This window comes from Aulonocara stuartgranti, assembly GCF_965226115.1.
Source record: "Aulonocara stuartgranti genome assembly, chromosome: 13".
In the NCBI taxonomy this organism is placed as follows: Eukaryota; Metazoa; Chordata; class Actinopteri; order Cichliformes; family Cichlidae; genus Aulonocara; species Aulonocara stuartgranti.
The window spans coordinates 25,310,004-25,382,092 of NC_138949.1; the positions used below are offsets into that span (position 1 = coordinate 25,310,004).

At 38.5% G+C, this 72,089-nt stretch overlaps 3 protein-coding genes across 4 annotated transcripts; 1 reads left to right on the forward strand and 2 right to left on the reverse strand.

The window, feature by feature from the left end:
* Window positions 1-5,574: 5,574 nt before the first annotated feature.
* srbd1 (S1 RNA binding domain 1) lies at window positions 5,575-56,458 on the reverse strand. Its single transcript, XM_082557592.1, has 21 exons — window positions 56,372-56,458; window positions 55,952-56,016; window positions 54,511-54,913; window positions 54,005-54,244; window positions 53,295-53,461; window positions 52,478-52,595; window positions 52,200-52,338; window positions 51,910-52,006; window positions 51,626-51,815; window positions 43,971-44,074; window positions 42,945-43,052; window positions 42,625-42,782; window positions 41,251-41,341; window positions 40,942-41,049; window positions 27,260-27,351; window positions 24,931-25,013; window positions 15,442-15,548; window positions 13,362-13,529; window positions 12,392-12,541; window positions 8,097-8,281; window positions 5,575-6,587 (listed from the first exon to the last, which is right to left on the reverse strand). Exons 2-21 carry the CDS (start codon window positions 56,014-56,016, stop codon window positions 6,295-6,297), a joined length of 3,066 nt encoding a protein of 1,021 aa, XP_082413718.1. The 5' UTR covers window positions 56,372-56,458; the 3' UTR covers window positions 5,575-6,294.
* Window positions 56,459-63,207: 6,749 nt separating this feature from the next.
* Window positions 63,208-67,075, forward strand: cd74b (CD74 molecule, major histocompatibility complex, class II invariant chain b). The gene is made up of 8 exons (XM_082557593.1): window positions 63,208-63,338; window positions 63,472-63,575; window positions 64,560-64,729; window positions 65,025-65,089; window positions 65,281-65,311; window positions 65,543-65,734; window positions 66,173-66,223; window positions 66,466-67,075. Exons 2-7 carry the CDS (start codon window positions 63,490-63,492, stop codon window positions 66,214-66,216), a joined length of 588 nt encoding a protein of 195 aa, XP_082413719.1. The 5' UTR covers window positions 63,208-63,338; window positions 63,472-63,489; the 3' UTR covers window positions 66,217-66,223; window positions 66,466-67,075.
* Window positions 67,076-68,985: 1,910 nt separating this feature from the next.
* Window positions 68,986-70,888, reverse strand: LOC309720768 (SLC35A4 upstream microprotein-like). Of its 2 annotated transcripts, none has more exons than XM_082557930.1 (3): window positions 70,780-70,888; window positions 69,571-69,669; window positions 68,986-69,400 (listed from the first exon to the last, which is right to left on the reverse strand). In XM_082557930.1, the coding sequence occupies exons 1-3, from the start codon at window positions 70,792-70,794 to the stop codon at window positions 69,203-69,205; spliced, it is 312 nt and encodes a 103-aa protein (XP_082414056.1). In that variant the 5' UTR covers window positions 70,795-70,888; the 3' UTR covers window positions 68,986-69,202. The 2 variants fall into 2 exon arrangements, with proteins under 2 accessions (XP_082414056.1, XP_082414055.1); XM_082557929.1 differs by lacking the exon at window positions 70,780-70,888 and adding an exon at window positions 69,916-69,961.
* Window positions 70,889-72,089: the final 1,201 nt, after the last annotated feature.

A 72,089-nucleotide genomic window follows, 5' to 3' on the forward strand; every position in this document is an offset into this window, starting at 1 on the left:
TGTGTCAAGGAAATTGCTCCCATGTGTGTTAATGCTACTGACAGCACTATTAGGTCTCAGTATTAATGGCTTGCTGTAACACACAGCTAAACAAACAACTGCCAAATCTAGCAAACCCTGTGTGTGCCTTAAGGGGCTCACACAGGACAGGAGATGGTTCTTAATACAGTAGCAGCTGCGCTGTAGCAGAGCGTGGTCGGAAGTGATAATGATTACGACACAACCACATTGCTTTTGTTCTTTTTTGTTTTTTTCTTTCTTTGTTTAAGACAGTTTCAAGGATTAATTTTAGTGTTACAGATCGATTTCCATAAATTAAAGTCCCATAACACCTTTGTGAAATTTCACAAACTATTAAAAGCCCCAGTAGAAAATCTACATTATTTTTTTCCGTGACTAACTGTTGATTTTCCAGATTTTCCAGTGAAAGTTGCCCACAGCCCAGAACAGAATGAGACATCAGTAGCCATTAGTTTACCATTAATTTTCTTGGACATGAAAGTTCCTATTTAACCCCCCCCCCCCCCAAAAGGAAAAAAACCCAAAAATCTATGGTGTCATTAGATCTCATTATTTTGTTCTTAAAAGCTGTACTTTAGATGAGACTGCAGGCAATCCAATGTATAAAATCATATAATCACAGAGACTGGTGGATACAACAGTACATGATGCTAATTAAAATAATCAATGACTTATCCACCTCACTTCAGATAAAATAAAAACAAAAAGAAGGAGAATCATCATGAGCTGCCAGTAACACTACATGCTGCACCTTAAGTGTGAATGAATTCCCTCTAAGTTCCCACTTCCTTCCTCCCAGTGGTCTCAGACTGAGTTCCCAGTGGGATGAACATAAGATATGTCAGTGAGATATACTCATACACTCTCAGTATATGTGTTTGATGTGTTTGTGCGTCATATGTGGAGGAGGGATTGCCTAGACAGTCTGTCTGTATGTGTTTGTGTGAATGCACATGCTTTGACACCATAGGTCTCTATATGAGTGATGTCTTGCCTGTGTCCCACACTTGAGGTTTTGCCTTTAGTAAATCCCCAGAGATGGCAGCCTAACCCAAACATTCAGCTGTCAATCACTTTAAGCACTAACCATGGTCATGACCCGGGAACAGGAAGAGGCCTTGTTATCCCTTACTGTGCTACTCTGGAGGAAGCCATGTATATGGAGCTGTATCTGTGTTTGCCTAACTATTCACCAAAGTGTATGTTTGTGTGTGGTGAGAGTTCAGCATATACATCCATATACATCCATAAACACATAAACATATTAACTCAATTAGATTTATGCCTGAAATGCTAAAAATGTTAACTGGGACTTCTTTATGTGGAATGTGCCCATTTCTATCCAACAAGAAAAGAACTGTTTCAGTGTTGTTTAAACAGCTTCAGAAGCTGTTACACCTGTATTTTTATGTTAAAAAAAAGAAAGAATAAAAAGCAGTTCAAATCCCTAGTATTATATAACCATTTTAAACGTGTATGTTTGCCGGTGCCAGTTTATTAGATATGATTCATGCAACCAATCTAAAGCATTTGAACTGAGGTTTGAACTGGAGCCAGAAAAAAGCCTAGAGAATGGCTTTAAGGTCATTTCCAGCTGGATCTATGATAATAATAATAATAATAATAATAATAATAATAATAATAAGCGCCAAACCTGGTCGCATATTTAGCACCAGTGTTTCATTTTGTTATATATTTTTTTTCATCATCTTAGAAATCATCATCTGTTCCTCTGCTGATGTCTAGAGTTCGACTAGGTGGCGCTGACTGAATTTATTTTCTTTGGAAGAAAAATTAAATGGTTCCCTTTTATGTAAGTGTGAAGGACAAAGATTGGGTTGAAAAAAGAACCGCTGTGATATGATATTATCACTGACTGGGATTTTACGTTTTGTCAAGTTAACTAACACGAAGCAAGACAAACTTTGTTGAACTTCCTTTGTAGTGTACCCCTAAGTCAGCTGATGGCTTACGTTAACATCTCTGAAGTTTGCAACCTTCAGTTTTATTCCCTTCAGTGTTAAGCTTCTGTAAATTATTCTGTATTCATAAAACTTAAGAAACGTGTAATGTAAAATTCCCCTTCCCACCTGCCCCTCTTCTTATTCTCGCTATTATTTTTTTTTGCTATGCTCTAGTTGTCTACTTTAAAGGTGCTAATTATGTACTGTGGTCACGCAAAAACAAAAGAAAGGCAATCAAAATATAATTTACTATATTCCACATATATGTGGATAATGTCAAGTGAACACCTGGCACCTATGAAAATATTTATCTAGGCTGGAATCAGTGCTAACAGGACTTTTCTTTTGGCATGCAGTACCCCGTCTGCTGGTAACCTTCCGCTACGTTTTGACTCCAAGAAGATTTAATACTGATTAAAATAAACACACAGTCTTAAGTCATTACCCACTTTATTGAGATAAGTGGTAAGGGTGTTGGAGACTAGGAAATCTAAGTGACATAGCTGTTGTTTAAAGAGCGCAGGGTTGGGAAATGAATATCAGCATGAGACGTGACCCCAAGAAAAAAGAAGAGGGTAAAGGAGGAAGCATAAAAGTGCTTTAGAGATTATTCAGAAGTTAATTTCACTTACTGTTGGCTAATAATCAGGTGGTTACACATTCACTGCCACTTATCTTTCGACTTAGTGGATAAGCCAGCTTAAGCTCCGTTGGTGACATGAAATGCAAAAAGCCAAATCCACATCTCAGTGATGCCCACAGAGTGTGCACAGCTAATGCCGAGGCCTATGTTAATGTTTTATTTAATTTAAAGTGCCTCATACTTTCAGACATTTTCCTTCACTGTCAGTATTTGTATATCAGAGCCTCTAAGTGAATCTCAGCTTTTTGAACATCTTGGTGTGTGATTAACTATGTGAAACCTTGACAAAGAGAGTGTGAGAAAATGAACAGACAAAGAGACAAAAACACATGTACCGTGTGTTTGTCTTTGAGCCAGGGAATGAAATATAGGGCCTGAAGTGTGTGTGACTGAGTGTGTGTGTCCTGGCACGTGTGAGGTGGTGTGTGGGCGTCGAGAGGGAAAGCTCATAAAACCCATGATCACACTGATGAGGTCACAGGGAGTGAAACCGGAGAAAGCCTTTCATTTCCTGTCTCATTCCATCCCTCTCTCTCCTACTTCCATTCATCCATCTCTCCTCTGTCTATACTTTACTTCTGTTTTTCACAAGTAATGCCAAGAGCCAAAGTCTTTCTCACCCCCACGTCTATCTGGAATTTTTCACTGTGTCACCTAAGGTTGGAAAACAGGGATATAAGAGAGAGTTTTGCTTTTTAATCTGCCTGACGTTTGTGTTGAGCTTTAACAAATGAGACAGGAAAATGTAATTCCTGCTTTTCACAAACTCCTTTCACATGTGCTGTGGTTTTTCACACGATGTGTTCACTGTATGGGCTTCAATGGGTAAAAACGTCTGTCAGTTACAAAACTCTTGCACTCTTACCAACTCATTTGGTCTTTCTTAAAACTACAACCAGGAGTTAACAATAAAAAGTATATATAATCCTCCACATGCTCAACTGCCAGGTAATGTCATTTAAGAGGGTTTAATGATTTGACCTTCAGCGGATACAGACGTGTTTAATAAAGTCTACCAGCACCAAATGCCCCAGAAAGTTCTGTTTTATCTACTCCAGTATTTGCATAGTCCCACAAAAATGGAGAGGTGTTAAGCAAAGCTTGATACAATTGCAAGTAACACCAAACCTATGGCACTTTTTACAACTATTATTGGTTATTGGTTGCAAACAGTGATTAAATGTCTATCAGGTGGTCTGAGAAATCTGAGATCAGCAGAGAAAGACATATTTTCTACTCAGTGTTTGCTTAGCAGGATGTATTTACTAGCTGTGAGAACTATTCTCTCTACGCTTTCGATAAATAAAACAAAAGTTCATTTCATATCCACCTGTGCAACAAAATATGCTGAAATGGGCTGTTTCTCTTTGTTAATTTGACTTATGAAACCACAAATAGCCATCATGCTTTATGAGTGAAAGTGTGACACTTGTTCAGCAGCTTTCTTACAATCAATTTTCTTCACATTTCACCAAAACCTCAAGGTACACCTGAGCTCACTCCACAACGCAACAGTCGAGAACCAGTGCAGCAGTGGATAACAGAGAACTACACAACCGCTCCTGCAGATACTCTGCTTCTTATCGCAGATTCATTACTGGTCAGTGTTTGGCAAAAACTCCAAGGTGCGGGAGTAGCTGGCTGCCAGATTGACTGTCCCATCTGTGTGCTCACGTTTAGTACAGGGAGGAAAATTAACGGCAGGAAAGGCAGGAATGGTGCTGAGGGAAGCTGTGTTTACTTTCACAAATAGTTGCGTTCCCCAAGACAAAAACACAGCAACATTAAAACAAGCTACAAGATATGAGATCAAAACAAAGAAAAGCAAATAACTGACAAGAGGAGTTAACATCAAATGTAAAGAGGCACCTTGACTGGAACAAAAAATTCCTTAAAAGTAGAGCGAAGTACAGTAAAAGAGCCTAGTCTGTATTTGTGTGCAGTTTTCGTATATCATCACCAAGCAAACTGCCACTACTGATTAATCTTGATCTAACATCTCTTTGTATTTGTGCGTATAGAATATATTTTATTTGTTCCCCCAAGGGGAAATAGTGAAGCAGCAGTGCTAAGAGTGATTCGATATTCTGCATCCAGTGTAAGGTTTAGCACAGGGGACCTCAGGCTTTCTCAGAACCATATTTCCATGTATTTTTAAATTTTTTATTTATTCTAGTTTCATAAAAACAAACAAATTAGATAATGTGGATAGGGAGTCTGGGATTAATTTTGAAGCAGCTGATTAGTGTGTGTTTGGATAATTGTGTCTGGGACCAAGCCTAAAAAGCCTTCAGGCTTTACCGCAGTCTGGAATACAGAAACACTCCCACCTCCTCCTGCTATCGCTGCCTCTGCTTCAACAAACCCTCCTTCATTCTGTCTTTTCATGTTTTCCGGTGCACATGGAAGAAAAACTTGCTTCTTTTACTTGTTTTTTTCATCTCTTGATACATAAGGTCCTTGATTTCTTACACCTTCAGTTTCTCCATGCCTCATGCCAGCGTGCTTCACACTCATCCCCCACCTTTACTCGTGCGTCTCCTCATCTCCTCAAAAAAGTGAAGCATATCATATAACACAATTTGCTGAAATTGTTCTTTTTCATCAGGAACACAATATTTATTATTTAGATATAACATATACATATGTGTATATATATATATATATATATATATATATATATATATATATACACACATACGTATATATATCTATACATACGTGTATAGATATACAGACAGACAGACAGACAGACAGACAGACAGATAGATAGATAGATAGATATGTATAATATTTTAACTTCAAACCATCAACTGCAGATGAAACAGCACTAAGCAGAATTTCAGTCTGTTTGTTCAAATGGTTTTCTTTAAGGTATCCAAAAGTCAATAACAACTGCTAAAATCAGAAGACAAAGAACATAGTGAAGAACTGATTTTTCTTTTATTCAAGTAATAATCCAAGAAAATAATGAGAATACCAAGTATTACAAACAGTAGCAATAGTCGCTCAAGTATGTCGTATTCAGCATTACAAACAACTAAAGTGCAAATAATTGTAATATCATCTCACTAAGCTATCCAATCAGAGTCTTCATTTCAAGATCAGAAAACATATTTCTGCCTTTAGTTCAGCAAACAGGTGTAGTGCTCTGTCCCGAGCAAAGCACCCCCTCTAAATGACAAACAGACTGAGAACAAGTCCCAAATGAAGAGTCCTAACTGTTAAACATGACTTGAAATTTTTGCTTTTATTTCTAAACTTGTAACAGCTGTTCACTGAAATTGATCATTTTAAAACTAGCCAAGTTAGGCACTAGTCACACAGGATTCGAGAGTGGTCGGCAACCATCTGGTGAGCACTGGTCATGGGGGGTAAAATGTGTATTCCCTGACTGGTTGTTAAGTTGTTGCCTGAGGAAATCAATTCAATTCAAGTGTTGGTTGCAGTGGAGAGGCACAGCAAGTTTTACAACAACTCAAATAGTCACTGCCACCAGCCTTCAGGAATTACTTGTCAGTGGGTCACAAAACAGACATTTTACCCTAAGAATCAGAGACTGCCAGGGGGGTCACTGACCAAGGTCTGTGTATCTCAGGCCTTAGCAGTTTAAAACCTGTAATTTTCTGTCACACTTCTAGTGACAATCATAGGTATTAAGTGACTCTATTGCAAGACCCTGATCAGGTCCAGCCCAATCCGTCCCCTCTGAAGGTCAACATTCAGGACCCGGACCTCCACTCGCTCCCCAGGTCCTAGAGCCAGGCTGCGACGACGCTGGCTGACAGGCAGCTTGTCCAGGGTGATGTTGCTCTTGTGGATGAGGCCTGCACGGCCAACGCCAATATCTACAAAAGCCCCGAACAGAGCGGTGTTGTCCACACGGCCTGTCAGCACAGCACCCACCCACAGATCACTCATGGACACAACGCCCCGCTTAAAGTCCGCTTGTCCAAAATCTGGGAATGACAAAAAGATAGCTAGACGCAAGGTGTGGAGCGATATCAATGACAAAATAATACACAAGTGGCAGACAGTCGAAGTGTTTGGGAGTAAAAAGTGGGATAAGGGAATGCAGAAAAAAATTGTTGATGAGGCAGACATGAAAAACATAACATTTCGAGCAGTCACTCAATACTTGTATCTACATACGTTTATCAGCAGTGTATTAAACCCCACTTTCCACTTTGCCTGCTCATAAGACCTGTTTCCTGTCTGTAACACTAACACAAAGGACTGTGCTCCAGGAAATAGTCCCGTCCAATTATCCTCCCAACAGCACTGATTTCATGCAGTAGTCTTAGCCCATCTGTTTATTCAGCTGAGCACTGGCTATGAGGCCAAGCATAGTGTACTGCAACCGAATAAGGCTAACCTGAGAATGAACTTTGAAGCCGCGTTCCTCAATTTTAAGACAAGTTAGCCAGCAATAAGTGGGTAGACTTGACTTCTTTCCTCTTCACATAAAATAGTATTTAACTAGCCAGTCTGAAAATAATTACTCTTTTGTACTTACATCTTTTTTTCCCTGTTTTGGGGAAGACCGTCAAAGAAAAATATGTTGCACAAATATTAAAGTGCTCTGTGCCATTTTTAATCAGGATTTGAGAGTTGATGCTGACTTATATTTCCTCATTATCAATAAATAGGCTGCTTAATCAAAAACAGAAGAGCAAGAGATGTGTCCTATTTTTTTCCTTGAGAAAACAAATTTGAGCTACAGCAACAGTTTGTAACTATGGATGGGGTTTTAGTGGTATGTTTGTATGTGCCTGAACTGAAGTGTTTCAGATTAAGGAGAAAAACAGAGTTCTTTGTGCATTTTGTATGTGTGTCTCTGCAAAGAGACGCTGCCCAACAACACAGTCTGTTGGACCCATCACACCCTGTCAGAAACACACTGCTTGTATTGTGGGGCTACAGGGAGGAAGCCACAGCACTGTCAGATCCTATCAAGTTACACTGCCAAGACATGCCTATTATAGTAAAGGCAAGAAAAGTCAGTGTGTGTCATAACTAGCAAGATTCTCAAAGAGCTGGATGAATACAAGTTTGATTTTCTATCAGTCAGTGGGGACCTATAAAGGACATCATGAAGGAAAGATGAGAGGCCAAGGGAAGTTACTGTGACTGATAGGCTGCAGATATGTGCAGTCTACAACATTTTTATACGATTCAAAATACTGATAGTTTTGAGATATAAGGAAATAAAAAACATGCATGATCAAGGGTATACATATGTTTCATTGGCTTTCTTCTATTTAAATACCTTTTAAATAACAAAGTCAAAGTAACATTTATGTAAACATATTAATGTCAACATCTCATTTTCCTATTAAAACCAATTTTTTTTTTAAAATGTTTACATGCATTAACATGTTTTTCCTTCAGCATTTTCAACATTGTCCTTTGTATTGTTCTTCTGATTGAATTGATATCAGTATATCAGTGAGTGGCCGGAGTCTTACTTTGTCGTATGTCAAACCCGGGGGGCTGCGTCAGGCCGTCTATAATGAGTTTGAGGGTCTCGGGTGTGGTGTCCAGGGTGCGGGCCAGCTCCTCTACACTGCTTGTCTTAACTTTGTTCTCCACACAGTGTTTCAGGGTTGTACTCCCAATTTGGTCCACACTCCCACCCACAAGAGACAGAAATCTGGACAGGAGAGACGTGCAGAAATTTGAGCTTAGAAATAAAACCACAAACCTACTTGACTTCATAGAGCCTTACCAATAATAGATACTCATTTTTAGGGATTTAGAAATTCAAATATCATTATTATTTACTAGAGTTTAGTGTTCTACCGTTATACTGAAAAGGGAAAATGTTGGGATAATTTATCTATATTTCTAGCAATGTATTCCATAAACTAGCACAAAAAAAATTTGGAAAACGTTTCACCACAATCGCTCACATGATGCTCCATCTCCAGTTTGTATTGCTAATTGCAAAGTGTCGCTACCAGTAGGGGAGTAGTTTTTGCAGACACGGCATTGACTGTGCAAACTACAAACAACCACCAAAGAACTTGCAAGGAGGTTTTTGGTTCTGCACCAAGTAACTCTTTTCAACCAGTTTCACCTTGTGACTACCAGCGAAGTCCAGCAACCACTTGCCAACCAGTCAAGGGAATAAACACCCTTCCATTAGCAACAGAAATTTGCCAGGAGGGGTCACTGACCCATCTCTAGGCTTGCATGACTGGGGTCTAAGAGTAGATGACAAACAGTAAAGGTAAAAACAGAGAAAAAAAAAGATGCTGGAAAAATGGAGGGGAAAAAAAACATATTAAGCTTATACGGGAAAGTGAGCAGGCACTGGGGAAAAATAGGGAGAGCGGCAGAGGTGTGTGAGTAATACGCAAAAAGTTGTGAGTTGTCAAGGTGGAGTTTTCTGTGTTGGATGCAAAAACACATATTTAATTTACCCCTGGTAAATCAGGTAAATCCTCATTGGGCTGTAAACGCTCTGACACCTTGTTTAATGAAACTGCCTCCACTGTGCTAAGGCTGGACTTCGTGTCTGTCAGCCACACTTTTATCACTTGATTCCAGCACGATGTCCCACCACATAATGTCTAGACAGTCAAGTCGCACCATTTCAAATTCACTGAGCCGGAGATATAAATCCAAACTAATTAGTTGCTCTCTGTACTCTAAACAGAAACAGTAACAAATTGGCATTAGAGCCAAAGTAGCGAGCAGGGTTTATGGGAAAAAAAGTGACGTGTGTGTGTGTGTGTGTGTGTGTGTGTGTGTGTATTATACATACTGTAAATATTATTTACAACAGGCACTTGGCATATTTGGTGATAGATGTGACTGCATTTGTTTCTATGCATGTGTTCATGTGTGGACCAGCTGGGTAACATCCGTGATAGATGTCGCTCACTGGCAGGCTGACGCCAAACAGACTCAGCAGCTGTCCACGACATGATGGACAGAACAGGTGGAAACACACCAGAACACACACACCAACCTGATTCATACACTGTGTTGTTCAGAAATGTTCATTTGGCAATAGGAGGGACAGTACCGATGTAACATAAAACAGCTTGTGTACAAACTATGTTTGTGACAGCTGTGCGTCGAGAGGCCCCTGCCATCAAAGTCCCTGTCTAACGCCCAAAAGAGGGAAACAAGCGGACTCGATCTCTCAACACCAGTAAGCTTGATCGGTACAAAATAGTAGCTAAGTATGTGCCAGACATGACTTAGTGGTAAGGAAACAACACCTTCGGACCAAACTGGATATCTGTATAACAATAAGGTCTTCTCTCCTGTGCCTCTTTAATCTTCTTAACTTTCCAACCACATATCTTTTAACAGGAAAAGAAATAGTTCTGTCTTGATTGCTTAGACACATATCATCTAGACCCCCAGTTGGACTAAAGCCAGGAAAAGGCGGCTGACATATAATTTCTTACAGAAAGCAAGCAGGATCATTTGTAAAGCTTTTCTTTGCACAATGCAACCAAGTTTAATTATATCATTAAGTACAATTTCTGATATTTTAACTCTTTATATATATTATAGAGTCATTTAAGTCATGCAGTTAATATACGTTCATATAAGTTTTTTTTCCTGCTCCTTAATTCATATACACTGTGGTAGAAGTTCAAAATCCAAACTAAATGTATGAGCACACTGGTTGAGTAGCAGGAATACTAAAATCTTAAAACCTAAATAAAAGCAAATAGAAGAGCACAGGAGAGATATCTTAGAATAGATTAAGTGGGTGGAGGGCCCTACTTGTAGGTGTGTGTTTCACATTTTATTTTTCAGTGGTGTATGTTAGTATTTAAGGGGTACCGGGAGTCCACAGGCCTCCAACACCGTTGGGTTCATACTTATATAATTGCTACCAACACTGTGCATGTATTTTGGTATGTGTGTGTGTGAATGTAGCGTTGGGTGGGCTCTAATACAGATTTTGTCCAGGCATACAATCAAGGACCCACTCTGTCTTCAGTTATAGAAATATTAGGCCCTGACTGTTACTTATGAGAACAATATTCATCACACAGTGGAAGCTCGCTGTCTCAAACCAAATTACAATTAAATATTTCACATAATGCACTCACAGAATTAGGCTTCACTGATTTATTTTTTATTTTTTTAAAGGTGGAAAAATCATGTGTGTGCTCTTGTGTTTCTGGTTTTGTGCGCGTGTGTGTATATGGTTACAAAAAAGGGTGGATGTGTAGGCTGTGAGCAGTAATGGAGGATCCAGTTCCACTAATGCGATGAACATGATATTCCTTATACAGCATAAAGACACACACAAACACACACATACACTAACACACACAAGCATTCCTTTACAATTCTCCCTCTAAACCTTGTTTTCACCATTTGTAGGTGAGGAGGAGAGAAAATCTTTGGGGTATCTCAGTGATGCTCTCACAGCTAATAATCTAATCAATTCAAGTTGATTAGATTATTAGTGATTAGTAGCGATTATTAGAGTTCTGATTTTGAGTCAGTATACAAATTAGTGATTTTCCAAGTAACTCTTTGATTATGAATATAACTCACCAAGACTTTTACAGCTATAATCTAAAGGTTTACGTAAAAAGACATCCAAACTAGCCCAATGAGTGATACACTCGTCAAGTAGTATGGTCTATTTCCAGATCACTGTCATACCCTGTGATTTTAAGTTTAGTGGAAGGTTACTTATTTTCTGGTTTGTCAAAATAAAAGAGCAAGAACTGACATGGCTTTTCATGTACTGAAAATCTTTACAGAGACAGGTGATGTGCTGGAAACCACAACACACTTTGGGATACTTTCAGAACCCATACTGAATGGAGTACATTCCCAGACTTGGATTATAATACAGCCATAACACCGGATAATGCATTTGCCAACACAGGATTAAGAATTCTGAACAGCAAGAGAAATAGAAAAGCAGAGAACGATTAGATGTCCAGTGAGAAATTTCAATTGTGGAGTTAAATTCTATGGGAAAAATGCTAAAGATATCTTTAAACGGTTGGTAATTCTGGTTAAAAGAAGTTTTAATGTGAGGCACCATTGAGAAAGTGACAGGGAGGGGCAGTGAGAGAGCTGAAAGTATGGACGAGAAACGTGTCTGCCAAATAAATAAATAAAAATAAAAGAGAAAAACAAATAAATGTAACTAAACGCGTGCAGCTCAAAAAGGAGTGCAGAGGGTATTAACAGAAGAGTAATGTGTGCTCTTATATTTTAAGACCTCTGATCCCCAATACTTCTTTGATGAACTACTCTCTAGTGCAGTCTGTATTGAACACACAGACACTGAAGTAGGAAGTTTCATACACGCAACATCAATCTATCTGCACGTGTGTGCACAGAGATACATCTCCCCACATATATGTACAGACACCATCAACAAGAGGAGAGCAATGCTTAAAACCACTAGTGTCAGAACTTATGTAGACTAAACACAGTTGAGTGACTACAGCTGGATGAGAGAGGGCCCCCTCTCTCTCCCTCCGTTTTGTGTGTCCATCTGTTACACACACACAGATGCTCAATGTGCTTCTGATATCAGCATCCGCAGCGCTAACAATCATCTCTCACACAAGGACACACACACCACAGCCAACGCCTCCTCTCTTGTATCCCATGTCTGTGTAAATCAAATCAGAGCCCTCCACCACTATAACCAACCCCATGTGAGATGGTGTCAAAATCAACTCCATCATAGCCTGAACATGCTTTAGCCAGTGGGGTGGGCTGCTGTTCAAGCGTCCGTGTGTGTTTGTGTGCACTGTACCTTTGTGCTACATGGTAGGACTCCGGGTGTATACAGGTCTGATCGAGGGGGTTAAATGAGGTTGAGACGTTGACACCAGTTTTTCCCTTGCCTTTCTTAGCTGCAGGTTTCTCGGGCATTTCTGGTGCCTGGTTAGATGATGATCTGACACTGTTTTGGCAAGAAAGAAATGCATTTTAAATCACCCCAGTATTCCTGCTCTAAGACTATATATTGTTTTATATAAACATTAAAGGAAAAGAAAGTCTATCAAGCCATGGAAACATGCTGCATTTTGCTTTACTGAGCCCTGTGAATTTTGCTTCCATCCAAATATAACAGCGGTACAAGTGCTTCAGGCACATCCCTCTGGGAGGAGATCCTGCCGCAGACCTGCGGCAACCTGGAAACATTATATCTCTAAGTTGGCTTGAAAACGCACCGGTGGTTGGGAAGTGGGAGGTCTGAGTTGCTAGACTGCTTAGACTGCTGCCCCCATCATCTCGGAGGGAAAAATGTCAGAAATACTGAATGGATGGATATTTGAAATAATCCAAGTACACTGTCAGTATTTCCCAACACATTTGACACGATTATCTAGAGTAACTAAAACATTTTTTCTTTAGAATAATTTCTGCATCACATCACATCACACTCCTCATAAATCATAAATAACTTCTTCAACCCATCTCTGTTTTACATGATATACACGATACAAACTCTTGGATGGTAATTCAACTGTAATTTTTACTGCTTTGAACACTACGAACTGAACCCCACTGAGAAATTCTCAGAACTTGGGTGCAAGTTTATCTAAACTACTTGCATGGCTAAATAACACAAAATGTCTATGAATAAACAGGGCGTTTTAGCAGTTTGTTCCAACAGACCATTGCATGAAAAAAGACAACATTGTGAAACAGAATTTGAGTGTTTGTCTGCTTGCTTTTAGGTCTATCTATGTGGATATACTGTGTATATGAGTGCGTACCTGGATAGAGTTTGTGGGTTTATTCTAATGAAGCCAGCACACTGCTGGTAGGACTTGGGCCCCATGCCTTTGACCAGCTTCAGCTGCTCCCTGTTGATGAAGGGACCGTGCTGCTCTCTCCATTCTGTGATACTCCGTGCCCTTCCCGCATTTAAGCCTGCTACATGCCTAGGAGATAAAACAACAGATTGAAGGGAGAAAAATTACTCATCTCACAATATATTCAAACAACTTCTTAAAATCATTCTACACTAGATGCTAAAACAACAAAACAGAACAGGTAATTAAATAAGTAGGATCTCAAGCTTGGTTGATATCCATATAGGTTGTATACCTATGGGATCACCTATAATAACTCTACAGTATTAGGCTTAGACACACACACCCACACCAAACAAACAGCAGATTCTGCAACCGTGACCTGGCATTTAAGCAAGCACTGGAAACACAAGTGACACACATAAGCCAATATTAAGCATGTATATTTGTCCAGTTCAGGCTGAGCAAAGACGAGAGGTGATTTGAAACTCAATTAGGTCTGCTCTGTTAATGCCCACAGTGACTCACTCATGCTAAAGCATGTGGCTATGTCAACACTCGGCATAATACCTCAGTCATCAACACGTCTGTGAGTGTTTCATGTGCGTTTGTGCATAGCTTAACTTTGTGGAGGAATGGAAAACGCTCACTTGCAGAGCAGACAGGTAAACAGATGACCTGATGCCTGCCTTGCAGCTAATGCCAGCTCAATTCATACTGTTTGTCTCCACTGCAAAAAGTGTGCATATGAAATTTCTGCACTTCCTACTTTTGACTCATGTTTATACTGCACAAGTTGTAACAAATAAGCACATGTGTGCATGGTGTTCTTGCATGTTTCTTCTTCAGCATGTATGTTTCTGTGAGTTTAATTGTGTCCACTGTTCCTAATCCTCTTTGTTAATACCAGTCAGCCCAGTAAGTGGGCCAAGGTGTGAAGCATTAGTCTAAACAGAAAACTGGCAGGCCATCTGTGTTTTTGTGTGTGTAGATCATGCAATGGCCTGTGCATGAGTGTGAATGAAGCCTTGCCATGTTGTGACTGCAAAGGGAAAGTATGCCAGAGGTCTGAGTCCGTCTTCATCTCGTTTTCAGAATTTTGTCTCTGTCTGCATGTATTTGTGCAGCACACAGTGGTTGAGTGCAAACATGCACTTGCTTGTGAGGACATGTATTAAATGTTTTTAGGTATGTTTGATGTTTTGATTCTTAATTATCATCTAACATTAGCAAGACAGCTCACTGGTCCCAAACGAGCTATTTTAATGCATCTCTAGTCTGAGTCTACAGCCACGCTCAGTAAGAACCCTCTTCTGTGACAACATAGGCAAAGAATCTTGCAAACATAAACTGTCTGTAAAAGACGGACACAGGCAATGTGAGTCCCACAATTCAGTCTAAGCTGAGTATAATTCCCATTTTAGTGTTTAGAAACTGTACACGGTGAAACTGAGGAGCACTGCAAGATTATTGGCTAGTGACTTCTCAATCAAATCATATCAAATCACATCATACTACAACTTTTGTTTCCACTACAAATTGGGTGCAGAAGTTTGAATTTAATTTGGATTTTCTTTAATCAACACAGGCTCAAAAGCATACATACAGGTTCAAATGTGTACATACATTCACTTACATTTTTTTCTACAATGTCCTAACTTCACAAGATGATCCTGACCAAGAAAGAAGCCCTGCTCCAAAATTAACACCTTTGTACCAGCTGTTAAGCATGGTGGTGACAGCATCATGAGCTCAGGCTGTTTTACTGCTTGTGGTAATGGTATATTGCACAGTATATGGAATAATCAAGGAGGACTACTCTGAAATTCTTCCTTCAATTTAAGGTTAAGGCGGGCTAAAGCAGGCTGTTGCCAAGTGCATACTTGTTGTTTGATTATTGGGGTTCTCTCTGTGTTATTGGAGCGTCTCTACCTTACAATTTAAAGCACCTTGAGGTAAGTGCTGTTGTGGTTTGTTGCTATATAAATAAAACTGAATTGATTTTTAGAAATTATGCGATATGTCATTTTGGGTACTCTACCTCATCAGTATCTCAGAGCAGATGTTAATGTCCACACCAACAAAGCTCACACACTCCTGCACCACGCCATCCAATGCTGTCTTCAAAGCTCCAGCTGACACGTCATGCTAAGAGAAAAAAGAAACATATTGACAAAACCAGGGAATTTTTAAAGTACAGACACACACAGAGACAGAAAGACACATGGCAAAAACTGGTTAAGCAAAGAAAACAACTTTAAATCACTGCTTTTATCTGTGTGTGACAGCAAATACAGGAATTCTTAGGATTTTTCAAACCTCTTTGGGACAGATGAACACTAAAAACTAACACAGCTGCATGTAGCTGTGCTTTCTTTTTTCCCATCCAAATCTGTTTATCAAAATATTTTAATGGAAGATTTTAACAGACTTCACTTGCGCGTGTTCAGGTTAATTCCCATATATTATATTCCATTTTCACCACATACTGCTACTTGATCTTGTGCTGACAGCAATACAGCAAATATGAGGCAAATTTTAAACAAAAAAGGGAGTGAGAAAACTGATTGACAGGAGAAGTACAGAAGTGAAAGGAAAATGTTTCATTAGGCCTTTCTGTGATTTTTCCCAGTAATACTGGGGCGGTCGTGGCTCAAGAGTTGGGAGGTCGCCTTGTAATCGGAAGGTTGCCGGTTCGAGCCCCGGCTTGGACAGTCTCGGTCGTTGTGTCCTTGGGCAAGACACTTCACCCGTTGCCTACTGGTGGTGGTCAGAGGGCCCGGTGGCGCCAGTGTCCGGCAGCCTCGCCTCTGTCAGTGCGCCCCAGGGTGGCTGTGGCTACAATGTAGCTTGCCATCACCAGTGTGCGAATGGGTGCGTGAATGGGTGGATGACTGGATATGTAAAGCGCTTTGGGGTCCTTAGGGACTAGTAAAGCGCTATATAAATACAGGCCATTTACCATTTTACCATTACAGTGTTCTTGTCATTGTAGCTCTCAGTCTATAAAAGTACCTCCAAATGAAACTTTCACATTTCTCATCGACCAGCCAATCAAACATTAAACAGGAGATATTTTTCAAAAGCAGTGGAGCCTGTTTTTGTTTTTTTTAAATAAGAAAGGTTGACAGCAAGAAAGGAAAGGGAAGAAAATTATTGTCAACAAACTATTTAAGTACACAACCAAATAATCTTAAAGAAATATAAGGTCTGGCAGTGAGAAACATGAAGCCCTGTGTTGTGGTTAAAATCCAGGAGTTCAGCTACAGGCTGATGTCTCAGCAACTGCTTGAGGATTAGCTGACACTCTAAACTAGACTACTGTTGGTCTTTGAATGTGTTTGTGTGCATGTGTATGTCTGTCATGTGCATGAACATGACTGAGACTAGCATGTGCTGTCCTGTAACATGATCAAGCATGCACTGACTTGTAAACAGATAACAACAAGAGCAGCTAGCAAACACACCCTCTGTCAGCAATAACAGGATAGGAGGACAGATGAGGATAGAGGAGGGAGAGCGCGGTAGACAGAGAACACATGGGGCTCCAAAGTTTTTGCTTGGCCGTTGTGAACTACAATATGTAATTTCAGCACAGAACCTCCAATACTTATCACACATTTTTATGCTATATAGTTACAAAAATATTTCTATCTTGTTATCTTAAGTTAGCACTTAGCCTACAACAGATGTAGCTTTGCTCAGCAGACAGAGGATGACTTACAGCTAAAAGACAAAGTAGTTCTGGAGAAAAACAGCATCTACAATCTGTTCTTTGTAAGTATAACCAGAGGCCTTTTGGAGACAATAATTTAAAAAAAATTCCGAACAGGAACAAATAAAACTACGAATGATTTATGATTTCTGCTGAGTGGCTCTAGAAGCAGAAGCTCACATGAGAAAGAGAAGACAAGGAGGAGGAAATCACCTGTCATACCAGAAAAGAATTTTCTCACGTGAGAAAGTTGGAGGTGCGTAAGGTAGTGTGAGTTTTAACCTGCAGGAAAAATCCACTGAATGTGTTCTTAGATTCTTGCTGAAACCTTATACAGGCGTGAGAAACACTAGAACACTTTAGGTGCTGCTTGGTTAGGGATGGAAACACTAAAAATGTAGCTTAATAAGCATTTATAGTAACTTCCCAAAAGTAAACAATAATCATAATAATCACATTTACACTTGAAACATTGTGACACTGCTCAATAATAATAGATATTTGCATAACAAATAAGGGACTGCTACACAGAAAAGGATATGCAAATATGTCGTAAGGAAGAAACTAACGAGAAAATACAGGTGAAGAAAAACAACTGTACTAAACAACTGTGATTTCAGAGCTGGAGTGAAAGAGTTCTGCTCTATTAAACATCCACAATCCAGTCCGTGTGTTTCCGCTTCAACACCCAGGCAGCAGAGGCCCGCATGGCTCTGCGTCACAGTTTACAGTGGCGCTAACAGCACCAGTGAAGCATGTCATGCTGTATCTTTTTATCTATCGATCCACGTGTCACACTTTGTGAGGTATGTTTTCTATCTGATTATGCAACAGACGAGTCAAATAAAATGGCACGATCACTATTTTTAAGCTGCAAATTCTAGCTTTAGAGGGATGCACTGACCTAGTGTTCTTCTATTTTCATTTTATATTCAACTCACCTCGAGGTACACACTAACTAAAGAACATTAGAAATCACATACGCAACTTAATGCAGATTTTCCATCTGAGCCATCTAGATCATTGCTAAATGTTCTTCATAGTATTTAGATTAGAGCTGTAAGGTGATGTGGAAGCATAGAGGTGGTTTGCCAGACAAAGCTATATATGCTACTATCTCTTTGAAAATCACCTCCGCTCTCTCATTCCTTCGTCCCAACTCCCAGCACCCAAACCTCAAATTCATACAGAACCAATGAAGTGGATCCCTATGTGAGAAGGTTATGTTTGGATTGGTCGGAAACCAGCCAAAGCCAGCCAACCAATACAAAGGAACAAAGTGCTTCTTTCTGCACCTCAAGTACTTAAACACTGTTGAGTTACCACATGTCAATCAGAGACAGTGAGAGAAGCACAGTGATGAAAACTACAAAAGAGACAAAACAAAAAGGGTTTTTTAGAGAGGTACTTTACTGATAAAACCTAGAATACCTTGTCATTTCGACATTTATAAAATTGCAGTGAACCAGAAGGTGAGTAAACCAGAGAGGGAAAGGGGACTGACAGTAATGAATGAATGTCTTTGGACAGCAGGCTGATCGTTTATATGAAAGAAGAAGAGCCTGAGGGATGTAAATGACAGAAGGTTAACTATGAGACTAGAAAAAGTTGCATTTCCTGCGGAAATGCAGTGTGAATGCTGTGTAGTGGAATCTGCTGAAAACAGCAGAAGAAGCAAAACTATCAGCTGAAGAGAGTTGTAGAAGCTGAAGTGCTTGCTGAAAATGGCTGTATTTGAAAGGGTACAGTGAAGAGTGTCAAGAAAGAGTGCATGCAAGCAGGGGAACATGTGCGGCAACCGCCACAGGCAGGATTTGAATCTTCGCCACCATATCTCACGGCAGCTGATCATCCCACTGAGCCAAACCACTTTCGGTCTCAACCAGAAATATGATGAGAGGCAAAATGTCCACTGTGCAGAAGAAGCTGAATTGTGCTGAAAAGAGGTGAAGAAGCTGAATGTTCAGCAAAAAGAGACAAAGAACCTGAAAATTGTGCTGAAAAGAGCAGAAGAGGCTGAAAATTCTGCTAAAAAGAGCAGAAGAAACTGAAATTTGTGCTCAAAAGAGGTGAAAAACCTAAAATTCTACTGAAAAGAGCAGAACAGACTGAAAATTCTGCTAAAAAGAGCAAAAGAGAATGAAAATTCTGCTGAAAAGTGGTGAAGAAGCTGAAATTTGTGTTGAAAAGAGTGAAAAAAAAGTTGAACTGTTAACTGAAAAAAATGTTGCCATAAGCGGGATTCGATCCCAGCCCTCCTGCTCTGAGAACGGCTGCTCATCTCACTGAGCTAAAACATGGCTCAGCCAGGCAAGCAAAACCAGTGATCACACTCGCAATGTGGTCCCATTCAGCAAAATGGGCCAAAAAATGGCATAAAAAGCTTAATATCTCAAAAAGTATAAAAGTTGTGAGGACCAAAAGATATAGCAGGAATTAGCAGAAGGAGCGGAACAGAGGGAGTAGTTAACCAGCAAAGTCAAAGTCAAAGTCAACTTTATTTGTCAATTCTGCCACATGTACAGGACATACAGAGAATAGAAATTTCGTTACTCTCAAACCCTAGATGAAATAGCAATGAACATTTAAATATAAGAGAGTGATTAAAAAATGCAAATAAAATAATTAAAAAGTAAAAATTTAAATAAATACAATACAAATTAACAAGAAAGCTATACAATATACAATATACAGTATTCAGGTAAGGGTAAATGACATTGAGTGTAAACCAGGCAGAGTAGTGCAAATAGGCAAAAAGGTCTGAGCAACTAGAATAATAAGGTAGAAGAATAAAGAATAAAGAGAAACAGGAACTCAATAATTAAGATCAAATGTCTGTTGGGTTCCAAGTGTTGTATTCAAACTGAGACACAAAGGCTTATACTCATGTATTAATTCTTGTAATGTGGGAAGCCACAAGTCAGTGAATGTTGTCACATCTACCTGAGGTTGATTAGTTAAAACTGTTTATTTAAATCAACCAGAGCAACAACTAAGGTATGCTGCCTCAGCAGCAGCCATGATTCCAAATTCTGCATCACCAAACTCAACCCCCACCCCTTCACAGATCTCCTCCCAGTTGTCAACAATCCACAATGTACTTGGCACCAAAGTGAAGTTGGGAAAACCAATTTTGAAGACAGACAGATAGACAATGGAGTGAAACTGCTGAGTGAAGTCATTCAGTTTCACATAATAAGTGAACTATGTACAAATAAACAAGGCTATTTGAAGGTCATGATCTTGACTGACAGCACTTTTTAAGGCCTCTGAGACCTGTATATGTATTCTATGGAGCCTTGGCTGAGTATGCTTGTGTTTGTGGATGCAGGCATTACTAATGTTTTAGGCCCCTAAATGTGGTCACAACAATTACTTTATGAAAGTCTAAGACAATATGCAGACTAATCAGTGACTCTTCTCTACAGGCATATTATCAAACTTGTCTTTCTTGAAGGGACAAAAAGCAAGTCTTCAATATAAAAATAAATTTTAATAACCATTTTTAAGATGAATTTTAAGGTTAGGTTACAGGTTAGGCAAGTAGTGCATACAGTTAAAGTAGTTAAAGCGTGGGAGTGTGCATGCACACACAAGAGTGATCATTATGGAAGCTCAGGAAGTAATAGCTATCAGGTCTTTGTGAAAGGTGATAGAAAATCATAAAAACATGTCCTTGCCATCATATCACTGCTGATGAATGACTGGCATTTAACGACCTAACCAAGCACATACTCGTGTGCACAAACACATGCACGGTCACACATTACCCAAGGGAGTGCAAAACAGAACATGAGAAAACTAGAACAGAAAGCGCTTCAAGAGAGGCACAGGAAGTCTCATCTATTTAGGTTTTCACTTGGAAAATATCATGTTTGAGAATTTGGACAAAATACTCTATTCAAATGTTCCATTAACAAAAAGATTAGAGGCAATGTTTGCATTTTGTTTAATATAGATGAAAAATTAAGGACACAGTTGATTTAAATCATCATTTTAAGAACCAAAAAAATGCACCTTTCCTCCTCTCTTTTAAATAGTTTATTTCTTATTTGACAATTCTGCTGTTTGCTCTTGTTAACTATGAGGTTTGTGTGCTTTTTTCCCTTGAATATCCTACTATATAAACTAATTTTGATATAAAAAGGTAGCAATTAGAAAGCACTTACCAAGAAATTTAAACAAGGGAAAGTAAATTGTACAACCTTAAAATAAGTAGCCTGGCAGCCAGATATGTATTATTTATTGCAGAATAAGAAGATATTTGGCACAAGCCTCTGTAAATCCATTATACAAACAAAGATGCAAGGTTTATTCATTTAACACCCTGCTTAAATGCACAAACACTCAACATGCTTGAACAAATCTAAAGGAAATCATTAAAATAGTATCTCCTAATGTTTTTGGCACCTTCTGCCAAGTCTTAAAGAGCTTGCTTTTTTTTTCCCACGCTCCAAAGCGACTAGGCAGGAACTATCAATCACTGTCAAGCCTTCATTTTTTATTCTTCTTCTTTCCCTGTGCTCTGCCTGCTCCTGTCTGCCCCATAGGCACTACCATTCAAGGGTGAAAAACATGCCAAAGGAGTCATAGACACTTTCTTCACAAGGGGTTTTCAGTTTCAGTTTTAATATGTGACAGTATTGTGCAGGCTCATGAAGAGGTACAGGATTAAGTTACTTTACTTACTGCTGCACAAAAGTATTAAACAGTTACGTTACTGTTAAAATTTCCAGGGAAAACACTTCCTAGGTTACTTTTGTGCTTACATTTGACTTGTGCTGTGTCACTGTATACAATGCTGTGTCACTAGTATTGCACTATAATGCTGCTGGCGGCACCTTGTGGCAACAGATTCACACTTTCGATGGCATCAATGACAGTGGCTCAACAGAAAAGACGTACAAAAAATGCCCTTGAATTTGTTCACACTTATAAATGCTGCCTACAAGCTGCGATCAGTTTTTTTTTCTACATCCTTATAAATATCATTATCTCAGATTTCCTTGAAATATTGCACTATAATTTTGAGGTTGTATTACCCACTCCTAACACGTTGTAGTATTTGAAAGAAAACATGAAATTAAAGGAAGGCAGATGAAGGGCATTAGTTCAGGTGTGTGAAGAGTTTTACAAAAAGTTAGAATTGGAAGAGAAAAACAATCAACAAAGGTGAGGGGAAGAATGACAGTTTCTTTAATATCCGGCTGGCGGGTAATGTTTTCTTACACAGCAGTGTGCGTCTGTGTGTGTGTATTTTCCAGTAGTTCATTTCACATCCCTGGGGATTTCCCAGCTGTCAACAGACCATAGCTACATAAAGGTGACTGACAGGTGGAGGTCTGGTTCAAAGGAAAGTTAGTGTCTAATTATTAAAGAACAGAAGACTCCAGCAATGTTTACACACTTAGTTTTCTGTACTGTGCCGATGTGTAAGTAGTCTTTTAAATGTCAGTGTCCTGTTAAAGCTAATGACACTGGCTCCTCATTCTGACATGTTTCTGGCTTTTCAGCATTCAAAAAAAAAAAAAAAAGGAAAACTGTCAGCCAGCGGATCCACAGTGAAAACAGCGTTCCCACCCCAATACTTGCGTCCAATCTGATTTTAATGGGCCTCACTTCTTTAGCCCTCAGCTCATTTCCGTCTTTCCCTCAGAGCTGTCACTCACTGGGTCAGCAGGGAGAGAGAAAGCGAGCGCATGCTGTGCCAGCTGTCTAGAGTTACATCTACCCTTATGCTTTTTGGGTCTAATGGCAATAAACTTTCCGAAAGCTCAAAAGGCCATATAAAAGAACTTGCTAGAAAACAAACGCATGCATGACTGCCCTATTCTCACACATATACATTCACGTATACACCAATGCAAATGTATGCACACACATTACATACTGACTCTGAAAAAGGATGGGAAGAAAGTGTGTATGCTTTGCGTGAGCTCATACACAGGTCAAGATGATGTCCCATCTCATATCTGTCAGCACCCAGAGTTTATTTACTCGGTAAGATTAGCATTTGTTGACCTAGTCACATGATCTGAGAGCGGGAGGTGCAGAACCCTGAGCACCCTAGAGAGTCAAGATCAGGACGTGATGAGAGACACGGGCCTGTGACCTAACACACACAGCCATGCACACAATCATTTGAACAATATGACCTCCTCCTTTTACTTTCAAATGTTACATTTTTCCCATCATTCCTTTACTTTGACTTTTGTCACCCTCTGCTGTTCTTTTTAACCCCCCTCCCTTCCTTCTCTTCTTCCACTGGTGAATTCTTTTTCTTAACACTGAAATATTACCCAAAGCAACACATGAAAATGCTTCTTACGCTCCTTGAATGACAGCTCTTGAAATAACCTTGATAAAAGATATCAGTGTATTACTTAGTTACAATTTACCCTGTACAATACTGACTTAGTGAGCAGAAACCTCCTCTCAGCAGATAAACAGCACCTCATCTGTTAGTTGATGAATGAAAAACCAACTGATAACAACTTCAGTCTCCTTTTTACTAAGCCAAAAGCAAAAATTCTTTTTCATCAATGACAAAAATATCTGCTTTTTTAGCAATTAAAATTAAATTAAAAGTTAATCAAAATAAAGTCAGTCCTACGGTGCATCAATTCTTCTCTCTCATCATTTCCCAGTGATTAAATGGGCTTCACATTTCTATTACAAAGAGGAATTCCACCAATTTAACACTAGACCTGAAAACTCACTCAGCCTTACAGTACATCAGCTCTTCTCTCTCATCACTGCCCAATAATTAAATGGTCCTCACATCTTTATCAGGAACAGGAATTCTACCAATTTAACAATATAACTGAAAAACAACTGCTGCAAAAAAGCACTACATGTTCTGCAGTTTACACCCTCTCTTCTACCTGCTTTAACTATATCCAATAAAGCCTTAAAAATAACTTTATTATTACTTTTTTTTGTAGTACATAGCATCTAATACTGGATCCATCATGTACAGCTGACAGTCGTTTATTGTGACCTTATTGTATTTGCCTGTGTCATCCTCATTCTTTTCCGTTTTCTACTTATTTCCATCTCCTCATAGCCTTTTCTTCCAAGACCACATGGAGAACAATACTGCATTCATAGCTGATGCTAACAGTAAGCTCACTGACATAATGCTCAGATTGCCTTTCTCGCACAATTACATACCCACTCGCAATGCAGAAAACCAACACTGAGCCAACTCCTGCTTCATACACACACACACACACACACACACACACACACACACACACACACACACACACACACACACACACACACACAGACACTGGAAAGAGTATAAAAGAGTTGGCAGTGCACACAAACGGACAGAGAACGGCAATTAAACAAGCAAAAGCAAATGTCCAAACATACGTCATGCCTGATCTCCATTAATTGAATTAGTCATCCTTAGCATCATCTGTTGACACAGCTCTCAGCCAAGTTTATCTTCTTTGTCTCTGCTTGCCTGTTTTGCCTTTTTTCCTCATCCCTCTCATCGCTTTTTCTTTTTAGGACTCAGTTACGTTTCTGCTCTCTTGGTTTTGCCTAAAAGATAAATGTCGCACCTAAACTCTAGTAAAAAGCAACTTGTGCTTTGGAGGATGAAAGGATAGAAATGCAAATGCATGATTACATTATTGTTGGTATGAAATATTTGATCTGGACTCTCCTAAAAAGACCATCTTTGATAACTAAAGTAAATACGAAACATTAAAATCAAAATAAACATAAGTGCCTTATTGTACACCTGGAATATTTGTCTTCATTGACAAAAGCAGACAATCGAAAAGCTAAAAGCTAACTTACCTGATATGTTCCAATGCCTATGTGTTTGGGATCAATCTTCACAAGCTCAGCCAGCGGATCTTGGACACGTCTTCCAATCGACACTGCCATCACACACACACAGACACACACACACACACATGAGATACCTCTACGTCTCATGGGAATCCGTGGTTTGTGTTTTTCATAAACTTGGTATTTGACTCACAGTTATTGAATATGCAAATCCATAGTAGTATGCGTAATTACTCGATATGCTAATTGTCTGCATATTACTGTGTTGGCCTGAGGGCAGGCCAAACCTAATTGTCATTCCTCCACCCCCACTAATAATAATTAAAGCTGGCATTCAGCTGGAGTTGCTGCACCTGTCATTTAGCTTGCTGATAGATGTTTGAGCCATGAACCTTTAAAAACACCAATTTATCCACTTCTGTGCCCTCAGGCAAAAACAGTCAAACGTAGCACACAAACAAATACACAATACTCCTCAACCAACGTTGGGTTTGTTTTATGACAGAGTCTTTAAGGTTTAGATCACACGTCTTTTCTGATTTTCTAAATGACAAAGAGAAAAATTACAATAATCTTATTCACATACACACGGCATTTCCCCACGAGCACACACCAAGCGGAGAAGAATAACACAACCAATCAATTGTGTACTTACATAACCATGGGCAAGACAAAGGGGATGCCAGCTCTGGGCGTTACCGTACACTGTTATGTCTTTTCCATTTATATAATTTTTAAAAAGAGAAAAAGCAATATATACATAAATATTTTTAGTAGTTTGAGTTTCCTTAAAAAATAGAACTTAAAAAAACTGCTATACTCCCCAAACTTTGGCATCACAACACAATTATGACCAACGATTTGCTCATCCATTGATCAATTTCAGGGAACAGTTTGTCCCTTCATTTGTCCTTCCTTTCCTGCCCTATCCACCGTTTTGTGTATGTAGTATGCTGCATGGGATGCATCAGATTCTGATCTTTGAGGTGGAAAAGGCAGACAAAGGGAAGAATAGGATGTAAGAGAGGGAGTATGTCTGGAATCAATGGTCCTCCTCTCTCTCCTCTGGCTGCGGCAGGAGCCTGCTGCCTGAGATAATATTTAGACAGGGATGGAGTTTCAACCCTAGCCTTGCTCAGTACACCACCAAAACTCTCCTATACTCTTTCCATTTATTCCGTCTCTAACCCCCACCCCCCCTCTGAAGGGAGGTTATTTGTAAATGGAGTCCAGCAGAACTCTCCAGCACTTATTGAAAGTTTATGAGCCAAATACAGTACTACAAAAATGGGAAGCAATGAAGAGCACAACAACTGACGAAGGCCCTGGCCAGACACATTACTCAGGAGAAAACGGAGACATCCAGCCTTCTGGTGAGACACTGATGATGTGGCTGCACAGTTTTTGTTGCAGAGCATGAACTGAGAAAGAAAATGAACTGCTCGCACTCCTCTCAAACATCATTACTCTCAATCAGATCATGAGCTGAAAAAACTTGATTACAACAGGCCAACTTTTAAAGAGATGCAGCATGTCTGCAATGAGTGACTGAAAACCAGTTAGTAACAGCAGTCCTCTGATCAGAGGGGAGACGGGAGGAGCAGAAATAAGTGGAACAAAAACAGTAATCCCTGGAAATGGGTAAAATATTACCTATTTCCACTAGGTGTCCCTAATCTCACAATAATCAGTGTAATAAGTCAAAACACCCCCCTGCATACAGTGTTACACAGCCATTCATTTAGACTAAGGCAATAGCAAAGATACCCCCGAAAGGCAAAACAGACACACACTGTTATTCATGGTGTCGAGGCTTAGCATCCAAATATAAATTCAGTAGATTTCTTGAGGTTTTCGTTATGGGTATAAATATGGCTCTCTGCAAGTGCTCTGTGCTGCTGACCACAGGATACTAGTGAGGAATAATCCAGCCTTGGCTGATTTATGGTTTTTATAGAGGAAGTCTGCTGGAAACATTTATTCTCCAAAACTCAGTGTGATTCCTTTATATTCTACTGTGTTTTCAATGACGTAGTATGTGCAGAGAGTTAGGAAGAATTGGCAAGGGAGGCAGAGAGGTAAAGCAAAGTTAGGGCGACAGAGGAGAACCAAAAAGCAATGCCAGAAATTCACTGATGTATGAAAGCATTATGCAAAAAAAAAAACCAAAAAAAAGGTGGAAAATAAAATTGAAGCTGAAACCAGTGGACATACAGCTGTTCCTGACTACCAAATTTCCAACCTTATTCATATTGCTATCCACAAAAACAACACATTAAACCAGGAAAAATCTACTTGCTACTTGACAACAATCAAGCTTTGCAGCTTGGTGTACCTGCACTCCTAAGGTTAGGGTCCAGGTCTGGCATCTCTTGGACTGCCTCGGGACTCACACTGTAGATGGATGCTCCTGCCTCATTGGTTATACTAGGGAAGATATGGGAAAGAAAGAAAAGTAAGAGTTAGAAAAGTAAAGGATGTCTTTGGGAAGATACTGGCAGAGATGTACAAAGGAAAAAGGGAAAACATACAGGTTCGACAGCGGGGGGAAGGTGAAAAAGAGGTGAGAAAGATGGGTTTGCATAGGGAGAAAATTGTGAGTTAAGGAGAGGGAGGAGGAAACTAATTAAAACAGCTATTACTACTTGAGAGACATCATCATAATTAAACATGACTTACATCTTTAATAATGTACTTGAAAAGTCCTTAAAACAGTTACTTTATTTGACTCTAGTTACCCTCTTTGTAGCCATGACAAGCCAAAATAGCATCATGACTAGTAGTCCTGCACCCTTAACATTAAGATCTCAGTTACAGTCTTTCAAATGCCTTTAAGTATTCTGACACTTGGCAGCAGGTGTAAAAAAACAACTTGCACTCCAAATACATGTATGAGTCACTGCCTCATGTACCTATGAATACTTAACATGTTCAGAAGTTAGCGAGTCAGTTGGGTGATTGAGTCAATTTGCCCACTGTATGGTATGCACTTTAGGCAACTATAAATTCACAGCCATACATTTTTCTGCATATATGATTCAGAGTACGGTCACTTTTCCACACTGAACTCTCACAAAAGAAAGTCTGACTCAGTAGTAAGATACCGAACCTCTTTACAGCAAATCGTGTGGCACTTCTGCCATCTAGTGGTAGTTTTGGTGCACTGTTTGCCAGCCTCTATAGAGTATTACTATAGACAAGGGATGTCAAACTCACTTAACCTCGTGAGCTACACACAGCCTATTTTAATCTTAAGTGAGGCATAGAAATGCTACTTCTCTTTCTGTCAGTGTAAAGAAACATAACTAAACATTTAATCCCTGAGATGTCTCAACATAACAAAAAGAAGTGCAATTTCAACAGCACGCTTCATTTTTCTACGTGATAAATGTGTGAAATTACAGAAAAATAAATAATTTTACAGACTGTCCTTTATTTATAAATCGAAAAGTTTTTGTTCATTCACAACAAAATGTGAAATTTATATAACAGAAAGTGACAAACATATTAGTAATTTATTAGTTTATTAGTTTTATTAGTTTATCTATTACTTAAATACTTTGGTGCATTATAAGTGTCAAAGGGGTAGGTCTATATCACTAGGGAACAAAAGGAAAAGCTGTTAATGTAATCAAAATACAATTAAAAGTTCAAAATGCTGCATTCATTCACATTTTCCAAAGCCATGTCAGGACTGAGACATGATGTCAGACATACCAAGTTTCAACTAAGTCCTAAGTAATATAATTCTTCTTTCTGCCCAGTTATCTATAAATTTAAGTAACATAAAAAAAATCCATTTACATATTGCTGCAGAAAGAAAATCGTTAGAATTATGCATAAAGTTAGAAAATAAAACCAACAGTCTGCCTTAATACTTCACATAATTAACCATTAAATAAACTTTTAACGACTCAACTGAAGTCAAGGTCTTTGACAATTCCAGCATTGTTATATTTCATATATATCTTATAATTAAATTCCTGGCAATATAAGGTTAACATGCTACGAATTATACAATTTCCCTGTTAATGCATTCAGTCTAAAGTAGGCTGCTTATCATCCATCACCACACTTGCAAGATGGTGGTACAACAAAGCCACTGATACCCATGTTAATGTTGGTGACACACAAATGAAACTGCCAAATTGTTTAGTCGTCCTATTCTCTTGAAGGGGACTTGGAGAAAGAAAGAAGGGGGAGTTCCCTCAGGGCTAACCAATATGACAAGAGGGTCGTCCCCTCCCCTATGTCCAAAACTAAGGTCTTCCATAGTGCGCTCACACACACAAACACACACGCGTGCACATATACTATCCCAGAGGCCTAGACCTTGCTACAACAATCTTGCCAATTATAAGTATCTCATTAATGAGGAGTGGCAGAGGCCGTCTGATGAGAATCGCATTTAAATTAACTTGTCTGTCCACCCTCCCTTTTTCTTTCTCCTTCCCAATATCTTTATTCAGCCCTTTCTCCATTACACTGTTCTTTTTGTTAACCTCCCATCCATCGCGCTGACAGCTGACATATCGCCATGGTGACACTACTAACGAGCAATGGCACATGACCTTCAAGGAGGTCAAAGCAAAGCTGGTCATTAACCTGACACACATGGGCTCGCGCAGAAACATGCAGGCTTGCAGAGACACAAATTTACATGGTAGGTAATGCAGATTAAGACCAGATTAAGATTTCGCTTATATAAACAAAATCATTCACTATACCTAAATCTCAATTTTCCAACAGCAAATGCAAAGGGCCAAATAATTATATATGTATTTATATACATATGAATGTGTATTTCCCAACCCTGATCTCTCTCTCTGCCCCCAAAACAGAGTGGGTAGGTCAATGAGGTGTAGCACCTACACCGTTTGTTTTTCAAGAAAAATTACAACAAGAGAGAGAGAGATGCTCTAGACAGAGTGAAAAAAAATGATGGTACAATGAAGCATGCACAGGACATATGAAAGTTGAGAATAGGGTGAGAGAAGAAAGCAAGGCCACCAGCCCCTATCACGTCTGACTTAATTAAGGCTGCTGCTGGGGCATCTGGGTAACCACTGTCATAGATACAGCTCTGAGCCCTCATCGCCATAGCATCTATGACTGCAGCCATAGTGAGGGGATCGCCCTGGCAGCCAGCAGAAGGTCATCTGTGGTTGGATGGTGGATGAATGGACAGATAACACACACACACTCTCTCTCTCTCTCTTTTGTATACAAAGTCAGTGGTTGCCTCTTGGTGTGAAGCAATGATTTCTGCCCCTGTAGGGATATCGTTCACTCGCATGTTCATTTGCTCTCTTAATTGTACACAAACATAAATATAGACTTGCCTTTAGCCATGCCCTTTCCTGGGGGAAAGTCACAAACTCAATGGTCCACACACACACACACACACAATGACTGGCATCCTGCTACTCCTCAAGAAAACAGAACTGTTATTAGCCACAAAACCCCAACTCAACAACTTGAAGAAAGGGATGCTGTAACTGAATATCTGTCTATTTAGATGTTTGTTGTTTAGGCCCTATGGTTTTATATTTCACTAGTCTGATATTTCTCTTTTTAATTTGGAAATACCCTTACACTTGAGATGCTTCAGTTCACATAATTGTTGCCAATTTTGGAACGTTTTATACCAATTATATGCTTTTTTCATAAAAGGAATCAATAACAAAAATCAGTAGACAGGAGTGCTTTGCCTCTCACACTTAAAGGAGCTGTAGCACCAACAGTCCGCGCACAGTCAATTACCAGCAGGTGCAGTCACTTAAGAGAGTAAATCAAATAAAACATGCCTAGTAAAGAATATATACAATATATATGTGTAAAATACATAATATGACCAAATGCTGATGAATAAATCCCCCAAAACTGATTCTGTTTATCTGGATGTAGCCTTTTCAGTGGGAGAAATTATGAATTTAAAAAAGCATTCTGTGTGCTGCAAAGATTAATACCTTTGAAATCACCGATTTTGTAATTCAGCTGGACAACTAACCTAAACCTACATCCAAAGCAGAGATATTTTTTAGAATGAAGATGAGGGATATAACTGCCAAAAGTCAGTCACTTGAATTCAGCAAGACTTTGCATGCATTTCACTTGCTTAAAAGAGATCCCATATAGAATGCGAGTGTAGGTGGCTGCAATCTGCTGCTTAATATGCAAAAGAAAGCAGCAAAGGGTACTGATCTCCAATACCTTTCTCTCTGTGTTAATGATACCCAGTCAAGCTGAAGTAGAAACCTTCTTATTTACTGCTTTACTTAAATATGGTAAGGAAAAGAGAACGCAAACTTTGTTGCCCAAATATGTCTAACCTGGACCATGTTTTCTATTCCAGCAACTGTGTTTGTGTTCAGGATACTTGGATTGGCCTCATTTTATTGCCTCAGAATGAGCTGTAACATCAGATGTTGTCACCCAAAAATAAATTTGCACGCACGCACACGCACACACACACACACACACACACACACAAAAACACACACAGTAAGTTTCTCTGTCCCAGCTGCTCAAACAGCTTCGTTCCATTGTTCAGTCAGCTGCAAAGCTTGACCTGAGGGAGACAAATTGAGGGATGCGCCATATCGCACTCTCTCTCTCTCCCTCTCTCTCTCGCACACACACACACACACACACACACACACACACACACACACACACACACACGTCGGTTCTGAAGACAATGACATTTTTCACAGAGAAAAGCGTCCAAATGGCAGGTGTCAGAGGCCGTCAGTCTCTTTCGAGGCGCTAGAAGGCAGGCAGCCGAACGCACACACACATAAACTCCAACTGCCAGTGTGAGGCATGTCTGAAAAGAGCAAAGCCTCACAGACACTCACGTCAATCTGGTAGCAGGAAAGGCCTGCACTTGTGTCATACACAAAAGCATACACAACCACATGCAAACACGCAATACACACATGGCATGTCACACACATTCATCACACATTTTTGTCACACAAGACTATTGTAGGGAACCGTGTAGCCCTAGGGTGAAACGTGGGGAAGAAGGGACCGAGGCTGGCCACCAGTGAGCACGGTGGGAGGAGCGACAGGCCTGTGGCTCCTCAGAATGAAAGTGGCAGATATTTACTGTTCACCACCTGCAAATGCCAAGTCCTCAACCCAACCCAAACCATCTGTGACTATGTTAAGCTAAAAAAGTCCAAATAAACCTTCTTCAAAAAACAATACTGCTTGAATTATTTGTTTTTTTACAAGCCATTTACTTCAGTAATGGAAAGAGCAAAATATCTCCAAGAGCTCCGTGAGGATGAAATAGAAAGAGAGCAACAAAAAGCTTCCTGCTTTGTGCCAAAAAGAAAGGGCAAACGAGATCAAATGAAAAAGCTGTGAAGAGCACAGAAGGTGGGCACAGATGTCACAGTGCTTTTCATGCCCTTTAGACTTTCACACTTTGACGGGTAAAAGGTTTCAAGGAAAAAGTAGAAAGTAGCTATCCCACAATTATTAACACATAAGTCATGCCATCATAATTCATATCAAATTCATATTTTTTTGTTTCATTAAAAAAAAAGCATGGTAACACTGTGACTGATTAGAAGAAATGTCTACTATCTGCAATACATGAATGCATTTCTACTTTATACATAGTAACAGACAATACACATTCATTTTGCAACTAACTAAACTATTTATTTAACCCATCCTTTTAAGGTTAAACAAATAACAAATATACAGAATATGTATTTAAGTTGAAACTCTCAAGGTTCCTTAAATAATCACGATAAATGCAAATGATAATGTTTTTCTTCTGACCTGTAGGTTTTCCACTAACACACAACTTGGGTTTTGTTCAAAAACATTTAGCTAAAACAACCACATCTCAACCCCACGAGCCACAACCTGTCCACAAAGTATTAAAAGAGAATTTGTTACGTTATATTTTCTCCTGTCTGAAATGTTTACTCAATACTTCCACCATTTTCTGCATCAGACTCAATTCATTATGAATTTTAAGGCAAAGACATAACCTCTTTGTTTACCCGTGGGTTTATTTTCCTCTTCTAATATGAAGATGCACCCCAAAGCCAAGCTGAGGCCTTTCCATGCCTCTAAATCCATCTGTCCCTCTGCACCACCTCCTATCCAACCTTCAATGGGGCCTGAGTGCCTGGATGTCACTCAGTCATCGCTTGTCCTGCCACTGTATGTTCATCACTCTCTCAGCTTGGCCCTGGGAGCATGCCTGGACACAGGACATGACAGGGGATACACATACCCGCACCCACATACAGTCATAAATACAGTCTCCACCACTTTCCTCCAGGTCCATCAGTAGCAAGTAATAATGATCTCATCCCAACAGGAGCGAGCCAGAGGGCAAGACAGTCAAGGACTTATTGTAAGCGTGCCTGTGTGCCAGGGCAAACAGAGGCTGTTATTAGACACTGCTATTTGACTTTTTCTTCTGCTGCTTGTGTCAATCTCATCTACAGAATGAACCATTTAAGGAAAAATAATGACTAGCATGAGAAAGAGAAACGTCATAATACTTTTATCAACTAAAAGTACAACTTTGACAAAACCCACAGCTCAACGACAAGTCAGAAATGGCAAAAAAAGAGATTCAATTATAATAAACTGTAGCAAAAGTCACCATATAGACAAAGTAGTTTTATTACGACAGAGCACCACAAAAAACGATTTTATTTTAACACACTGCAATTTATCAGGTCATTTATTCAACGCAACAGGACCGGTGGTTGGAGTTGTGACATGTAGGCCCGCAGGATCTGATTGTGTGTTTATGAAAAAGGATAAGAGGGTCAGTCATCCCATTGCCTTGAGGAGCAACAGAGAAAGTGGTCAAGAAATTGGATGTCGTTTCTGTTTGCCTTTAGCAGTGGTCAGAGTGCGTGTGTATCATCACAGTTGCCCAAAGATCTCCCTAACCTTACCCCACATATTCTTGCCCTCTGATATAATAACATCAACCTATTACAGCCAAACACTGTCAACTTGTTAGCCTTAATGCTCAAAGCCCAAAACATGCAAAACAGTGAAATGCAACGGTAAATGTATCGCAGTTCAATCGTAACACTGTGAAAACAGGAAGTGTTTAAAACTGACTTGCAGATCAAATTTAAGCACAATATTTTTGCACTGAACCCTCTCAGCTTTTTGTCATTTGTAAACCTCAGTCCAATTCACTGTGCGTACGTGCATTCGTGCGTGCGTGCATGTCTTTCCTACCAGTAAGATTCCCCCACAAAAATCTGGAAACCACCTGACGAAAGTGACAGAGACCACATATCATATCACCAAGCACAACGCTACATCACACCAACACACAAACATTTCCACTCGAGCATCTGTCTGGTCCGTGTTGTGCACCTTTGTGAGCTTTGACAAAGCCTGCATGCTCTATCAGTGTTAAAGCACAATGACAGCTGAGGTCAAGCTGCTCTAGCCAGGCAAGTAGGAGAAAGAAAGACACACGCACACATACTGAGCAGTGAGCTAGCAAAGAGCAGGTGTTAATGACAATGCCCAGGCAATCAGAGCAGATGCACTCTGGTTAGGTCACCTAAAACCTAGAAAATAGTTTACTCAAGTCAGAAATTTGGAGCTTCCTTCTAATGTGTCCCAGAATGATGTCCAGCAGGAGGTCTTAACATTATCCAGGCACAGCTGTATGGCAAGTAACCTAATGTGCATTCAGTGAGGGTCATCATCGCCACAGACAAACCTTGTCAGCTTAATATTACCTCATGCTGTATAATTTCCTGCAGATTACTGGTCATCCATAGAGGCATAGTTCAAGCTTAATCATGCAAGGTTACTGTGTGGTGAATCTTATAGGACTATGAAGAACCAGATTGTGTGATATAATTCTTACATGGCAAAGACAAGAAAAGAAAAATACAGGAAGCAACACTGAAGTCCTTAAAAGCTGTCATACTTAATCCTCCACTGCTAACATCTAAATATATATTTTTTCTAATGATAATCCTGTTTCAATAACCTTGAGTTGTATGCTAGTATATACTCCTTAAACGTCTTTGTACTATGTCAAAACTCACAATCTTCTCTTGAATATAAAAGGTTTTATATAATTTGAATAAAATATAAATTAACATAACAGAGATTATCCGCTTAACTGGTCAACTAGAAGCCAAGTTCGCTCACCATCTTTTTCATTAAATAAAAAAAAAAAACAACAAAACAAAATTTAAGAGAACTAGGCCTAAATTATTATGGAGAGGATGTTGAAATCAGACACAAGTATGCACATTTTAGGCAGTTTGTTCAATTTACCTTTGTTAAAAAAAAGCCTTGTATAGCCACAATGATAGCATCAACCCACTAAAATATTTGAGAGCAAATCAGTGCTGAAAAAATTAATTAACCGATCAACAAAATATTTATTCAGCAACAATTTTAATAATCACTACTGGTTAATTTCACATTCCAGCCTCTCAAATGTGAAGATTTGTTGCTTTTCTCTATTGAATTACAGAATATTAAACAGCTGAAAGCATAAAATAATGAAAAGATTAATTGCTGTGATAGTATTTCTCCATTTTGAATTTGCTAAAGTTGTGATTATTAAAGAATCAGAATCATTTTTATTTGCCCAAGTTTGTGCACACAAACAAGTAAATTTGCAAAAATATAAACGTTACATTTAAATAGGCAGTATATACAAATAAGTTATATTTTTGACTTTCAGTAAGTGCAGAACTGAGTAGTGCAATGTGCATATGTGCCTATCACCTTCATATAAAAGGTACAGTAAGTAGCTTTCGGGGTTATTTATCAGAAAAAAAGAATGTTGTATTCATAGAAATACAATGATTGGTGTGTAATTACATCTTCTAACAAAGTGATGTGGACAAGACGGACATTGCCATTCTGCATAATCGCATTTTATGTATATGGCTGGATACCGGTCACATATGTTGTACACCTTATAAGTAACTTTATATTTAAAGATCACAAATAGGTCGTTCAAACTATATATAAGTATTTAACATTTGGACATCTATATTTACATCATCAATTTTTCATTCTGTCTTTCTCCCCCTCCACACATGCTCTTTCCTCCCTCATTTCCCCCTCCTCACCTTAAGCCTCATCTCTGGTACTAAAGTTAGAAAATGTGAATAAATATGCTTAGCTATCTTGGATATTCTTGCAGTCACTTATTCACTGAAGATAACACATCCGACACTACCATCTCTTAAACAAACTAACAGTAGGCAAGCTAAACAGCAGCAGCTGGTTATAAGCTAACATTATTCCAGCTAATGTAAGGCTCAAGTGTCTTGCAAATTACACTCTCCCTCTGATAAACAGCTTGATAACATTCTCACATAGTTATTCACCAAGTGTCCCTGTAAAACAATGTTTAATCTATTGTTTCACTAAGTTCAGCGAACAGTGGCAAGAACATCATGATTACGAACAGAAAACCCTGGACACGAGCTTCACTGACTCATCGACTCTTATTGGACTCCTTTCACAAAGTTTTGCAGCTTGTTCCAGAAACAAATAGACATGGGAAAGTGGTATATTGACAGCTGAGGTAGACAGCGAAGTGACAGGCTGCAGTGCCAGCTAGAGTTGTTTGTCCCACATCAGCCACTGTAGCTAGGTTTATACACTTGAATTGGGAGAGGTAAGAAAACACAATTCAATTGACTGCAATCTGAAATCTACTAATATGGTGAGATTTACACACTGTACCTTTAAAAAAATCAGAAAGAACTACATATATGTTAATAATGGTGCTGTGTACTTTTTGTGGCCTAATGAAATTACTCCGTGCACTCCATTGTACATCATTTCTGCGCTATCAGGGAAACAAATAGGGGTGACTATTACAGCTGCACAGAATAAAACAAGCTTTCACATCTGTAGCTCCAAAATGACATAAAATGACAGTCTTACAGACAAAGACTCAAATCTGTGCACTTTTTTCACCATCTTTGGAAAAGGCCACACTTCTAAAGCATTATGGTGATGCGGAAGATGAAAGTTAGACTTAAACAGGACTAAGGCAAGGAAAACTGCATGCACACACACACACACACACACACACACACACACACACGCACAGTCAAAATACAAGTAGGGATGTCCTGCAGGCTGCCATTTCTGGCTGTCATTCCATCTGAGCACTGAGGCAGAAGGACAGAGAGCGAAAGAGAGACAGGCGAGTAGAGAAGACAGGGTGGTGAAGGGTGGGGGTGGTGACACAATGAAGGCTCACAGGGAGACAGGAAGCAGACGGTGCAAATGAGGCCGGGGACTTTAATGAACTACGGCACAGTCAAAGCTGGCAGAAAAAGTGGAGGAAAAGAGAAGAGAGGGGAGGTCTAATTACCAACACATGTGTTTGCAGAGGTACACACAGAGCCAAACAAGCCAGCCCAACCTAATACCTCTAATGGTATTCTAGTAAAAATATTAAAATACTGGTAATGCCAAACTTTTACTGATTCTATTTAAAATGGTAATGGCATCATAACTAGCAGCAGATGACAAAAAAAGCAGGGTGAAAAACAAGGGCCACTAAAGGTATAGCAATGGTAACACAGGGAGAGTCACTCACTTTGTAAATACCCTGAAACCACTATTTTGTCTTCCTGGTTGTTTTCCACCACTGTGATTTGGCTAGCTACGGATTCCTAAAAACCTTCCTACATCTGTCAAGCAAAAAGTATTGGGCACCAATTTGGTATCACGTCAGCCTACAAAAGCTCATGCAAACATGCTAAGTATACAAGAAAATAGGTCAATTAATTACTTTGGGGTCATACACAGCCAGCACTAAGACCCCTACTGTTTCTGATGCTACACAGCTATTCTACATCACTGTCATCATCCTTGTGGTCACAGTAATGAGTATGTCTTAGTAGCAAGTCAGGGTCAGCTGTGGGTCAACCAGCAGGGGAGTGAGACCCTCACAGTAAACAACCATCACTCTTTGAGGCCAGTTATTCTTTAATCAGCCATGCAATCATTGTCATTCTTCAAGAGATGCTTCTGTCAAATTTGACACAATTAACCAGATATCTTAAAGGAGTATTAAGGAAAAACACATATTACTAATACAGCAGGTATTAGGATGTTAATCCATTTTAGATCAATAAATGTTGACAACTAGTATATTAACCAACAGGCTAGCTATACAATTTCCCCACCCCTAAAACTTTTTTCCATTTGTACCAGGAGAATGACTTCATCCAGCATAGAATGATTTTCCATGCAGCAGGAACGACAGAATAAAAAACATGCAGAAATAAGTGTATTGATATAAAACTGCTGTAACATAAATGTGAAGTATCTCAGTTACACAGTCAATTGGGTTAAAAACCCAATTGAAAAATTACAACTAATTTAAATCAACTCTACCTATTCTGCTAAGATGAGTGGCAAATTACCCAGCCACAGTTATGCCTTTTGGTTGCCGATGGCTACCAAAAACATCTGGTCAAGAGGCACCTTGCTAAGGGACATTTAACCAAATATTAGTGGGGACGTAAGTATACATTTGACACTGTGTGGATTAGAAAATATCAAAAATAAATTCTAACTTGAAATGTATGTTATCCAATCACCTCACGCTGGGAAAAGAACAGCTCAAAAAAATAATTAAAAGTCCAAAATTACCATAACAATTACGGATATGATGTGTGTATGTAAACTTATGACCACAACTCTAAATCCCAAAGTACGTGCAATACTGATACTGAACCAATCCTAGAGTTTTAACACTTTGGAACGAACCACTATTTAAGTATGGGCAGTTTTTGAAAATCTAGGAAAAGGATTCTGCAGGGCCAAAGAATGTTCAACTGAAGTTAAGAAGGGAAAGTCAGGAAAGGGATACATAATGTAAAACAAGGACCAAGGAGAATCAGATTGAGAGAGAAGGGAGCGAAGAGCAGCAAGAGCAGAATGTAGATTTAAATTCTGAAAAAAACAGACTGTATTTTAACATCTTTTTTTTCCCCATATCTTATTCATCAACTGTCCAAAGAAACCAGAGTGAGATATAGGACCAGATGATTCTGGAAAGATGTTATCTCTGGACGACAACAACCATTTTTCAATAACTAATGTCAAAACAACAGCTTTCTGTTCTTCTATAGTTCACACACTTGCAAATGCCTTTATTCCTCAAACCATACCAAGTTAAGGCAGACTCTTTACACATGTGCTGCGTACTCAAATGTGATTAATCACATTGAGTAATACAGGACATTCAGCTATCACCACATCAAACAGACATCCAAAGGTTCTTCTGTGTTGTGAAAAGTGTGAATGCCAAACAGCTGCAGCAAAAGAATGAACAAGAAAGGCATTATATCAAGATGTAAAATTTAGCTGCTCTGGAGGTGCTCAAAAGAAAAACCGTCTGTCAGGAAAATAATCAAGTGGACATTAACTTACTAAACGCCTCGCTTTCACTGTTTCTGTTCTAAAAAGACGACAGAAAATGTAACATGATAGAAAAAATATGGGCTATTATACCAAAAGCACAACCTTTGAAGTGTGTGTGTGTATATGAACTCCAAGGTGCTCAGAAAAAAAAAAATTATACATAGACATTCACATATCACTTAAAGTCAGTTTAGGCTGTGGTCCCACTTCTAACCCCAAGTCAACAAACACACATGGAACTCAGTAGAGAGTGAGCGAGATGGAGCAGGGAGAGGCCAGTGGTTATTATGCTTGGACACAGGTTCTGTGCTGTTATATTCTTAAGTTTGGACTGGGCCTGGTTACAGACACAACTTCAACCACAAAGCGTCTCTTTAATTGGACCAAAGCGTAACAAAGTCCAGATGGCTTTAATGGACAATATTCACTGGAGGACACATTCCTCTTAGTCTTACTCTGCATCTGTGTCCTGCTTTCTCGCTCACACATATAATGCTTTTTGTTTTTTATTCTTCTACACTTCTCATCACTGTTCTCCCCCACTGTTAATCTTATTCTGTACCAAGATCATAATAACTTAATAACTTATTAATCATCATAATACTATGGGGGTGGCTGTAGCTCAGGTGGCAGAGCAGGTCAGCCATTAATCAGAAGGTCGGTGGTTCGATCCCAGGCTGCCTCCTGGCTGCATGCCAAATATCCTTGGGCAAGATACTAACCCCATGTTTGCCTACTGGTGGTGGTCAGAGGGCCCGGTGGCACCAGTGTCCGGCAGCCTCGCCTCTGTCAGTGCGCCCCAGGGCAGCTGTGGCTACAATGTAGCTTGCCATCACCAGTGTGTGAATATGTGTGTGAATGGGTGAATGACTGAATGTAGTGTGAAGCGCTTTGGGGTCCTTAAGGACTAGAAAAGCGCTATACAAATGCAGGCCATTTACCATTTACCATAACAATTCCAGATCTTGCTGATACCTCTCCTCTTTCATAATGAAAGAGATTACATATTGGCAGTTAAGTTGTATAAACAAATCAAGGATATTTCAATAAATCACTTACTTAAAGGTTTTTTTAATATTTTGGTCCTAAAAAATCCTTGGGTGTTTTCTAAGAGTAGGAACCATGAGTGCAGTTAGCCTTGGCTTAGCCGAGCAGTATGGCATGTTTTTTGCAAACACCATAGAGAGGAAAGACAACAGACAAAGTTAACTTTAAAAATAGTCAGAACAAATACAGTTGCAAATATGTATTAAACTTTGAATTATTTCAGCACCAGTTCAATTCAATTTGTTTCTGGTGTTACACAGATTCATAAAGCTTGAGCTTCACTTACTACTATGTAATTTTCCTTTCAGAAAAAAACACATATCTTGCAAACCATCCAAAAATATCTAAAGGTCCACAGTTTACAGCCTTCTGTTACTGTTTAAGATGCAAATCTTGCAAACCCAAGAAACATTAAACTGTGCAATAGAAGTCAGCCCTCTGGAGAGTCATCTATCAGCCATCTTTTATAAGCATTTATTTCTACTCAGGATAATAAATAATTTACGAACTATTCCAAAGTATAGTGGACCTTACCAATAGGACACATCCAGCGGGTGAAAATACCGCCGGGAGATGAGGTCAGCGAAGAAGGACTCTGTTTCCCGACATGCTGTCCCATTGCCAATGACAACCCTACTACAGCTAATATGGACAAGATGAAGAGGAGAAAACTGAGGATTAAGAAAAAAAACATCAACCTCTGAAAAACTGCAACTGGGTTTTGAGTTCCCTCCAGATTTTAATAATATACAGTTCAGTGGACTTTATAACACCAAGAAAGCAGACAAATACACAATCTGCACAGAAATACTATGATTAACAGTGACTCTTTAGTTGTAATACCTGTATTTGGTCATAAGGTGGCGTAATTTCTCTGCTTCCCTTGGTTGGTTTGAATTATGCAGGTACACAACATCAGTTTGGAGAATCTGACCTTGGACAGATAAAAGTAGCAAGAGAGAGAGAGAGAGAGAGAGAGAAATTACAATATTGCTGATATGTCACTATGATGACAAGAGGAATTTAACAGACAAAGATGTATGCTATAACGTAATGTCTCTTCCCTCTAAGTTGAGTACACAACCTATAATCCATCCAAGCTGCGCCAGAAAGTCAGTCACTTCACTGCTTCATTAAAAGAGAAGTTTAGATCTGAAGCTGTGAAATGATGTGAGCCAGGAGACACAAACCTGTGACCACACCACACGGTATTTGATACTATTTAAGTGTGCCAGCATGACTTTTGGCCACACAACTGGTAACCCAGAGGGTGGGGCAATCCCTTGCCAGTTTGAGGGCACAACCACTGAGTGACATGTCACTCAGTAAAATGGACACAGCACATACACATAGTTGTGTGCACACAAAAAAATAAACCCACCAGGTTCATGCCAGCTCTATCAAATCTAGTGGTGCCTGGTTACACGGCAACCTTTCAGAAAAAATCTTTGGCTTCATAATTTGCCCAGTAACAACTGGAAATGTGTGCCATTGCTATGTATATCCAGGTTTGAATTATCAATAGCAAAGGGAATTAAGCACAAGTGTCAGAAATCACAAGACACAAACGAGGGAAATAAAAATTCACTAGTCATAAATTTGAAAGGACACTTAAAAAGTGTGATAAAATACAGTTGGCAAAAGCAATGACGTGAATTTATACTTAGTTATTGTATTAAAATATGACAATGAATTGCATTAACTAAAAACAAACCATCTTGGCACAGCTGTTCTCCTGAGATACAATGCACTGCAGTACTCAAAACTTTCAAAAGGTTTAGGGTAAAAGGGTAAAAATACAATTCCCTTTATAGTTAATGGACAAAGGTGCTCTTTGGAAAGGGCTACAATGATTACAATCACAAAAAGCCTTTAGAGATGCTTTTTGAGCAGCAAAAATGGATGTGGCTCATGGCTTTGTCTCCCAGTCAGATAACGACTCAAAAACATTTGTTGCTCTACATCCAGTAGACCGAAGTCCAGGACAAAGCCCTGATTTGAATCCCTGGGTAAATCTGTGGGATTCTCCGATTCTAAATTGCCTTTATATTTCCATCTTTCTTCAACATCAATGTGATTTCATCATATCTTTAGCAATAAAATGTATTTTTTGTATTATTTGTGTAGGTACATGAGTATGCTTTTTATACACTGACTTGCAAAACCAAGAGATAGCTGACAGTGAGTCCACTTTTGTACATTTTTGTGTTTACTTACTAGTAGGTGAGAGAATTGCCAGCTTGCAGCCATGTCTGAAGCCAGGGTCCACCCCCATGATGACACAGCCTCTCACTGGACACACCAACAGGCGCTGGCGGAGGTTGCGCACAAACATGGCGATTGACTCCTTCTCCGCTGCACTCGTCAGCTTAGTCCTAAAGAGAGAAAATGCAAGATAGAGACAAATAGATAAGTTAAAGAAGAGAATGACAACATCAACAAAAGAGAAACTGAGAAAGGATCAAAAAAGGATCATGGTGTAAATGGAAAAACTGATATTGGGTGAAAAAACACTTTAAAATCCAAAATCCACTTACCTGTAACTCCTGGTGAGGAAAGGAAGAATAAGCCTTTTATATGAATCCTCCACTGCATTCCTAATGATTGCATGAAGTTCTTCTTTTGCAAATGTCTTTGGCCTCCACCTGCATTAAAGCAGTGGGGGTAAAGAGTGTGTTCTTCTGCAAGGCGTTTCTACTGCTTAACGTATTTTGTCAAAGCAAATGTGCCTTTGCAAACTGACTCTTGTGCTCCCAAGAGATGCTTTGCAAATGTCATCAAAAACCCAATCTGTACAGAACCTTTTATTATAGTTTAAACCAGGTGGAGTGTTCTGCTTGTCATATTTGGTGGCACATAAGGAAACTACTCCTTTAATCATGAGAAATACGTCTTATCATTAGAGTAACATTTTGTTACCTTGCTTACAAGATGCCTAAGAATATATATTTAAAAATGGATAGCGTACTTTACAAATAGTACTTACAAACAACTGCTATTTGCTTCTTTTTCTATTTTACTGATTATTTAAATGGCTATTTCAGAGTGGCAAAAAACAGAATTAGCAAAAGTTGCTGTTACCTAGGAAAGTGCTGTGCTACTCATGCTTCCCAAAACTAATATTAAAAAAGAATACTAAGAAAATATTCAAAATTATGAGAATTGTTGCTAATAATAATTTCTCAATGTAAAATCTAATTTAGAGATACCTGAAGCATAAGTCAAAAATAATGAATGGATTGTATTCAATTTGGAGTATTAAAAAATATTAAATTTTCATTTTTGTCCTCTTGAAAAGCAATAATGACTCTCCAGCCATTTCTTAGTATTTCTATTACCGACTTCAGCCACAGGCAAAAACAGCCACAAAACATACAGCACTGGTATCATATGTTCAGTTTTGTGCCTTTTGTACAAAAATCTTAAAGTCAACAACAGATGCCACACTTTCTGCCTTCTACAGTTCCAGTTTTGTATTAAAATTTTTAACAAAACATCATATGATCATGGCAGACACATGTGTCAGTGAGTGTAACAGTGTTTGTGTATTACTTGTGTCTGACCTGTTGTTGATGCACCACCTAGTGAAGTCACTCTTCACCCTGTCGGGGATGTTCACCTTCACTGTCAAAATCTTGAGACTCTCCCCTCGGTTAATAGCCAGCGTCTGCACATATATGCACGCATGAATGCAATACATATATTTCCACCAGTTACCGCACAGACAGTTAAACAAGACTCGCTGTTGTCCCTAAAACCAGCATCCACTGAAATCATAAATATTCAGATTAATTTATGTGTGTATATGTGATATACTTCATTTGAAGTATGATAAATAGCAACGGCTAGCAGAAATATTTTAGAAAAATGTATATTTTATGTGTATATTTTGTTTTAAAACACATAAGGCTCTGTCGCTTTAGTGCATGAACACGCTTTACTCACACAAACATACAAAAAAGAAAAAATCTTTGAAATCTCAATACACGTGCGCTAAAAGTGATGAGCCTAGGAGTATATCCCGTGGCCAGGCCTGTTTTGCTGTGCGGTCGTTCCCCCCTCAGAGGAACTGTTACATGCTGTTAAGCAAACAGTAGTAAGTGTCTGACCTTTTCAGTGGGGAACCTTTAGCCTGCCATAGAACAGGGCCAAGAAACAAGACGTCAATCTGGAGCCCAAGCGGAAGAAGCAAGCTGACAAATGCCACCACCATGCCACCATCAGCACTGAGACCGCAAGGCCTTCCCCCCACCCGCACCCACACAGTGCCACAACCATTACCACTCAGCAGCACCCTCGGAAGGGATGCGCCCATGTTCAACACACACACAAATAAAAACATAAAACACAGCTAATGGCATGGCAGAGACACGGATTAATGCAGCAAGTTTCCTTAAATAATGATGAAAGTTAAGATTTCTCCTGTGTTGACATGTTTCTCCCCAGAGCTGCCTCGCTGACTATGAAGAGATTTCTCAAAGAATCTTTATCAAAGAACTAAAGTTTAAGAGGTAGTCTAAAATAAAAAATTAAAAAAGGCAAAACACTTCCTTATCTTGGAATTTAGGAAAGCCCATGAGTGAAATTAAAGCAGTAAATACAAAACAAAGCCTTGTTAAATCTGCGCTCTTGGGCTTTAATTATTTTGGGTAATTAAGAATGACATATACTTTTATAGTGTTATTCATACGACACTGTCTGGCATCAACGTGTGTATCATCAACTAGAAATAAGAAAATATTAATAAAGTTTTCAGAAATTCAAGAATTCATAACACTTTAAGTAAATAGAAGCTGCACAGATAAACATAACAGTCTATCTATATACACAACACTATAATGTATGATAAAGATATAATTCAAATATGTATTTCTTATAAACAACTGCAAAAATGCACAACTGTACCAGAATTTTAGCTGCTGCTTCTAAGGTTTTATTGATATCACAACCTAAATGGAGGAAAAAAAGAAATCTCTCCACAGTGTAGTGGTTTACACATTCAACAGATCACCAGTTCAATTCCAGGAGAAGACACAAATTCCTTTGGTATTGCATCAGGAAGGGTATTCGGTGTAAACCCTTCGAAATCAAACATGCAGAGATACGTGCTGTGGCAAGCCTTGGTGAATAAGGGAGCAGCTGAAAGTAGCTTTCTGGAAAACAAACAAACACTAAATTCATCTTCCTTGTTGCTGGTATGTATTCCAAATTCAGCTATGGTGCCAACAAAAGTAAAAGATCTAAGTTCATCCAACAGCAATTTTTGTTCATGCTCAGGTTTTTTCTATAGCAGATGACGGTCCTCAGTGATGATAAACACCAGTGTCTGGTGCTTCTCTCACTTTCTCTCAGTTTCTATCTGAGTTGGGTCACTGATGGGACACACAGGGTGATCTGGAAGGAAGGGTGATGTGAGACAGAGTAAGAACTGTGTTTGTGTTTTAGATGGGCCCAGAGTGACAGGTAACCAAGTAGTGGCCAAACCCTGACAAGAGCAGACAGACCGTCTCTTCTAGATGCCCCTTATTCCTCCCACCAGCCCTGAAGGGAGGGCAGTCAGCCAACAACTATACTCTGTCTGTCTCCTTCTCTCTCTCACCCTTTCTTTAGAGGAATACTGTCATCAACACATCTATCCATCCGACATATCAAGGATAAACAAACAGACACACATATTCAGTGCCAACTTGCAGACTTTTTGACTTTGTTGACACACACAGGACACATTGTATATGAGTGACGAATGTGGTTGTATAACAGCTGAACAAAGCTGTCAGTAGAATGCTCAATATCCCTATATAAGTGAAGGCCAGTAGGATTAGAAATACAAAACTGGGCATATAATGGTCTGGATAAACAATAACCAGTAAAGTATATGGAATAATAAAACAAAAGTATCTTTACACAGTTTGATTTCATTTAAAAAATACGCTTTGTAAGGAACACACATGGAGTTTCCCATTCTCACTGTCGCACAGTGACGTGTTCTCACTACTGGTGATATGTCGCTTGGTTTAGGTAAAGGTAGCGAATAAATACATTAGGTGCAGAGCGTGAGGGAGGAAGGAGACAGGACACCTGATGTCCACTCGTAATCACTGATTACACAGACTTTGTACTACCCAGGTGGCAAAATAACATATTTTATATTTGACACATGAATCTGATTCAATATACCGCAAGTTGTACAAAGTTATAAAATCCTCAGAGCATCTCGGGCATTAAAACCATTACATAAACTCAAATATACCACATGTACAGTACACACACACACACACACAAACAAACAATTTTGCAGTACAAAATGTGAACATACAAATAATCTTGTTTTTCTCCGCCTGTCCATCAAAAACAAGTGTTTAATTGATAAAACAGTTCCATTTACCCAAGCTTCTCTGCAGGCAAGCCCCAGACTGGAGTGCTGAACTACCATTTGATCACAGCGCAAATCGCATTAAAAACAGCCCACTGCATGTTTAACAAATCTTCCCTGGCATACTCGAGAGCATAGCAGCTGCTAATAGCTATAAGGTAAACGTGTACCCTTCAAAGAAGGCCTCAAATCATGTTAGTCGGAATTAAATCTGAGCTAAAGAGGGCACAGCTTAGCCTGGTGTGTGGTGTGCTCTTACAAAACTGAGGAAGTTGGACAAGTGAAGAACAAAAGAAGTGGCAGGCGCAAAAAACTATCAGCAGATGAACAGTAACCGAAAGTCGTACCATTGGGAAACAGTAACAAGAGATTTTGAATGTCCTTCATGAAGCCTGGAGAACTATTCCTGGAGACTACATAAGTTTGCCTTAGAGAGTTCAGGCTGTGTTGAAGGATAAAATGATACCGACTTTTGAGCTTGTTGAAATTGTACAAATTCTGCTTTTGTCTTATATACGCTACAATAAATCACTGTACTTTTTCCCCCATTTTCACTCATAAGAAATCATAAGAAAAGTTGGATTTTTTGTGCCTGAAATCATTAGCTGATTAACAAGACAACAAAAAGTACTGAATTACTCATTTATTCCTATAATTTGTTTATATTTTCAGCCCTTTTTTCAAGAAAAGTTGAAAAATGCCAAACCAAAAAGTTTCAACTTCTAAAGTTCAGGAATGCACTCTTTTCCTTCACTTCATGTGGTCATAAAAATCAGTGACATGGATTTTAGAAGGCAGCACGAGAAAAATCATCCACCAAATCTGTTATTATGGATTCAGAATTAAACTGTCATTTCAAGCCCGTACTTTTGAATCAAGGTGAACACCTAATGTTCAGATGTTACCTTCTTGCTTAATTCTTTTCCTTAATGTATTTAACTTTGACGATGAATTAAAATGTACCAACACCAAAACCTAGAATCCCTTTTATGTGTTACTTCATTAAGGAGATTAAAATTCTGAAGATGTACTTTCCATGCTACCTAATTTTGTTTTCCACCACAGGAGATCTATACTTCCACACACCCTTAATACAATGCCTTGCACTTTATTTTTAACAAACTACCACGGCTGGGGCTTAATAAAAATGCGCTAAAGCAAACGGGCAAGTGTGTGCTCACACACATGCCTCCTGTCAAAACACATCTCCCACCTGCTCCCCCTAACTGCCAACTTGACGGCTAGAAAAGGTTCATATTAGCCGGAATCTGACAGCTCGCAGGGTCACAGCAGCCTGTGGATTAACGCTCCGTGACAAAGGCGAGTCATCGAATTAAAGGCCTTGCATAGAAAGGGGAGGAGAGGCGCAAAGCGGAGGTGATGAGTGGATTGGAGGGCTGACGTTTAGTCAGAAAAAGAGGGAGGCAGAGTAGGGCGAAGCAGGAGAGATAAGTGACGGAAGCACCTCAGCACCACTCATCTGTCCATGCTCTGCCTTCCCTTACTGCCCCCCACTCCTTCTCCCCGTCCTTTTGTCCGCCTGTGGGCCCAGCAGCAGTAGCTGTCACTACAGGAGAGCGCCTGTCAATCAAAGCTCCCTAATCCAATGGCATGTCGGCAGGGGACATGTCACATATGTTAAGAAGAGAAAATGAGGGGACTCACAGGGTGCGCTTGTGTGTGAGCAAGTGTGTGTATGCATGTGCGTATGCGATTAAATGACTGTAGGGCAGAGAGCGGTTGCCAGAGAGTGTGGTGTGGCAGAGACAGCAGATGATGGAAGCTGTGGTGACACATGAGGCCCGGGCCCAACTCTGAGTAACCCACCAGTCACTAGAGGGACAGAGGGGGAGCAGAGGATGTGGTGCAAGATGCAGGAGGGCTAAATATGAAGGCACAGACAAGGCTAACTGTGACTGACAAGGCTAGCATTCAGAAGTGGCATGCATTAAGCAGACAGAAATGACACAAGCAGATGGTGTGCATTTGTTCATGTTTATGTGCATGCGTGTGTGTATTTGAGAACTAGGGTAGTCAAAACACACTCCACAGCTGTAAATGACCTTTATGATCATCAAGAAGACTTGACTTATTTGTTGCTTTTCAAGTTTATTTGTTTTGTATGTATTTTCTCTTATGGCTGGGTTATTACTTGTCTCATTAGTTATATCATAAAAGTAAAGGTGTTAGAAGGAGTAATTCCAGTCGAGGTAAAAAAAAAAATAGGCACAAGAAAAAGTGTGAGTCTCAGCAGCGTAAATGTATCTTACAAATAAAGCAAACTGTCATTCTTTTTGTTTGGTTTTCGCTGTGGAGCAATTTTAGCCACCCTTTTCCGCAGAATTGTTCAAATTGAGCTACACTGAAGGGTTTTTGAACATGAACAGCCTATTTAAGGTCACGCTAAAGCCTTTCAATTGGACTTAAGCTTGGACTTTGACTAGGCCATTCAAAACCTTTAATTTCTTTTTTTGTTTAAGCCATTCAGAGGTGGACTTTCAGGTATGTTTCAGATAACTGTCCCACTTTGTAACCCAAGTGTACTTGAATTTCAGGGCACAAACTGATGGCCAGATATTCAGGATTCAGAATTCATGGTTTCATCAAATACAAGTCACCCAGGTCCTCAAGAAGCAAAGTAGTCCCAGAACACCACATTTCTACCACTATGTATGCTTGTTGGCACAATATTCTTATTATGAAATGCAGTGTTAGTTTTATGTCAGATGTAAAAGGAGTCAAAACTCCCAAAAAGTTACATTTTTGTTTCGTCAGTCTACAGAATATTTTCCCAAATGTCTGTGAGATTATCGTTTATTTATTTATATAGCACATTTAATTACAAGACCAACGTTAACTAAAGTGCTGTACAAAAATACCAAATAACTAGTACCAAATAACTTATAATATTAGTACCAAACACCAAATACCTCTCATACTGTATTAAAAGCCAGTGAATACAAATGCGTTTTAAGATGAGATTAAAAAGACTGACAGTAGTTGCCTGTCTGATGCATAGGGGTAGATTATTCCACAGTTTAGGTGCTACGGACCCAAATGCTTGATCACCTCTGTGAACTAGCCTTGACCTTGGTATGGCTAAAAGCAAAAGCTCATTTGATCTAAGAGATCTAGAGGGCGCATATCGCTGCAAGAGGTCAGACAATTGCCCGGGGGCCTGTCCATTCAGGGGCTTGTAAGTCAGCAATAAAATTTTAAAGTCAATTCTGAAGTGAACAGGGAGCCAGTGAAGAGAGGCAAGCACCGGCGAAATATGTTCACATCTTTTAGTTCATGCAGCTGCAGCATTTTGGACCAACTGCAGTCTTGCAAGGCAGGTCTGGCCAAGTCTAACATATAAGGAGTTACAATATTCCAGCTGGGATGTAATAACAGCATGGATTGCCCATTCAAAGTTTTTAAAAGACAAAAATGATTTCACCTTAAAAGCCTCAGTTTGAAAAAAGACCAATGTACAACTGAGCTAATCTATTTTTCAAAGGTGAAATTGCTGTCAAATATAACCCACAAATTTTTGGCATGCAGCTTAATAAAAGACTCAAGACTGCGCAGGTTAAAATGAGAGGTGCTGGGATTGACACTTGGTCAAAAATTATCACTTCAGTTTTGTTGTCATTAAAGTTAAGGAAGTTAGAGGCCATCCGGGCTTTAATTTCACCGAGACACTGAACTAAGGGCTCCAGTGGAGCAGGACAACTTCTCTTCAGTTGAAGACAGATCCGAGTGTCATCGGCGTATGAATGGAAACAAATGTTATATTTTCAAAAAATTAGACCTATGGGCAGCATATAAATAGAGAATAAAATTGGCCCCAGTATAGATCTCTGGGGAACACCACAAGTAAGGGGAGCTGAAGAAGAGATAAAAGCTCCAAAGCTCACAGAGAAAGTCCTGTCAGATCAGTATGACCTGAACCACTCTAATGGAAGGCCCTTGATGCCGCAATGCTCCAATCGTGAGATCAAGATGCTGTGGTCAACAGTATCAAAGGCAGCTGTCAGATCCAAAAGCAAAAGCACAGCTGAGTCTCCTGAGTCAGGGACTAATAAAAGATTGTTAAGAACTTTTAAAAGTTCAGTTTCAGTATTGTGAATAGCTTTAAAACCAGACTGAAACCTCTCAAGAACATTGTGTCTATTTACAAAAGAACTAATACAATCTTTTCCAAGATTTTCAATTGGAAATAGGTCTGAAATTTGAACGGACACGTGTTGGGCAGGGATGCCAAACATCAAAAGTTCAAAACCTGAATGAGAGTCAGTTAAGAGTTGTTTGCATGCGAGCTTCTCCCTAAAAACAGCCGCCATTCCACCACCACGCCCAGTCATCCTCGGCACGTTAAGAATTAATATCAGCTTTCCTAAAAATGAGTTTAATCACAGTTAATTCACGATTTTATAATGGGGCCAATTACTTTTTCACATAGGTTTAGGTAGCATTTTTTCCCTTAATGAATAAAATCATCCTTTAAAAACTCTATTTTGTATTTACTCTTGTGAAATGTATGTAATATTAAAATGTTTTCTGAAAAAGGAAAATAGTATTAGTAATAGCACTATATATGCAGTGCATCAAAGCCAAAATAAAAATATCCCAAACTCTAAAATATTCAAAGGACTTGAACTGATTGTTTGTTTTTTTGGTGGCTTGGCAGGCAGTTATAGCTAAAATGTAAAGAGAAATGTTTATTACAAAAGCACTCGAGAAAGATTTTAAGCTTATAATCACACTCCAAATGGTTACGCTTCTGCTATAAAATGTATTTGCACAAAACTTTTAAGGTAGATTGCAGACAATTCTTAAAAGGATAATTAAACTTCCTACCTGATGGGGTTGGATACGTTGGATGTTACAGGTGAAGTCAAAGTAGAGTTGGAACTTGTCAATGTCCTTGTTTTTATTTTGCTCGGCGCCTGCTTTTGTTTTGTGGCCTTGGACAGGTTTCGCCTGTTCCTTTTCCTTTAATGCCGACTTAGACACAGACGACTGTATGCTTACAAAACTTTTCTCACATCTGGCACAAAAAAAGAAAGACATACAATATTAATAATTCATGAAGATACAAGAAAAATGAATTCGATTTTATGTGTATGTAGACAGACTCCTACAATGTCTTCACGTAGGTGAGTGTTTCAGGATCTTTGGCCATCATATCAGCCAATATGTGCTCCACACCTGTAGCCACTTCTTCCACTGATGACAGACCTGTCACACATGTACACACATCAATAATGTACTTTAAATGAGTCAATAAATCTTTAAGAATTTAGAATGTGATTGTGTGTGTCTTCATCTGCATTGCATAACCATTTAAATCATTTGGTAATCATTGGCTGGTTCAAGCAATACACAAAACAGCGCAGACCATGACAAGAGTGTGCACATGTTTATCAGTTACCTTCAGTACCAGGTTTTATCCATGCCCTTAAATCTAGAGTATGTGGTGTGTTCATCAATGCAGAAGCAGCGTCCTCAAGGCCAAGTGCTTTGGCCCTGCGAGCTTTTGTCAGCTTGCTGCCTTTCTTATAGGGGGAGTACTGCAGGCAAAAACACAAACACTGGACTGAGCTAGTTATTAGTGCTAGAGCCCTTTTCATGTGCGGAGAGTCAAGAATGAACTAATCTTATTACAGTTAATTGATGGATAACACTTTGGAATACAAATTTGATTCTGACCACATGATCCAGTTCATCAGCTGAACGGCAGTTCCTCAGGTTTTGTTCCAGTTCAGTTGTTAACACCCCATCTTTCTTCAGGGTCTGAACCACAGACTGAGTCCTCTTTGCCAAAGAACTGAAGAACAAATATACACATAGAAGAAAGACAGATTATCAACTGTGCAGGACAAACACACAGAAATCAGAGAAATACAAATCAGCCACATGCAACTATTTCAGGCTTTAAAGCTTGACATATAGCACCATCTAGCTGCAGGACTCAGTATAGTCAGCTCATGTGGTTTCACAAATCTAATTCCAGTATTCTAAAATGCTCTTTCCATGCTTTTAACATATTGAGGGCATGAGTAGTGTAAGTAGTATAAGATCCATCCATCCATCCATCTTCTTCTGCTTATCCGGGGCCGGGTCACGGGAGCAGCAGCTCAAGCAGAGAAGCTCAGACCTCCCTCTTCCCAGCCACCTCCTCCAGCTTGTCTGGGGGAACACCCAGGCGTTCCCAGGCCAGCCGAGAGATATAATCTCCCGTGTCCTGGGTCTGCCCCGGGGCCTTCTCCTGGTGGGTCATGCCTGGAACACCTCACCCAGGAGGCGCCCAGGAGGCATCCTTGTCAGATGCCCAAACCACCTCAACTGGCCCCTTTCAATGTGGAGGAGCTGCGGCTCTACTCTAAGCCCCTCCCGAATGGCCGAATTTCTCACACCATCTCTAAGGGAGAGGCCAGCCACCCTTAGAGATAGGGTGAATCTGAATCTTATGAAAGTATAAGATTCATTTTTTTTTTGTTTCATTGAACATCTTACATTCACTTACCATAACTCCTCATAAACCATCTGGACATCTCGAACAGCATCAGCATCCATGTGGTTAATCATGTCTTTCCTGTAGCGCACCATGAACGGCACAGTGTTCTCCTCACGAAGCAGCATAATGATGTTTGCACATACCCATCGCTCCACACATGTCAAGTGGGACAGCACCTGGGGGGGAATCACACACACAGGAATTGCAACTCTGCATCTACTCTACATGCATATATACACACACAGTTAAGCAGGTAGGCAGAAAGACACAAATTAACCTTCAGCAGAGAGCATTTGATTATATTTGATATGCAGAATTCTGGATCTTTGTGTGTATTAACTGATCACTGTTTTTTAAATATGTCAGTGTGCATTAAGAACGGCTACTTGTATACTTATGATTTTCAAACATCAGTAATGCAATACACTAAATTTGAAAAAGCAGTTGTGACTTTTTTAAAGTGGCATTTCTCTCCAGTAGCTTATCACCTAAACTGCATATGCGAATCACTGTCACATAGCCTAATTTAATTCTTGAGTCATAACTTTATGCAAATGAAGGTAGAAATATGCTTTTTGGCCAGGTGGTGGTGGTCACCTTCAAACTGTTCGTTTATTAGAGCATTTATTTTCTGTCTGAAACTAAGTGAGGTGTCTTTTTACCACCTGACAAAAAACAAACAAAAAAAGAAACAATTCCCACATAATATATAAAAATACCTCTATCAAGTCCCAGTTCATATTGAGTTCATTCCTCAAAGACTGCGCTTCAGATGATGGTAAATTAGTCGGCCGTCCCATGCAGGCAGCACTGGTCTTTTGTTTCTTTAAACAGGGCTCATCAAAAGTAAAATCCTCCGCATCTACTTCCTCTTTCTTCACTCCAAGCCAAGCTTGTGAAGACCCCTCGTCTGCCCATCTGTCTCTCTGATAGGATTCTGACACAATAAATGACACCCTCTACAAGAAAAGAAGAGAAAGAAAGGAAAACAAGGAAAAGATGAAAGAAAATATAAAAATGCAAACACAAGACATTTAGAACATGGACATTTTCTGCAGACATCAACTCAGAATGTAAATATTGATGTGTAGTTCATTGTCCAGTTTTTAATATTATAAATACAGCCACAGTTTTGTGTAATTAATGGGTCACAAAAGTTAACTTATAATTACATTCTAATATGTTTCATTTGGCTGTAATTATAAACACTGAAAGTTTGCCTTACCTCTTCCTTCGTTCTGACACTTGTCCCGCTCTCTTCAGCCCTCGTTTCCTCTGGACAGTCAGTTTGAATTCCTCCTGTTTTTTCTCTATAATCATTATCCACTTTTTTCCTCTCCATTCCAGCCAACACTGAGGCTTCAGAATCCTTTAGACTTTTAGCAGCCTGTGTTTTTCGTCCTGCTGCAGGTTTACGTGGTGCCCTTAGCTTAGGTTCTTTAGGCACTTTGGGAGCTTTAGGTTCTTTGGGTGCTTTTGCCTCTTTTGGTTTTGCAGTTTTCTTGGCAGTTGTTTTCTTTTCACCAGTTGCAGTACCTCTAGCAGTTTTGTTGGGGGCTTTTGACTTTGGCTTCGGTGGCCTCCATTCCTCAGCATCCTCATCACTACTCACCGTTTGGGAAAAAGATCTGATGGTGGAGTAAAGAAAAAGAACAAAATCTGTCAATTATAACACCAGAACCAAACTTGAACCTTTCTAATAACTTTATAATGTTTTTCACAGGTGTTTAATGGATTGATAGTTAGTAACATGCAAGCAACCCGAACAATTAGTGACATATTTAACATTTAACACGTAATACCCCTTTCTAAGGCCTCACAAAGAAGGCCTTAAACTTCAAATGATCCAAAATACAACACCTGTTTTGTCACTATAACTAAAATAGAACAAATATAACTTTTAAAAGTGCTTCATTTTATAATTCATTTTATTTCCCTTAATGTCATTGTCTAGGAATCCGTTTCCTGATTGGTCCATTAAAGTTTAAAACACATTACACACAGTAACTATTAAAAAATAGATTAATACATGTTAAGTATGTATCTTATTAATAGAATTAATACTATTACAGATGATGGCTGTTGCAAAAAAGCTATCTGTAGCAATTTCGAAGACATTAGGGTTTAAGTGACCTTAGCCTGTGCCTGTCATGTCTTCCTATGTTTTTATCAGTTTTGATTGTTTTAAATGTATAGCACTTTGGTCAACAGTTTTTGTTTTAAATGTGCTATATGAATAAATTTGACTTTGACTTAGATTATCATAAAAGACTAGCTCTAGACTTGGTGAAACTTGTTTGTTGTCTGCATACCATCTTATCCACAAGATCCTGAAATTCTAGTACCTTAAAATTCCCAAAAGCAGAACATACAGAAATCCACCACTTTGTATTATTGACCATCACGTAAACAGCTTCGATTTAAACCACATAATGCATTTTTTTAAGCTTCAGTTTGTGAAGCTATGATGTAATTCACTTACTGCACACTAATTTATAACTCTCAAGGGCTTTTTCATTGAATAGAGAAATCTTTTAAAATACAGGATTTAACAAATGTTTTAAGCAACCTGTTATGAAAACAATGGAACATTATTTTCTGCTCCTGACCACAAATACTGTACGGCATTACTGAGTGGGTGAAATGAACGAGTAAAAACCACTTACAGGTCGGAGTCCACATCTTTGTACTTTACAGCGTTGACAGTAGTCGCTCTGGGTCTTCGCATCATCTGTTAGAGGAGGTATTTTGGTAAGAAGCATTACATCAAATTTCATCGTTAAAATCATATCACATCGTGTAAAATTATCTGGCTTTAACAATAATAGTGCACTGTCAGTGCCGTTGGGCGAGAGTTACGTCGCTAAACAATACTCAGCCCATTGTATTCAACCATAAGACCATTTATTTTTGCTGAACTTGAATTGTACGTGTCTGCTAGCTAACAACAGAATCGGCGTTATGTTGGTTAGCTGTTTCAAATTTGCCGCTACATGATGAAGCAAGCAACGTTACTGACATAACGAAGCATTTTAATTCATGACACAATTTTTCCGCACGGCATAAAGCGTGACTACCTACTATACCTTTATACTGTTGATAATACTCAAACTATTTGTGGTTATTGCGCTGGAATAGCACTTTGTGCAGTACAACGACTGCTTCCTGCAACAAAATGGACTGAGCCAATCACAGCAACCAAAAGTCTTAAAGGGCCAAAGACTCTTCTTCCTTGTATTTGTTGTGGAAGGTGCACACTGCCACATACTGCAAAGGAGTGGTCAAACTCATTTTAGCTGAGGGGCCAAGTACAGCACAGCCTCAGTTTCGTGACTTGGGAATTTGTGAATTGTAAACGAGAGTATGTTTGCAGCTGGCTTTATGGCATATGTAATTGTAAGTTTCCCTTCCAGAAGGAGATTCGTTTGTCCTTTTTCACCTGTCCTGTCGGCAGCTTTTCCAATCTGAATTATCATCTGAATTTACTGTTGTGCCAAAACTATTCACTTTTCCAAAATTAGCTTGATAAATTCTCTGTATCTCTATCCTCTTGTTTGTGTTTACCTTTTTCTTTTATCTATTTACGTATTAATTTCCTTTTTTTTCTTTCTTTCTTTTTTTTTTTTTTACAGTTTTTCTCCATCGCTTTGGCTCAGTTCTGACAGCAGAAAGGTCATTCTCGCTACTCTTAATGCAGAACTCAAATCTGTGACGCATATTCTCACTCATATAAGACATTCTCCTTGTTTTTACACACACTGCTATTGTGTCTACATTGTTTCTACTATTATTTCTACATACTATTATTCCTCATATGCCTCACTACTATAGCTATTTGTTTCTGTGTTGATGCACTTCTCACTACTCACTTTTATGAATTCTGTATGGATGTCTGAATCCTCTGTATGTATGAATATGTATGAAAGAGCAAATACACTAACACTATGTCAGAGGTTTACTTGCAACCAATAGAAATGCATACTTGACATGGATTTGAACTGACATTTGGTGAATGTGGAGGCCATATGACTACAATGTTTTTCCAGTCTTCTATTGTCCAATTTTTGTGAGTCTGTGCAAACTATAGCCTCAGTTTCCTGTTCTTAGCTGACAGGACTGGCCTCCAGTTTGGTCATCTGTTGCTGTAGCCCATCTGCTTCAAGGTCAGATGTGCTTTCAGAGATGCTCTTTTGCATATCTTGCTTGTAACATCACTGTTGTCTTTCTAACAGCTTGAATTAGTCTGGCCATTTGTTTTCTGACCTCTGCATAAAGTTTTATCATTTTGCTTTTCTCCATTTCTGTAATTTTGTAAGTAAGTAAGTAAGTAAAATTTATTTATATAGCGCTTTTCACAGATAAAAAAAATCACAAAGTGCTTTACAACACAGGAAATAGAAATATAAAACAATATAACAGTAAATAAAACAGCAAATAAAACAATGTAAAACAATAAAACTATAAAAACAGCATAAAAGGAAATTAATCATATGCTTTTCTAAATAAAAATGTCTTCAGCTGTTTCTTAAAACAATCAATGGAGTCCGTGCAGCGGCGAGACAGTGGAAGAGAATTCCACAACCGTGGTGCCACAGTCTGAAAGGCCCGATCACCACGAGTTTTAAAACGAGTGCGCGGTACCACCAGCAGTCTCTGATCCCATGACCTTAAAGCCCGAGAAGATGAATGTGGTTTCAGCAGGTCAGATAAATATTGACGAGCTTGACCATGTAGGGTCCTAAAGGTTAGAACTAAAATTTTAAAATGAAACCTAAAATTTATAGTCAACCAGTTAAGGGAGGTCAAAACTGGAGTGATATGAGATCTTCTCTTGGTGCCTGTTAAGAGACGTGCTGCAGCATTCTGCACTGTCTGAAGACGATTTAAGGCAAAGTTGGGACAATGTTAATGACTTTCTTTTTCACCCACATTTGGATCACTTAAATCTACGACAGTCATTCAGGCAGTAATGCCTGGACTGGAAACAAACATCCTTAAAATATTACAACATACCAAGCTTCTGTGATTGAATGCAAAACAAATGTGCTGTTTGATCTAGAGCCTGCACTTGTGACTGAAGAATAAATACATTTTATTTTGATTATGTAAGTAATGTAACTTCCAAAACAAAGTTGTGGAAGGCCTAAACTTAGTTTTAGAACAATTAAATCTGAGACTTTGTTTCATTGTAAGATTATAACAATGATGGCAATATAATTGTTTGATGTTCAGCAGAACAGTGTCCAGTATGTTGGCTGTTATACTTTTTTGCATTTGAAAATAAAAGTTGGGCTGATTTTAATGCCATTACAAGAATTGTTGTTAATGGGTTTGTTTGTTTTTTTAAATCATACTTGCATACAGTGTTCTATTAATACAAGTGTTGTACTAGAAATTTCAAGGATGATAAAACATAATGTGAATTTATGAACCGCACCAAATCACAGACTTTTGTAAAGTTTTAAATAAATCCTTCTCATTTCATTGTGTTTTGAAACACTTAATATTAGGCCTATATTTTTGCTGTACTATTTTGAAAGTAAGTAAAAAAAAATAGCAATTTGATGTCTTAAAATGACAAATTTTGACAAATGTGAAAAAGATTTTGATTGTTGTAGTGTCTTTTGAACAGGTTAGTCTGTGTTATGAAAAATGCCTTAACCATTTTGACAGCTGCATTAAGAGTGGTGAAAATTGTTCCAAAATTATTGAGAACAACTGTAGGCTTATGGTTGTGATAGTTGCCACTAGTACTTCTTGTTTTTTAAAAGGGGAAGATGTTATCAGAACGAGTGTGTAATCAATACTTCACATGGATGACTCAAAGTTATGAGCACACTGTCAAAACTCTGCCCTGAAATTCTTCACTCGGTGCTCAATTTGAGCGTTTAGAGGCCAGCCCACTTACTGAGTTTAAATAATACTGAGATTTTTATTAAACAGAGCAGAAATTAATTGAACTGAACTTTCCTTTTTCTTGGCTGTGTGCACGCAAGCAATTTGGTAAATGTACTAGTTCTTCTATAGCACTTGTGAGCACTACTTGAACACTCAAAGCACTTCATACAACATGCTTCCTTCACCCCTTCATGTTCTATATAACATTCACACTTGATGTAATGGAGAACAATCTGCAAATTGTTTAGTATCTTGTCCAAGGATTTTTGCAATGAGGACTGGAGCAGTCAGGGATCAACGTACCTACCTTCAGCTTGCTCTACTTTCTGAGCTACAGTCTGTTTTGAATTATAGTGAAATTGTCACGGTTCTGGGTCATTTTGACCCAGCTTTTTCTGTTTCTTATGTTTTGGTGTTTTTCTGGATTATGATTTATGTTCTGATTATTTAGAGATACTGTTTTGATTATTGTTATTATTGCAAGTTTAGTTCAGTGTCAAGTCTGTCTCACTCTGTCTAGTCCGTGTCTTAGTAAAGTGTCTTGTTTCCTGTTTTACTTTGAATGTTCACGTTCATGTCTGATGTCAGTGTGTTCAGTTTTACTTCTCCCCTGTCTCGTTAGCCTAATTTCTCCCAGCGGTGTCTCCCTCCTGTTTCCCATTGCCTGATTACTCCTCTGTGTATATAAGCCCTGTGTTTTCCTTTGCTCTCTGTTGCGTCGTACTCTCAGATTGTGCCTGTGTGTTTCTGTTTCCAGTTGTTCATTGTCAGTTCATGCTTTGTTTCATCACCAGCAATAAAGCTGAGGGGTTTTTTGAGTTGCAATTCAGTGTCCGAGTCCTGCATTTGGATCCTCATCTCCGCCTGCCCGCACACAGAGCCCTGACAGAAATGCCTGTTAACTGAAAATTGAAATTAAGCTATTGTTATATTATATTATATTATATTATATTATATTATATTATATTATATTATATTATATATGTCTTAGGGTGATTTGCGTACATATACACATGTGGCACAATAACATGGTAACAGGGACACCGCGTGACCTGAGTGTAAAGCCCCAAGCAAGATGATACACATGAAACTATCTTCATCTTCTTCTTTTGGCTGCTCTCTTTAGTGGTTGCCACAGTAGTAGTCCTATTCCTAACATTATCCTCTGTCACATCAACCCTCCTTCATTCCACACATCTTCTATCTGGTTTTCCTACTTTTCTGCTGCCTTGCACCAGCATCTTCAACATCCTTTGCCCAGTATATTCACTATGTGTCCATTCAGCCTTGTCCCTTTACATTTGTCTCTAAAGCACTCAACTTATACTTTCCTTCTGATGTACTGATTTCTAATTGTCCATCCAACTCACTCCCAATGAAAACTTTATCAACTTCAACTGTGCCACCTCTGGCTCAGGGTTCTGTCTTTTTGTCAGTGCTATCATTTCTAAACCACATCTCACTACCTTGTCTCTTGCAGCTTCTTACAGATCATTCCTGAAAAAAAGTGCATCAAAAAATAAACAAGGAAAATTATATAAACAACTACAATACTACTGCTGTACTATTGTATATTACAGGAAATTCCCACTATATATGGTTACAGTATATATGCGTATGTAATTAGTCACAACACACAGCTGTGATACCAGAATGAGAGCATGTGTTACTATAACCACTGAAAAAAGTAGGAAGTGATTTGCTAGCAAACACTAACACAAAGTAAAAGATATGTTGTATATAAGTTATAATACGTACAGATGAGAAATGCATAAACACAACAAAATGTTTTTAGTAGTGAAGTATGTGAAGCATATGAAGCATAATGATAAAAGACCAATGTAAGGACATAAAGAGTGGTTAGAGTGACATTTCTGATCGGAGAACTGTGTCAAAGCAATCAAGAAAAACTGTTTTTAAAAAAAATCCCCAGTATCACTTCCTGTTGCTCTGTTCAGCCTCAGATTTTTATCAATTTCTCATTTACATTTTTCCTCTGGTACATTCTTCTTCTGGTATAGTAAAATCTATACTCTGTATTCGTCTGCTTCTTGTGTTTTGTTCCCTTTGTTGCTGAAAAGTACTCTATTCCTCTTCCTCTTCACTGGGCTGACTTCATTTCCTGATAAATGTCCATCTGACCAGGCTCCTCTAAGTTTACAAATTGTTGTTGTGGAACTAATGTTGGTATAGTTGGTCTGACTCAAATTTTGGATGGAAGTCTTCAATACAATATGTGAAAAGATTCAAAACTGTTTATTATGTTATGGACATGAGAAAGAGCATTTCTCATTCTTTGACATCACTTATAAATGTTTTCAGACATTTACAGCACTGAAAATATTGAATTTGTAAGCTTGAACCATCTCATTTTTATCATAGTTTCATTTTAATGGAGAGAAACAGAGTATTAACCAAGAATCCAGCAAAAGCTTCAGCTCCCTCCAAAGTCACCAGACAAAGGTGCTCCAATACAGTGCTCCAATACAGTGCTACAATATGTGTAATAATAAATATTGAACACGCTTACTGAAATTTATTTAACACTTCGTACAAAAGCCTTTGGTGGTGATGACAGGTTGAAGAGGCTTTTTTTCATTGTCTTCCTGAAACGGCCACCCTCGTTTCATTGTCATCAACCTGGTAGATGACACCAGTATTTTTATCAAGAATGTCTTGGTGTATTTTTCCATTCCTCCTTCCTTCAATCATAAAGTGTGCCAGTGTCGTATGCTGAAAAACAACCCACACCATGATGTTCCCACCACTGAAGCTGGTATAGTGTTTGTTGGGTGAAATCCAGTCTCCTTTTATCTCCAAACATGGTGTGTGTTATGGCACCCAAATACCCCCATGTACACCTCTTCATGGAAATGGGGTCTACATGGTGTAAATGTACATGGTATACATAAAAATCTACTGAAAATGATTTGATAGGGTTTCCCCCATTAAATATAGTATAGTGATTTTAAAGAGCGAAAGCAATGATACTACAGAAGCCTTTCCCTTTTCCTTACTCTTGAAAGAAGGTTATCTCCATCGCCCACATACTCAGAAAATCAGTTTCATTTTGTGTAATGTTTGTAATTTCAGAACCTCTTAGGCTACCAGAAGAATTAAAACAAGAGCACAGAGACTCATTATTACAACTTCAACCAAACCACTCACAACTGTGATTTTGCAACCTCGTCTGATTTTAAGTTATCTGACTTGCAGTACTGTCCTGTCAAATCAGGTGTCCAATATACTTTCACTTCCTTTAGCCAGTTCAATTGGGTCTTTGTTTTATTACTCTGACGTCACAACAAATCTAAATCAAGAAATACCTCAATGATTTTACAATGCTGCATATGTCTAAATTGTAAGAAACTAAGCAGTGTCCACACTTCAGATGTCATTAATTGGTGGAAATTTACAACCAATATAAAGAGAGGAAAAAGGAAGTCTGTAAGCCGGATGTGTGGATATTTATTTGAAATATATATAAATATACCAATATTACTCTTTCCTTTTTTTTTAGAAAAATCTCCCATGTTAAATATATGCTAATGATATATATTTAATATAATAACAGATTTTATAAATGAGTGTTAACTGGGGTCTGCTTTTTGAATGGTGAATGAAAAACTGTCTTTTTCAAGAGTTAAGTTCGATTCAAGGATGTAAAGACATTACAGGAGTGGGTTGGAAGCATAATTGTTCCTCAATCTATAGTTATTAGTAGAATTTTGTTAATATTAGATTTAAATTTAGAAATAAAGATAGAAATATTTTATTAAAGACATAATCGGTAGTACAGGTATTTTGAAAACACAGTATGTTGTTTGTGTTGTTAACAAAGTTAAATTATTTACAGATATTTAATAAAATTCAAAGATATACCCCATTTACTTCGCCATATAAAGAGCTCAATTGTTTTTCCAAGACTAAACGTCTGTATTCTCTGCTCCTAGTTACAGATGATGAACTATTACAAACAGCCAATCACAAATTCAGTTTGTGAAAAAAACGCCAACCAGAGTAGAGATTGGCAGTGCGGGATTCCCCTGCCTTCAGCTTTCAGTTCCTTCTGCCTTTCTTCAGTCATAAAGGTAAAATTTGGCTGAATTCGGTCACTAATACCGTGAATCACTTTACAGTCTGACCTAAGAGAAGGTAAACAACCCGTTTCCGTGTTCTTGTGTGTGTTTGTGTGTGTGTGTTTATGAAAGCATGTTATTATTCTTTCTGTTTTATTTTGTAATTAGTGGGGTTTTTTTTAAAAAAATATATGTATGTTTGCCCCCAGGTTTGTGTTTGCGTGAAGATGGCCGACCCCGAGACTCCAACCCAACCTCTAATTGGCGCTCCTAGCCACGAAACAACCGTCAATGTTGGAGCGCCAGGACAGAAGTAAGTGTTTAAGATGTTTTGTTTTTTTTAATTTTGTGTGTGTGTGTGTGTGTGTGTGTGTGTGTGTGTGTGTGTGTGTGTGTGTGTGTGTGTGTGTGTGTGTGTGTGTCACTAATTGATTTACACACTGCAAAAAGAAAAGAATGAAACAAAAATAGATTCCAAAACTGCAATGTGAAGTGGATTTGTGGGTTATTATGCTAAGACTGCTACTGATATAGAAATTAATGTTATTTTAGAATTAAATAAAAATATAAATGAAATAGAGAGAGAAAATTTCTTTTTGTTTTTTGGGGTTTTTTTTGTTGTTGTTTTTTTCTCTCTATCTCTTTCTCCTTTTTTTCCCTTTTCCCCTCCTTTGTATATACTTATTTAGGTATATAAATATGTATGTATAGACATAGATATGTGATTGTTTATATAATGGTAATTATATTTTATGTATGTTTCACGCTAATAAGAAAACTAATAAAAAAAATTAAAAATAAATATATATATATATATGCAAATGAAATATATATGGTATTTGTTTAAAAACAAAACTGTATTTAATGATTTTAGGATATTTTTTTTCTAGAATCAGTAAATCAGAAGTCAAAAAACTTCTTGCTGAGCACACGTCAATAAAATTAAGGATTGTCCAAAACATGCCCTGGTGAAAACAGAGCTCATCTTAGATGTTCACTCGGGTGTCTGCTTGACAACAGCTGATGTCATTACTTAGTTACGTATACACATGAGCACCATGGACATAGTTCCTGTTATATCAATTTTTTCCCCAGTTCTGAGCCAACAAAAAGTCTAAGTTACCAATCAGGTTCTTCATTCTTCATATTCTTTTATGTCCATAAACCTTTCTGCCTACCTACTCATCATCTTTCTCCCACTGAAGGTTTTCATCCTGAAGACCTTCTAGTGCCAAATAATATTCTTTTAATCCTACAAGCATTAATAAAGAAATATTGCTTTCTTTTTTTTTTTCAGTGGCCGCTCTACCCGGGCTTATAAGGTGGCAGGATTGACCCTTCTGGCCTGTGTGCTGATTGTGGGCCAGGCGATGACCGCCTATTTCCTCCTCAGCCAGAAGAATGACATCAAATCTCTGGAGGATCAGAACAACAAACTTGAGTCACAGGTGTCACGAGTCAACTCTGGTGAGAATGCTATGCTGGGAATTAGCAGGATGCAGCAAAAAAAGCTTTATTTAAAACAAACTGCTTAACCGCTAAACATTAAAAAAGATGAAAAAAAAGACAAAATGTCATGAAACTGCCCTGTTACCTGTAAAACAACTTAGACTGATAATGAATCAGTGCCTAGAATTTTATTGAAACCGAATTACAGCTCTCTGTTGTTGTACAATTTATTTTTAGTGCCACTCTCTTTTTTCTGTATTTTGCTTTTTGTTTTACCTCTGTCTCACATACACCTTTCTCTCCCTGTCCATAGCTCCTGCACCCATGAAGATGCATCTGCCCTCGAACTCCATGCTGATGTCGGACCTTGCGGACACGGTAAAAAAAAAAAAAAGTCTGAAACTGGGCTTTTGATTTTCAAGTTAGTAAGTCTCAGTTCAAATCTAACCCTAAACCCTAATTTTGTCTATTTTTTTTAAAGTTAAATAAGTACAACTTTAGTGAATCCTGACACACTTCTAAAGTCCCGCATTTTTCTCATTTGTGGTTTTTAACTTATTGTGTTGCAGGACTCTTCAACTGGAACCCCAGATGATTCCTGTATGTCTTAAATATTTGTGTTCATATATTCTGTATATGTGTTAATTATCTTCTCATCTGTTTATGGCCTAGAGAATGCTTTTTTTTATTATTATTAACAAAAATGCTCTTTTTTCTGACCTCATATGTGACCTCAAAGTTCAATAGTCAGAAAGATTAAACTGTTACAGTTTGTCTTTAACAAATTTATAAAATGTGGATCAACTCATCCCCTCTCCCCTGCTCTCACAGCCCCTCCTCCCACCAAGTGCCAGCTTGAGGCTTCTGGCGTGAAGCCTGTGCAGGTGCCAGGTTTCAAACCTGCCTGTGAAAAGGATGGCCTCTACAAGGCCCAGCAGTGCTTCGAGTCCGTTTGCTGGTGTGTGAACACAGCCACCGGGGAACAGATCAATGGAGCCAATTGCAAGCAGTCCGTCCGTGCTGGTGAGACAAGATAACAGATTTTGAGTATTAAGTTCAAATTAGAAAAAAAAATATATTATTGAAAATGCCATGTTCAGTTTCATATCAGCATTTTATTGTTGCATTTATGGTTTATTTCATTTAGTTATTTAAATCTACAACCCACACGTCAGAGATTTCAGTGAACTTTTTTGCTGACTATTTGTAGAGTTGTGCACGATTAATGAATTTGTGTATTAGGTTTTAGCATGATATTGAATATACTTTCAGAGAACTCAGGATTTTTGTTTTAAAAATATTGATCTTTCATAAGAGGATTGCAATGTAATTCCGATATGCATATACAAATCTTGATTCATCTGGAGAAATCTAAAACCTTTAAATGATTCAATTATTGATTACATTCAGGATCTGATTTAAGCTACAGTGTCACTTACAGTCCAACATCTGTCTTTCCAGGCACCATGATAAGAATGCTGAGTCTTCCCAGTGAGGACAATTAAAACTGTGGTGAGTAAACAATCATATTCTTCTGTCTTGCTTTATATGATCGCTATAAGCTACAGTTTCTACAATTAAAAAGTGCATTTCACTATCGTAGGGTATTTCCCTACAGTGTAATGTGCCTTAGTGCTATATAAATAAAATTAAATTGAACTAATAATTTTGGAAAAGTACAATTGTCTTGAATAGCGAATTTAAAACCATTAATCATTTATTAATCATGCTTTTTGTTGTTGTTGTTGTTTTAGGCAACAGAAGCCGCTTCAGTCTTTTCCAGAAACCAGTTTCGGCTCATCTCCTAGTATCGTGTTACAACTTTGCCGAATTAATCACCACAGCTGCACTTAATAAGCTAATGGGGTTTTATATATCGCTGATAAATTACCAGTAACCAATTACCTGCTTGCTATCGTTCCTATTTTATTGCAACCAATATTCTACTGACAGCAGAGCCTTTTGACCGTGATTGGAGATTTTTAATGGCTATTAAAGATGAATAATTATCAAATAGTGTTTAGTGTGCAGCCTTAAAATGCTTTATTTTAATGTTGATGATTGGACAAGAATGTGGTTTTTGTGTTGGGAGGCACACATAAATAAAGAGGAAAAAATAAGAGAAGCTAAGCCAAAGTACTTTAAAAAATACTTTTAAGAATGGATTTCTGACAAAATGTAAATGCAGTCCTCCCTGACATCAAAGGCTTGGTCTTTTAATTTTGTCATGTTTGGCTTAAGGTAAAATATAATAGTAATAATAATAATAAAGCTGTTATTACAAGTTCTGAAGGATCATTTGGACACAATCGGGATACATGAGTAGATTTATTTGAACAACCCAAATAAAACCTGTTAAAAACAGTTCTGATGGTTTTCTTTTATGATACCAGCACAGTGGGAATTATAAACAGTTCTGTTTTTGATGTGTAGGAGCATAAACACACAAAAACCAAAACTGCTAAAACAAAGCTCTGTCAAGTTGAATCAATATCCCACAAACATTATTACTTAAAAACATGCAAAGATAGGACAAAAAAAGAGACACTAAAACATACAATATGGAGACAGTAACACAATGACTGTCAATAGGCACATGTTGTTTCTGGATTCCAGTCACCAAACATACAGTACACACGTTTGCCTGAAAACTAACAAGCTGATCACAAGCTGAAACGTCTTTCTCCTTTATGGCTTGTTTATCTAATTTCTGTCAGAGATCTAATTACGCAATGGTGTGAAATGTTCATTTCAATGTTGCCACCATGTTAAAAACATCACAGTGCAGTTTTACAGTGCTTTCCATAGACATGAATACATTTTTAATATTACACTAAAGCTGCAAAAACAACAATATATTTTGTAGAATCACTGAATACTGTAGTGTTTACTGATTTATCTTTGAAAAAGCGGATTGTCCACATTTTTGTATGTGGATAGTGAAATATCCGCTGTGCAAAATGAAAATTCACACTGAAATGTATGCTGGTTTTGCCAAGTGGCACCACTATTTTGTACAACTTTACACGCTGGATTATTAGAGATGTGTCTCCTGCAGCAGAAGCAGCATAGTCTATGGATAAAACACTCAGTTTTACAGCTTAAACCTCTAATACTAAAAAAGTACAACTCATAGGTGCATGATGCAATCAGCACATTCTAAGAAAGTAAAACTTTTCACTTTTCATTCTACAGATTTCAATAAATGACTCCAAAAAAAAAAAACATACTAATTACTAACAGCTTTAGATTAAAAGAGCATAATCGATACATGTGCAAACGATCAGTTTCCAGCATATAAAAAACAGGCAGCCAACTCTTACAAGGCTTTTGAGATGATACTGTCAACTCCAGACCATAGTAGGCACTCTTAATGTATACTTTACATGAAATGCTTTAACACACATTCCCCAGTTTTTCTAAAAGTCCAAAGAGCAAATTAAATCTTAATAAAGAAAAAGAATTGCTTTGGCATTTGGCTGTTTTCTTGCTCTTAGAATTGTTTCAGCATTGTGAGGACACAGGAAAAAGCAACATAATTTCTGGCAAATTGAGTGTTTTTCTGAGTCAATCATGGAACAACTTGTCAAAAAAAAAGGAAAGAAAGAGACAGGTCTCTGAAAAGTGTTAACTTATAGAGATTAGGAAATATAATCCAGAAGGAAAGGGGAAGGGTTCTGTACCTGTAGATTGACATTACTCCGCATTACAGACACTGCTCTGATAACTGTAAACAATGTGAAAACTAACAAAAACCAAAAGATTTGACAGGTTTTGCAGAGAAGAACTGTGTGATGTAAAGTGAGGCAATTTTACACCCTGAGCAACAAGGAAAAAGTGTCATTAGTTAAGGCTGCTATTATTGATTTCTGACCACTAGAGGGCAGAAGATACCAAAACACACAGAATTCAAGTCCTGTTTGAATTTTCATCAAAATGCAACGCGTTTTCTTACAATAAGCTTATGCTAGAGAGGTCAACCGAACCAGAGTTTACAGCTACATATTTGTTGGTCTTTCAATTAAGTTTTAGAAAGCATGTGCTGTAATGAAAGACAAGGTTGGCTTCAGAAGTCAATCATAGCAGCTGTAAGGATTTACAATAGCAGTTTGTCTAAATTTCAACCACTGACATTTTTCTGCATTCATATTAATGAATGCATGAATTAATGAGCTGTCTTCTGCAAGGGGGTCAACTAAATTTAAAAAAAAAAAAAAAATATATATATATATATATATATATATATATATATATAAAAGGAAAAGAATAGCTGTTTTTTTCACTCTATACCAAATTCAATAGTGTAATTATAAATTTTTTATATATATTATTTGAATATATTTAAAGTAAAAAAATACCACATTAAATTCTGATAAGTTTTAAGCTTTTTCTATATGTTTCTGATCCCATGTGGAGCTGTACTGGCACACTCTTTCTGTAGATGTCTGACGCTCGCTTTGCTCCGTTGTTTGGCTCCAATTTTCCTCCTCCTTACTTGTGTCCTCCTTTCAGGTTGCGTATGTAGTCTTTAATGGTGTTTTCGATGTTGGGAACAGCATAATTTTGAGCTGCATACATCCCTGTACACGTGCCTATGGCAACGCCTAGCAGCGCTGAAGAGCGAAGTCTAGCAACAACGTACCCAGCAAGAAAACCCTTCAAGAAAGGAGAAGCCAGCAGACTGCCCCCCTAGAGAGAGGAAGAGAAATGAGACCCGGTCTGGTGTTTTGATATATACCTCGACCTATAATTTTATAACTTAACTCTCAACAAAATTCAAGGCAAAGTAAACTATGCTCTCTCTCCATATATACTAATACTACTAATAATAATAATAATATTTGATTTGTGAGCCTTACTGGAGGAACTCCAGCCTGTATCTCATCTTCTACCCGTTTCTGAATGTCCTCCAACTGGTCTTTTAACTCCACGAGATCCTTGAGTTGACCCAGTGGACTCTACAAAAACATGTAGGCACAGAGACAAGCAAACAGGTTAGTGGAGGCAACCAGAGTTTTCTAAAACATGGAGTGTATCTAAAAATAAAACATTTGAACTTCCTGTATTATGACCAAGCACAGCAAACGCTCTGACAATGAACTTGAAAATCCACTGAAAATATATGTTCTAAAATCATTTGGGCATATGATGGATTTTCTTTCAGAGACTCTGTTGTCTGAGTTTTAGTTTCAGTTTTGTTTTACCTTAACAGGTGACTGCAGATTATCCATTTCCAATAAGAGAAAGTACACCATATAAACTAAAAAGAAAACACATACTAAGATGGTTTTTGCTAATACTTGCAATCGTGAACAGGCAATTTCCACATTTGGAACTAAATATTAAATTGGTTTTATCTTATTACCCCTTATTAGTTAAGTTGCCTTTAGGCTTATATTTCCTCGTGTTTCCCCGAGCTCTGTGTAAAAACACACTGCATTCCACAAACCAGGTAAAACGGGTAACTTATACAACAGTGACCCTATGCCGATGGTAGTAAAATAAACAAAAAGCATAGAGAACATGTTGGAACAGATACTTGTCTCTTAAAACCATTCCCATATATCCGTTGCCCTAAGCAGGCATGACACCTTTTAGAGAACAGTAACATTATTTTCGACAGGTTACTAAGCTAACTGTTTTCTTTTAGCTTATTTAATAGTAGAAATATTTCATTTTAAGCGCTGTGGGTCGTGTTTTCGTTGTTTGCTAACTGACAGTCTCAAGGTGAACAGACCTTCCAAATCTAGTCCTTCCCGTCAACGTTATTTTAGCAGCTAGCAAAACGTTTACTGTTATGAAATTAACAGTCTCTTTATTTTCAGCTTATTGACAGTGCTATGGATTTGGTTGAATACACAACAAATGTATTTCCTGTTTGCTAATTTCATTCGGTTAAGCGGAAAGTAAGCTAACGGTTTAGCTAGTTACCTCTAGGACGCTACACTTGTTTTACGTAGTGACACCCCAAGCTGAAGCTGACAGCTAATACTGAGTGACAGCTCAAGTTAAAATGAACGCCTATCCACTATTCAAAGTTGGCTTAACATTAAAACTTGGAGACACACCTTGTCATTAGCCATCTTTCCAGTCCGTTGATGCACCTCTTCTTCTTGTTCTCGTAGATTTGCTTAAAAATGACGTCTACTGCCCTCCACTGGTGTATTCACAGACCACTCTTCTTCTTCTTCTTTCGGCTACTCCCTTTAGGAGGCAGAAGATCCTCCTTTCAGATCATCTGTTTCAATGATCTCACCCTATCAAACCAGCTTTCTCCTTTACTGCATCTATTAGTCTAACCTGTGGTTTTCATTTTTTTACTCCTGCCTGGCAGCTCCATATTCAGCTCCAATGCTCCTGGCTTTGGTTCCCATCCACCTGGTCTCCTGCAGGCACAACACATTCTCATTCCTTGTCTTCATCAGTCAGGCAGGTCTTTCTTTACCAGTGTCATGCCAAAAAGGGGATTGCTGATGTTTATTTGTGGGGGGTTTTTTTTATGTCTAATATATTTATTTATATTGATAAATAGGCTGTAGTCAACAGGATTTATGTCAAGGATATATATGATGTAAAGAAATGGCATGTTTTGCAATGACTCTACCTATTGTACTTAATGCTTTCACATTTTCCTCTATCACACCAAACCTGTTGCACATCACAATATCATAAATCTTCTCTGTGGTCTTCCTCTTTTCCTTCTGCCTGACACCTCCATATTCAACACCCTTTATTCAATATATCCACTATATCTCCTCTGCACATGTCCAACCCATCTCATTGTTTCCCCTCTAACTTGATCTCCAAAGCCCTCGACCTGAGCTGTCCCTCTGACAGAATTATTTCTAATCCTGTCCACTCTGGTCACTGCCAAAGAAAGTCTGAGCATCTATGACCGTGCCACCTCCAGCTCAACCTTCTGTTTTTTGTTAGTGCCACTGTCTCCAAAACATGCTACATAGCAGGTCCTACTACCATGTTGCAAATATTTCTTTTCACTCTTGCTGCTATCCTTTTCTCACCAATCACTCCTGACACTCCACCCACTTCACCCTGTCTGCACTCTCTTCTTCACCTCTCTTCTGCACTGCCCGTTTCTTTGGATAGTTGACCTCAGGTATTTAAACATGCAGAACAGTTTGTATCCACCTCAAATGCCCCTGTCCTTAGTCTGTCTTCCACATTATAGTGAATTCACTTAAATATCTTTATTGAATTGTTATGTTATATATATATTTTTTTATTTGTGCTGCCGTCTTGGGCAGATCTCTTTTGACAAAGAAGTTTTTAATTTCAATGAAACTTTTTTACCTGGATAAAAAAAAGCATTTATAACAGTCACTTTGACAGAACATGACTGCAACTTCTACCTTTTGAC

Excerpts from the sequence above, each read along its gene's own strand:
- srbd1 (XM_082557592.1), bottom strand. The coding sequence starts at position 56,016 with ATGATGCGAAGACCCAGAGCGACTACTGTCAACGCTGTAAAGTACAAA. Across the intron at positions 12,542-13,361 it reads AACCCACAAACTCTATCCAG|TGTCAGATCATCATCTAACC; the intron begins GTACGCACTCAT and ends TTGCCAAAACAG. Across the intron at positions 8,282-12,391 it reads TCCTACCATGTAGCACAAAG|ATTTCTGTCTCTTGTGGGTG; the intron begins GTACAGTGCACA and ends TCTCCTGTCCAG.
- cd74b (XM_082557593.1), top strand. The coding sequence starts at position 63,490 with ATGGCCGACCCCGAGACTCCAACCCAACCTCTAATTGGCGCTCCTAGC. Across the intron at positions 64,730-65,024 it reads GGTGTCACGAGTCAACTCTG|CTCCTGCACCCATGAAGATG; the intron begins GTGAGAATGCTA and ends CCCTGTCCATAG. Across the intron at positions 65,735-66,172 it reads CAAGCAGTCCGTCCGTGCTG|GCACCATGATAAGAATGCTG; the intron begins GTGAGACAAGAT and ends CTGTCTTTCCAG.
- LOC309720768 (XM_082557929.1), bottom strand. The coding sequence starts at position 69,942 with ATGGATAATCTGCAGTCACCTGTTAAG. Across the intron at positions 69,670-69,915 it reads ATCTGCAGTCACCTGTTAAG|AGTCCACTGGGTCAACTCAA; the intron begins GTAAAACAAAAC and ends ATGTTTTTGTAG. Across the intron at positions 69,401-69,570 it reads TACAGGCTGGAGTTCCTCCA|GGGGGCAGTCTGCTGGCTTC; the intron begins GTAAGGCTCACA and ends TCCTCTCTCTAG.